The 72,089-nt window shown below is 33.0% G+C and overlaps 4 protein-coding genes and 1 long non-coding RNA gene across 6 annotated transcripts; 3 read left to right on the top strand and 2 right to left on the bottom strand.

Moving 5' to 3' along the window:
• Positions 1–2,319: 2,319 nt before the first annotated feature.
• LOC112296012 (uncharacterized) lies at positions 2,320–5,649 on the top strand. Its single transcript, XM_024548094.3, has 2 exons — positions 2,320–5,357; positions 5,637–5,649. The coding sequence occupies exons 1-2, from the start codon at positions 3,481–3,483 to the stop codon at positions 5,647–5,649; spliced, it is 1,890 nt and encodes a 629-aa protein (XP_024403862.2). The 5' UTR covers positions 2,320–3,480.
• A 1,050-nt stretch (positions 5,650–6,699) lies between these two features.
• On the top strand, positions 6,700–7,514 carry LOC149987381 (uncharacterized). The gene is made up of 2 exons (XR_016498613.1): positions 6,700–7,062; positions 7,236–7,514. It is a non-coding gene; the product is annotated as an uncharacterized LOC149987381 (long non-coding RNA).
• A 1,672-nt stretch (positions 7,515–9,186) lies between these two features.
• LOC112295820 (DNA-directed RNA polymerase II subunit RPB7) lies at positions 9,187–11,129 on the bottom strand. Its single transcript, XM_024547800.3, has 3 exons — positions 10,506–11,129; positions 9,838–10,314; positions 9,187–9,570 (listed from the first exon to the last, which is right to left on the bottom strand). Exons 1-2 carry the CDS (start codon positions 10,810–10,812, stop codon positions 10,049–10,051), a joined length of 573 nt encoding a protein of 190 aa, XP_024403568.1. The 5' UTR covers positions 10,813–11,129; the 3' UTR covers positions 9,187–9,570; positions 9,838–10,048.
• Positions 11,130–41,849: 30,720 nt separating this feature from the next.
• Positions 41,850–46,698, top strand: LOC112296011 (endoglucanase 17-like). Of its 2 annotated transcripts, XM_090244620.1 has the most exons (8): positions 41,850–42,750; positions 42,998–43,198; positions 43,388–43,459; positions 43,592–43,756; positions 44,005–44,122; positions 44,241–44,404; positions 44,833–44,875; positions 46,301–46,698. In XM_090244620.1, exons 1-7 carry the CDS (start codon positions 42,595–42,597, stop codon positions 44,857–44,859), a joined length of 903 nt encoding a protein of 300 aa, XP_090100746.1. In that variant the 5' UTR covers positions 41,850–42,594; the 3' UTR covers positions 44,860–44,875; positions 46,301–46,698. The 2 variants fall into 2 exon arrangements, with proteins under 2 accessions (XP_090100746.1, XP_090100745.1); XM_090244619.1 differs by lacking the exon at positions 46,301–46,698 and having other exon boundaries at positions 44,622–45,273.
• Positions 46,608–50,248, bottom strand: LOC112272654 (putative xyloglucan 6-xylosyltransferase 5). Its single transcript, XM_024500630.3, has 4 exons — positions 50,108–50,248; positions 49,308–49,506; positions 48,219–49,137; positions 46,608–47,627 (listed from the first exon to the last, which is right to left on the bottom strand). Exons 3-4 carry the CDS (start codon positions 49,123–49,125, stop codon positions 47,137–47,139), a joined length of 1,398 nt encoding a protein of 465 aa, XP_024356398.1. The 5' UTR covers positions 49,126–49,137; positions 49,308–49,506; positions 50,108–50,248; the 3' UTR covers positions 46,608–47,136.
• Positions 50,249–72,089: the final 21,841 nt, after the last annotated feature.

Raw genomic sequence — 72,089 nt, 5'->3', positions numbered from 1 at the left:
ACTTGTGAAGCCACTCACTTAGGTAAAGCCACCGACCGACACACAGCCATATGACGGACGACCTCCTCAACTGCACCGTGGAATAGATTTCAAACATCATGGCAATTAGCAATTTGAAGTGCCTGCAGCAGGAATGGAATAAAAAAAAAAACGTACTCTCTTTACTGCATATTGTCGCATCATCCTGTGCTCTGCTGCAGTTGCCGAATTTCTCACCCTTCGATTTTGCAGCCGTGTGAGCGGGCTCTGCCTCTGCCTGGTTCCATTGCTGCAATTGTGTGTGTGTGTGTATGTGTAGCAGCAGCCCAGTAACGACAATCCAACGCACACTGATCATGGATGTCGTCACGGTAATGGAACCACTACCACCAGGGGGCATAGCACCGCCACATAACAACAGGAAATTGGCAAAAAACAAAAAAAACAAAGAAGGGGGCATCTAAAACCTTTACCTTTCGCCCAGCCAGTAAAGGTTCACCACTCTAGCCTAATAACACCCCCATTTTCCAGTAGCTCTCTTTTTGATTGAGTCTTTTGCGGCGACGCCCTTCAAAAAATTTGTCGCTGGGGAAGCATCATGCATTCGGCACGACCGAACTGGCATTTGAGTCTCTTCCTTGATTCCCTTTTCCCTTGTACAAGGGGTCAGTCAGTCTTTGAACTTGGAGCCGCTTGACCTTCACTTTAGTTTTCCCTTTCCTTTCTTTTTCTGGTCTATTTTCCCCTCCTCTTTTGAAACGAGCCAGAGAAGTGATCCTATTTTGAATGAAAACCAAACAAGTTGGGGGGTGGATTGTGAGTCGGACGAATGAGTGGGCACAGCAGAAAAGTAGTTCACACGATGGGTCTGGTTGCATTTTTTCGAATTGTGAACGTGGGAAGTAAGTTCGACAATGATAACTGTATGCACCGCAACGCGACGCTGGTCCGTCCAGAAAGTTTTTTTAAATGCCCAACGCGCGATGGCGCTACAATTTCGTGCGTATCTTTCACGTTTACTCCCACGTCAGTCTTAGAACCTAATCAAATTTGGTTTGTGGGAATCTGAATGTCCATCATTTTTTAACAGAAACTTAACCAACACCGTATTTCAAACCACAAAAAGTGTTGTAACTTCCATCTGTATTTTGAATCAACCAACCACACTTCACATGATCGCAATTCAAGAGATCACTGGTCACTATTCAATTGGTGTCGAAAAATCTTGTACAAGGTCTAGATTTTGCGAAACGCGTGATGTTCTATTTTGCAACTTGGACGCCCAGTTTGGAAACCTGGACTCGTCCCGATGAATTGCAACGCAACCACGGTGCGGCTGGAGAAAGCGGTGGAGCGATGCAGCAACAGTTTGTTTGAGAGAAGGCTCGACATCGCCACAAATGCGACTCTAGATTTGATACCAGGACTCGCAAAGATGTCCCCCATCCGAACAAGTATCTGCGAGGATCCGCGAACGAGTGAAGTTGGGGAGTGAGACGCTGCAAGTGCATGTGTTGCACTGAATCGAAAACCTCGGAGATGCCAATTCAGCGGACGGGTGGTGCACTTACCCCCTTGCGACTCTTCCAGGTTGCACTGGGGAATGGTGGCATGGCTCAGCATCAGATTGTACCGCGGGTGGTGGGCCAGTCGTGTTGTTAATCCAGTTTCGCCGCATGTGGCGGTGGATATCCGACACGCCGAATTAGCGAAGCCAATTTTGGACTACTCCGTCTCCCCCCTTTCAATTGTGTCTCCCCTTTTGTCGATGACGGTTTCCGCACCGTGGATATTCCTCTCCCCCCCTCAAGGGGCACGGCGGACGATCCCTCCCTCCCTCCACCCTGCTCCCAAAAGCTCGGATGCCCTTTTGCTTCTTCTGTTTTTCTGCTTTAGTTTTTCCGAGTGAGAGTGCCCTCCCCTCCCCTCGTTGGATTGAACCCTCTTTGGGTGCGCAAACAATTCCTTGGGCTTTCATTGATTGAAGCCTATTCAATAAAGGTCGATTTTGTATTAAACATCTTTGTTTGTGTGTTTAACATTTAGAAGCAGAACATAAATTAAATCGGTTTAACGTCCACAGTGAACATGAACTTTATTTTTATATTTTTACGTATCATATATATATATATATATATATATATATAGTTTGAAAGTTTGATTACATTATGTGCTTGCGCAAGGAGTGGAATACTGCTTTACAATTGTACCTAACTCTCGATTTTATTGGCTTGATTTGTAATTATTTGTGCACTCCTTACACCTATTTATTATGGTTTGTGCAGTTTATGCAGTTTAGCTTTATGCAAGTTTATTTTTTTATTTTATTATTCCATTCTTTTACTCTTGTGTGGTTTGATTTTATTTCATTATTAAGACTAATACCCGCATTCATGTGCCAATCCTTGACGCAAGGGAGAGAAACGCATGACTGTATTTGTATATATACACAGACACTTCAGTTTGAAAATAGTCATCAAACCGTATCTTTCACCATCAATTTCTATCGTTCATGCGCATCTTCATTTTCGAGCTTCATTTTGTTCTGCAATCGACTAAGACAAAAAACTGATACTGGGTGAGCAAGAATTCTCTGCAGTTTTATGTTGTGTATAAAAGAAGAAGAATAAAAGGATCTTAAACACGGAACATCTTCGTTGTTAACATACAAGAACCGTAAGCAGAGGATCCGAAGCCAACAGAGAAAGGCTGTGCAGGTGAAGCTGAAGGCCGCCATGGAAGGGAGGTGGTAGTTCTACTGGTCCCATGGCGAAAGGGCCCACCACCGCAGCGGGGGCGGTATTGGCAGGGCTTGAGTGGGCCAGACGGGGGGTGCAAAAATGGCACAAAGCGGCGATGGGAAGAAAAAAGGTGCCCGCGAGAGGAGGGAGAGAGGGAGTGAGTGATTGACTTACTGCGGCAGGCAGGCAGTGGAGGTGCGAGTGCGAGTAAGAGTGGAAGTGGGTAGATCTCACCCCCGCGCACGCGGGCAGGTATTGAAGAGAGTGAAAGAGGGGAGTGAAAAGGGAGGGAGCAAAAGGGGAGGAAACAGAGGAAGCAAGCGGGGCAGGCTTCGGCTCGGAGGTCAGCACCATGTCATGATCTCGCTACAAGACTGGGTTTGGACACTTTCCCCTCCCGACCAAACTGACAGCGTCGTTTGTTCTACCTGGGAAAAGGCTGGCGCTGCCGAGCTCTTTTGTGCAAGTCCACTTGCTCCTCAATCCTCCTCCAACATCCTTCAACATTCTCTCGAGTGAGGGAGACACTTCATTACAGTAGTTCGTTTTGGGTTGTGGGTTGAGAGAGAGAGAGAGGTGGAGGGGAGAGAGCAGAGGGCATGCGAGAGAGAGAGGAAGAGAGGTGGTGATAGAACTGGATTGAGGTCGTAGGGAAGAAGCAGTTTGATAGCTTCGTGAATCTGAAAGAAATCGGCACGTGGAAAAGGCACAGCATGCTCTTCTGATCTGTAGAGTGCTTTCAGAATAACGTCTGGGAGCCATGGCATCTCAGTCTTGGATCAGAGGGAATTTGCTCGGTGCAGGCGCTTTTGGAAGCGTGAACCTTGCGATTAATAGAGAGAATGGGGAAGTATTTGCGGTGAAGTCGGTGCAGGTGAAAGTGCGCTACGCAGGATCAGAAGCTGCTGTGAGAGCAATCGAGAATGAGATTGATATGTTGCAGAGACTGGATTCCAAGTATGTTGTGCGTTGCTTGGGCAGTGATTGGACTGAAGAGGGTGGCCAATTGATGCGCAACTTGTTTTTGGAGTACATGCCCGAAGGCTGCTTGACAGATTTCGTGAAGCAGTTCACGAGCTCCGGGGCTTTGGACGAGCAATTGCTGCGGACGTACACGCGCAGTATCGTGGAGGGAATTGATTACCTGCACAGCAATGGAATCGTGCACTGCGATATCAAGGGGAAGAACATATTGATTGGAAATGGAAACGTGAAGTTGACAGATTTTGGATCCTCCAAGAGAGTCGGCGCTAAGGTTGAGAGCGACGTCATGAATTGCGCAGCCAAGGTCAATGGCACGCCGTTGTGGATGGCACCCGAGGTTGTAAGGCAGGTTGAGCAAGGCCCCCCGTCGGATATCTGGTCCTTGGGATGCACTGTGGTGGAAATGGCCACCGGGAGAGCTCCATGGAGCCACTTCGCCAACCACTTCGCAGCCCTTTACCACATTGGTTGCACTGATCAGCTCCCCGAAGTGCCGGCTTCGCTCTCCGCGGAAGCACACGACTTCTTGTCTCACTGTTTCCAGCGGGATTCTTCCAAGAGATGGACCAGCGCACAGCTGCTCCAGCACCCTTTTCTAACCTCCCGATTTGTGCCATCTCCTATTGCTGTGAAAGCTCCCGCGTCTCCAATTAACTTAACACATTTCTCAGCACTTTCTGACAGCGATCCATGTGTGTCCTTTGAGGACTCTGTTCTGACCCTTGCTGCGCCCGCGCCTTCTCTTTCCAAACGAGGATTGGTTAGTGCGCAACCCGAGGCGCAAAAATGGGTTGAGGAAAATTGGTGGAGCACCCCTGCCAGCCCTGATTCCGGGCCATGGATTGTGGTGCGATCGCCGCGAAGCTCCTTTTCTCCTTCCATCGTGTCCCCAGATACGGAAAGCTCAACCTCGTCCATTGAAACCCCAATTGTGGGCCGGGATACCGAGGTCTGTGAGATCAGCTGTGATATCGAGGTCTCGGAGATTTCAACGGAGGGGAGCACCTCGGCTTCGTCACTTCACGTTTCAATATGTTTTGGAGCCCCCTCTTCACTGGGAGCTGTAGTTGGTGTTTCCTACGCTGAAAACTCTTTACTCGTGAGCCATTTCGACATTACCGAAACGGATTTCGGCTTTATGCCAAGAGGAGAAACTAGTGCAGCTTTTCATTGCCGTAGCTTGTCGGCGTCGGAGAAGTCTGTGTCATACTCCGAGGAGGGAGAATCCCCCAGTACTTATTGGAATTCACAACTCAGTACTGTAATCAGCACCATTAGTGACTCATATTTCAAGTATCGAAAAGTTTACCAGTCTAATGCGCAGATTCTCCATCACTGGTATCACGTCCTGATTAGAGGTGGCTTACGCAGAAGCAATAGGGACTTTGAATGTTGGAAATCTGATCATACTGATCACTTCATGTCACAAATTCCATATTTAGCACCATTGAATCTTCAAAAACATTTTCCCTTGCATTTCTATTGCATTCTCTCCCCTGTTTGCGTGTTCAACTTGACCTGTTTGGTTGTATCGGATGTCAACGAACTATGTGGGAAATTTTTTCTAGCTTCTGAGGAGCTTCCTCTTGTGGAATTTGCAAAAGTCACCAGTCTAACACTCCACTGTTGTCACCATCGTCGTCACAGTTCTTGGTATGCTTCAGCCCATCCACATTTCAGTTCCTCAACTCTTGTAGCCTTCATCGCAAACTGAACTTTTGTGCCACCAATCCACGGTACACTGATTGGCAACCTCGAAAATTGACAAAGCGACGGGACGATCCATGGGTCTGACTCTCAATCTTGCCTATTTGTGTTTTTTTAATTTTTTTTAATTTTATTGCCAGTGCATGCAGGCATATCCTGCACATTGCTGAGTTCCTGTGACGTCTTGTAAAACGATGTGTGACAGAGACTGATGTACGTGTGCAGGCAAGCTCTGTAAAGTTTTTTTGCGTTTTAACCTTCAATTTCTTCATTGATTAGTTCATGTACAATCCGCATGCCCTTCCGTGTTGCAGCGTCAAGCATGAATTTGAGCTCCGATTCCATAAATAGTACATACACACATATATATGTATATATATATATATATATATATATGTAAAAATTCGCAGTAGCAGGTCATCAGAAACCAAATGTGCTGGAGTTGACATGCTTTCCAAGATATCTCACTTTCAATCACTTATTCTTGTCCAACTGTATAACTCAGCATATCATTTCTACTTAAAAACAAGGGCTATTGTGGAAGCAAAAGAGAAAAGCACGAAGATGATTGTTTTTTTCTTTCTTTTTTTTCTTTCTTTTTTTTCTCTCTCTCTCTCTTTTTTTTTTTCTTTTTTTTTTTTTCTTTTCCTTTATTCTTTCTGATTGCTGTTGGTTTGAAGGGTCTATGTCTTCTGAAGCACAGAAAAGGATGTCGAGAGTTTGAAGCGACCATCGTTGTGCTAAGATAAGAGGGTCCGTCATCCGACAGCAATCAGTACAGGAACTGTACCAGAGGCAGCCACTCCATCCATTACCTGCATGCTCCGAATAAAATGTGAGGAACAGAGAGGGCCACATAGAGCCATCACGGGAATATTTTTATAATCGTCTCGCATGGCAATAATGTTGCACAGCTAGGGGCAGACTTATTGACTGCTGAGTGAATTCCAGAACTTCGCCCCCGAATGATTGATCGTGAATGAAAAATGATCTCAGATGAAATGGGACTTGTCTTCGTTGCAGTTCATAATTCGTACTGCAATCCCACACCCATTTAGTTTTACATTTTTTTTTGGGTACATGCCCCATGTTGTCGATCTGTGTGCGGTCTGTTCGTTAATCTCCACAACACGCCGCGACCGTTGGTAAGGTCTTGGAAAAGTTCAAGGTGCAACGAATCTCACCGTATGTCCCAAATGGGACGGCTGCCGGACTTTCCGAGGCATTGCATGGAGCCTCGCTGCAGTTTTTGGAGATTCATGGCCTGGAAGTCGGTTTGCAGACCCCACATCAGTGTGGATGGTTGTCTTGAAATGCGCGTGCACTATAGTGCTGGCAAGGATTTTGCACATCCGCCTTCATCTTGGAGCGGTGCAAGCTTAGAGCTGTGTCAGCAAATAGAAGCAGCACAACACCAAGTCTTCACTGAGCCGTCCAACAAATTATCTGGCATTTGGTTGTTTTCCTAGAGGTTTTCCCATAGCTGGGGGTCCCAATTTGACATAACTACTGTAGCCACGGAAGGTCGGAACCTTGCACACCAGTCATTGATGATTCTGTTCATTTCCTGTTTTTTGCGGCGAAGGAGCAGCTCTGGGCTTTGAAAGGAACTGTGCCTATTCATGTGATGTGTAACACCGCCCTGCATTCGGTATCGGAGCATCACCTCTTTTGAATGCTTCATTCATGAGGATCTAATGAGACGCTCATGTGATTTCCTTCTTCTCTCGCCGGATGCGTCTTGTTGTTGTGCTCGTGTTCAGATTGCGCAGATTGCTAATGTTCAGTTGTTGTCCTTGCCTGCGCCGTGGTCGGAACTTGCAGACTTGTTGGTTGCAATTGATTGGGATCGGCACCAGGTCGGAGTCGAATTGGTTCTTCACAACCAGAGAAAGACTCGGAAGTTGTAGAATGCGAGTTTCGGTAATCCAACGATCCTGATCTCGTTGGCTTTGAGTTTTTACATTCTTATCCGTTATTCACTTTCGAAGGTAATTTCAGCTATGGAAGTGTTCAAGAAACTATGCCTTCGTTCCCTTTCTCCGAATCAAAAGGGGGTTTTGAAGGGTTCTGAAAAATAAATGCCACTCACTCTTTCCGTTACATGGTTTTCGTCACTGGACATGCTCTTGGAATCTGCACACGCTAGTGGAAGCCGAAGTTGTGGGTCAGGAGGAAGGTGAAAATAAACGTTGTTATGCAAAACCTTTTCAAATCTGAGTACCACATTGCATGTTGATCGTGGTTAAAAGTGCGCTGTAAGGAACATTATGCCAGTGGTGAAAGATGGCAGTCCACCAGAAGTTGATCAAGTTTATTTTCTTAATGCGAAATTGAGCAACAAGTTGACGAGAATTTTAACTGGTTTCTGTAATCCTTGTTTTTTCTACTTATGTTAAAGCAAATGTTTTCGTTGAAACGAGATCACAGCGCACCTGCCAGCCAAGCTGGTATCGCTTTCTAGTGTAATTCCAGATGCCACCTCGATTCAATCTTTTTGGATATCGCATGTTATGTTGAGTTGCTGGTGCCACGAGTTTGCAGCTATCGCTGCTCATGGTGCACGTAGACTTGCAGTCTAGCCATGAGAGCGGTTCGAAGGCGAGCAGTAAACCTTGTTACTACTCCTGCAGGCTTTGCTATCAGATGCTTCTTCCTCTATTCAGCAAGAATTCTGGATGCAAGCGTCACTGATCTGAACTTTCTCGTAAGACGAAGTAGTGGCATTGATGAAAGTTGAGCATTGTCTTGCGGCAAGAATTCCACAAATACCTGTCACCTTGGAATGTGCGTATTCTGGTGGAGTGTCCGAATTCCAGAGGGTTTGTGCAAATGTCGAACTCGAAAAAAAAGATGTTTGCTTTTATTTCAGACGAATGTGGGGTCCTTCGAATCAGATTGTTCGATACCAGGGAAAAGAAATGGCATAGATTCGGAATGCATAACATCAGGTAAGGTAGCCTTTTCGACGACACATTTTCTGCAGGGTACACATTTTCTTAGGGCTAGGGTGCTTTGTTTCGACAACGGAAGGAATTGAGAAGTGTGAATTGGCCATCGTAGTGAATCCTTTCAACTGAGAGAATTTAGAACGACAGGAGATGTAGCAATTTTTTATGAGCCAAACGAGATAACAAACTTCAGAGTAAATATTAGTTTGGGATTTAGATTTTGTGGTTCAGCATGGTTCACTAGACATCATGCTTCCATTGGTTATCTAATTTTAATGGCAATAAAATTGTGAAGCTACATGCCGAAAGAAAGACGGTCGCCTATCTTTGTTGTAGAAACCAAGATATCCAGGCAAAGCCTTAGGGAGAATTGCGAAGCGTTCCAAAAGCCATGAATTGAATCGCACATGCAATTGATACAGCGTAACACACTTGCAAAATTGACAAGCTATATTTCGCAAGACAATCCTCGCACTGATTTCATATTTTTTGGGGTTTGCAGGCGACGTAGTTGACAATGTAGATGGCAATGTGGACAATCCAATAATCTCGCATTGGACCATCTAGAATGAACAGAGTGTGGTTTCAGAGCGTGTCACATAGCCTCACAGGTGATTTGAAGTTCCAGCGTGTATCTCTGTAAATGGATACAAACCTCATTTTGATGGAGCTGGGATTTATAATTGTGATCGACACTTTACTACTATCATAGTAGATATGGCTTCATCGAGGTTCAGTATTCGTGATTTCGGCTAGTAAGGCGATGCTTCTCTCTAGGAGATTGGCCGCGTCACTCTTCTTGACTGCATTATTCACTCGTTGGAGGACGATAAAAGCGTTTCCGGATCATTTATTTGGTTTGAAAAGCAGCATGATTTTAAAGCAGCTAAATTGTCTGAGTTCCTACGCAAGATTTTCGCAACAGTAAATCCAAAGCCTAGGTTAGTTTTAAAAATAGCATTCAGGTGTGAAAAGTCGAGTGACTCTGCTTCCGAAGGTTCCATTCTATGATTTAAAACTCTCTTTGTCGCCCTAATCGACTCTTTCCTGCACATGAATAAATTTATTCATGTAAAACAAATTCACAAGTCTTCAATGCCCAACTGAAAGGATATGAGTGTCAAAGTACGATAGAAGACCCCAATTAACAGTTCAAACATCCCGGATCTCCTCGTCAAAGCATGTTGCAAAATAGAGACGTGCAGGATCTGCATTAAGGCAAGGCTTCTATTAGCTTTGACATGTAGGTTGAGAGCATTATACCGAACCCAAACCTCAGGAATTGTCAAATGTCAAACCTGCGATACCAAACACCATAAATAAAAACAAAAACTCGTGTTCTAATCTTATTCTCAATGGAGAAACCAAGTGATCATGCAGTAGAAGAGATGAAGCAATCCCCGAAATCTACAGAATGTGCAGAACTGGTATCAAGGCAAACATCCACGCTCGATAAATGTAACTGTCGTAATTACCTTATATACAAGTGCTCTCTACCTTGAAGGAACTTCCTGAGAAATGATGAAAACCCCATGTCATCCGCACGCATACCTTCAGTCTGCTCCAAACCCCACTGTAATACAGAACCTGCTTTGCATGCAAGTTTACGTAATACTTTCAAACATCCCCATGCTCGAGAAAATGGACAACTTCAAGCAGAATCACTGGGTGCTTCCCTCAAAACTTTCAAATAGCGAACCCATTGTCGAAGGTAGGATCGCCCTCTTCGAAGACGCGGCCCAAGAGGTCGCCATTCAAGGTCCCGGCTGCCATGATCGTCCTTTCCTTGGGCTCCCAGCGCGTCCCGACCACTTTCAGTCGTGCCATTGATTTAGGTTTGATCACGCTTCCCGATGAATCATGCCACTCATTGTACTCCAGGGAAGCACCTGGACGGAACTCGAACCCATCCATCTCCTTCCGCGGGACGAAGATCCGTGACGCGCCGCAGGCTGCGAGAGCACGCATTGAACTGTTATCAGCAAAGGAAATTCCCAAAGACGACTGCCAATTGTGCAATCTGTAAATACTACTCATGTACAAACAGCTCTGTAAACTTGTCGCTGCGGATGTGGTGACCAAACCACACAACTATGAGCTCCTGAGTGATCGCACAACAGACGGACGAAGGTTAGGCACTCACCTGCCAAAAATCCCCTCTCCAAAACATCCGTGACCTCCGCTTCAAGGATCTCGTTACGAATCGGGCGGAACACGATGCACTTGAATGTCACCCAAAAGATCACGGAGCCCGTGCCAGACCGGATCTTCCCCGGCGACACGTCCTCCAGCGTCGTCACGGTCACGTGAAACCCATGCTCCTCCGAGCAACGCTCAGCATCAAAATCCTTGAGCAAGCGCCGAATCATGGCTCTTCGTGTGTGCAGCTCATCGCCGAGCTCCTGCGGCTCCACCACCACGAGACGCCGCAATTCCACCTCGAAAAACATATCGCTCTTCTACCAACTGCAAAAAACCCACAAGGCGATCGCCCAAACACGTGCTAAAAACAGCCCCTCTTCGCTCTAACACTACCAAAACATGGACCCCATTGCAGATACAACGAGGACGACCACACTTGGAAGGCGTCGACAACAACAACAACCTTCGCAACCCGAAACCCTAAAACTGGGAGCTTCGATTTGGGACCAGCTTCCAAGGCAGAATGTGTCATCCCATCTCCATCACCATCGAAGTGGTAGCAACACTTCCACCATCACCATGTTCATGGCGACATCAGCTTGTCTTCCTATCCCCTCCACTCCTCCCTTTTTGTTATGTTAGTAAAAGAACAATCAAACTTCTTTAAAGGTGAGATAATTCATCTTTTTGGTGTGCATTTCTTTCTCATGAGGTGTTATCTTGGAATTTTTTTTGAGATAATTTAACAAACAAATTTTCATATGATTGGATTTTGCTATTTAGTGCATTCTCAATCTTTGCTTAATGCAACACCATCAAATAAATTTGTTTTGCTAATCAAATTGAGGCATGTCTACTTACATGATTATAGCAATCAAAGAAAAATTGTCATCATTAAGTTTAAGTTTTACACAAATCTTGTCAATCCAATCCTTATTGGCCAATTAATGGCTTGTTAGAAAATCTTTTACTTATGAATTTTAGCATTCTTTGTTTGTATATGAAATAAAAATTCTTATTGGAAAAAGTCCTATATATATATATATATATATATATATACTATTTCTATTTCAATTTTTTAGGTCTCGTGAACTATTATAATTTGGTTCTTACTTTGTTTATTTTATTTTAATTTTAAGATAAAACTATAATAGATACAATGCTAATTAATCTACATAACTATTTATTTGGCACCATCAAAACTAATCATATTAAAACAATCACAATTCAATACAAAATTTAGAATGTTATCTCTATGCTTGTATATGTTTAGAAAAGATTGCCTATACATCTTTTCAATTGCTTAAGATTCAAAAAAATAATATGTTCTTCTTATTACTTATAATCTTTAATCTATCAACAACATCTATGTGTCTTATTTATGTATTGAATATATTGATACTTGTGTTAATGTTTATTGGCACTTAATTAAAATTTGAATAGAAAAAAATCACTTTCTAATAGTTGTAATTTCTCTAATATTACATGTCATATGGTAGATTTTATTATTAAGATTTTGATATGTAAATAAATCATGTAATAGGAGAATTCAATTAATACCACTTTTATACAAGTTAAAATTTTAATTTTTATTTAATTTTTATTTATTTTATTTTATATAGCATTGTTGCCAATAGAAATATATCACATTCATTTAGAATCTAATCCATATTCATTTAGTTTTTACTATATAAGGTTTTAGATTCTTTCTCATTAAATATTATTTTCTATCGAATTCACTACCAAATTAAAATAAAGAAATAAAGAAATTATATAATATATTATTTATTAACAAAGACTATAGATTAATCAACTAGTTTTTAAATCTAATAGATTGAACTAATCAATTTTATAATATAGATAGTATCAAAGACAAAGAATGACATACTTAACTCACTCATCTCACCTCTTGCTATAAGTTTGGATATTAAAAAACTTTAAATAAAGATTTTTTTAATATACCATTTTTATAACAAAGCTTATAGAATTTTTATTCTACAAATAATTCTTCAATGGCTACTAAAAACTTATATATATTAACATGCTAGTTCTACATCTCTTTTGCAATCTTACAATAGCTTACATAAATATATTGTAAAGATTTGATGTTTTGTATAATCTATGTGTATTTATTTAGATCTTATGCATCCTACTTTAGTTCTTTCACATAATAGATACTTTTTAATAAAAACTCACGACATAATTTTTTTTTCATGTAAATAATCAATATAATAATCAATTAATAGAGAGATAATTATAAATTAGCATTCTAAATATAATAATAAAGATTTAATATTAAAATAGAAGATACATAATGAAGGTAGGATATACTATAATCATGCATTAATATTTTATTATAAATATATATATATATATATATATATATATATCAAAAAATTATTACTTAGACTATTTTAATACTTTATTCAACTGAATGTCATAGATATAGATATTTATTCAAATTAAAGGAGTTAGATAGAAGTAAATAGAAGTAAATAGAAGTAAATATATTTGATAAAATCTTATAGAGAAGCTTCATAGATGTGGTTTGACTTTATATGTGTTTGTAGGGAATTGGTAGGTTGAAAATTTAGCCATCAAGTTGGCTACATATTACTCATATTAGCTACTTGTGGTAGAAGTTTGTCATATAACTGTCATGGATGCACTATACAAAGAAGAGAACAAGAAATTGAACAAAAGAGCTTCAACAAGAAAGCTAGTAAGAACTTTATTAAATCATATGAATATAAGATCAATATCAAGAGAGATGAATTAGAATTACAAGAAATGTATTGTTGAGAGTGAGGATCCCTTCAACCTCAACTCCAATATATACTAGGCATTAGGAAGCTTCTTAAGAAATTTCCATGTTGCTTGAAGACAAAGCAATCTTAAGAAGCTTCTTGGATAATTTCTTTAATCTTCTTAGAACTTTCTAAAATCTACTTAAATATTTTGTAAATCTTTTAAAATTCTTTAAGAATATTTTTAAAATCTTCTAAAATATGATAGAATATTTTAATAATATTTTAAAAATCTTCTCATTTGATGTCCATAACATTATATCTCTTTCTAATTCCAAGTTCTATAAGGAGCACAGATTTCATATCTGCAATAGAATGATCAAAGCTTAAGCATTATCTTTAAGGTTTTCTTATTTGAGTTTAGTATGGGTATTTCCTCCATTGAGAAGGTCCAGCTTCATCTCAAGGATGACTTTTATAAACCATTGAATTGACTCACTTTGATATTTAGTATAAAAAATATACTTATTGTGCTTAAAACATAAATTTTATGAATTAATATTAGAATTTTAGGAAAAAATAGAAAATAAATTTCTAATAGCGGATATGCAATCTATGATAGAATTTAGTAAGAAAAAACTATAAAGAATATATTTTTCTAGTTAGCTAGTAGTAGAGGAATTACAAAGGAAGTAGTCTTGATGTCAAAAAAGAAAAAATAAATAAAATCTAGTGAAATTTAATTATGATGGATTTGAAGATTTTTTCCAAATTCAACAAATTCAAGTGACAAAGTGATTCTTCTAATCTATGGAAGCCTTTCAAATACAATGGAGGCATCAAATACACCATGTAGAGTGAAGAAAATAAGTTCAGCACCCTTTCCTTCAAAGTACAAGTAGAGAAATGAAATTCTCATTTTTTGAAGAATTTTACAAATATTGCCTAAATCCTTGTAGGTAAAAAAAAAAAAAAAAAAAAAAACATTCATAAAAGTTACAAAGGAGCATAGATTGATGCATGTGAATAGTCAATCTTAGCATAAAAAGGTGTTTTAAACACAATGATTAAGTTAGATTTATCAAAAACTGTTTATTTTTCTACTTACAAGAGCCATCAGCCTTAATGACGAAATTAGCTCTTGGATGAAGGAAGGCCAAGATCTACATTAGGAATCTTAGAGATCAAGGGTGGAGATGTGGCCGCCCTTCCATAAGCCACCACTCAATTATATAAGAGTGGTTTGGTTTCCTAAGCCTCTCTCTCTCTTTCCTTTTTGACGAGGACAAAGCCATGCCAAAGTGTGGTCTCAACCTTAACCCTAATCTTAATTTTTTGCTTCTTTCTTGATCTTAGATCTCTTTGTGAACTTTAGGAATATATGAGCATTGATTTTGTGTTGTAGGTGGTGCTTGTTGTGGTTTAAAAGGTGCCCCTTTGCAATTAGTGGTCACTAACCATTTTCATAGTCAAAAGGGTTTGAGGGGCCTCGAATTTTCCTCAATCGGTTCAACTCCAAATTGAGAAATTAGGTGAATTTTTGAGTGCAAGGGGGCGGCTGCCTTAGCAGTTTCAATAATCCAACTTTGAAAAGGCATTCCTCAGTGCCAATTAATGAGAATATTTTGAAATTTTGGAAGTACAAGCATCTTCAATCTGATCTTCTATTGGCATAAAATTCATTAAATTTGAAGCAATTTTGAATTTTTAACGAAGTTTTGAGTGAAGGGGGGTCGGCTACAATGGCAAGCCCAATGACCCAACTTTGAAGAATCATTGCTCGCAGCTGAGGTATTAGATTGCCTCGAAAATTTTGGAGCAAGAGCGCCTTGAAGTTGAATTTCCAATATAACAAAAATTATTATATTTGAAGCTAATTTGGATTTTTGAAAATTTTTGGAGTAAAGGAAGTGCTTCCCTCAATCCTTGGACATTGTCAAGGTACTTCTGCTTATATCTCTCTTAATTTATTTTTTCTTTTATTTTATTTTATGTTATTTTTTTCAGTAGCTTGTAACTTCTACATTCACTTTTGGCTTTAATTTTTAACATTTAATCTTCTCCCTTTTATTTTTATTTTTTTATTTTTTAATCTTTACTTTATTTTTTCTTTTTACTTTACTTTTATTTTTTAAACTTTACTTTAAAATTTTAATCCAACCTTAAAAAAATTAAAATTACTATGGATTAAGAATAATAACTTAATTAATTACTTTTACCATTAGTTAATTATGAAGTGAAAATTTATATATATATTTTTTAAAAATAATAAAATAATAAAAAGTAATAAAAATGATCTAATAAAATAATAATAATAATAAAATAAAATTAAATAAAAAATCAAATCAACTTATCTAATTTGAAGTAGAAGAAGGAACTATTTTGCATGAAGTTAAAGAACAAATTATCATTGTGAATGTGAGTAATGTTAGAAGATTTGATTAATAACTTGGTGTTTTAAGAAGAACAAGTAATAAGTGGATAAGAATTTAAATAATAGCTTATGTTAAATTCATATAGTTAATTCACTTATTGTGAATTAGAATAAACTTCCAATTAGTGGAGGTTTATTTTAGCTCACAACTTTATGTAGATTGCAAGAATTAAAATAGTTAATCTAGTAGCACTAATATAGAAAGCTTCAACTCTTGCTCTACTTTAAGATTCATGATCTAAAGACTTTTTAAATACTCTCCAATTTGACATATTGGATCATAAATTGATTACACTAAATTCTAAGGTTGCTAAAAAAAATATCTACTTTCTTTGTTATATACAATATCATAGTAGTAGTTTCATAGAGAAATCATCTTTTAATAGGTTGAGGTTTTTGAGAATAGCATCAATGAAACTCAGATACCTTTTGTAGTATATTAACTAAATTTTCTATTAATTCCTACAAATTTTCATTGATATTGTAGTAATGTTAATGAATAAAATACTCTAATTTACCTCTTCTTTGCTAAGAATCAAGGACCTTTTCTACCTCATATTCTACATAATTATTTATTTCAATAGAAGGTGGTGATGGTTATATTTTTTTTGAAATAGTTAATTTTGAATAAGCTTCTAAGAGAGAAACATAAAAGACTAAATGTATTTTTATGAATGTGAGTAGTTCTAACTAATAAGCTGTTGGATTAATTTTTTTTTAATATAAAATGGCCCCAGTCTTTGGTAGGCGAACTTATTGTAAGGCTAGTTGGTCTTCATATTTTATCAAAGAAGCCATATTTTTTTTCCAACTTGAAAAGTAGGAAATTTCTTTTTAAGTTTATTTAAAGATACTTTATAAGAATCTTGAGCTCCTTGTAAATAAAGCTTCAAAGTTGTTTAGAGCTGTAATAATTGCTTTGCAAAATCTTTAGTAGCTAGATTTTCATTCTTTGATGTATCTAAAAAATCAAGTTTTGAATAGTAACCATAATTGGCATAAAATAACATTTATTAAATCAAAGCATACAAAATATTATTATAAATAAACTTTGATAAAAATATCAGATTCAATCATCTTATTGATAATTCATGGAACATCAAAAATACTACTTCGAAACTTGATTGATTGATTTTAGTTGACGATTGATTTGAGAGTAGAAGGTAAAAAAAAGTTTGATATTGACCTTTAATATCTTAAAAAGAGATTTTTAAAACTTGGATATAAATTGAGATCTTCAATCTATCATGTAGGCCATAATATCAATATATATATATATATATATATATATATATATCTTATCAAGTAAGAACTTTGCCATTTCTTTTTCAAAAATTATCTTTTTATATGGAATAAAATATACGATCTTTGTAAGTTCATTCACAAAAATAAAAATAACATCAAATATAGTTGATGGTAGCAAACCTATAATGAAATCCATTGATATTAAAGACCATCCTCTTTTTAAAATTGGCAGTGACTATAGAGGTCTATAAAAACAATGTCAAGAATTCTTAGATCTTGAAGAAATGTCATATGAGAGGACAAAATCCTTTATAGACTTCTATATTTGAGGCTACAAGCAATGTCTAGAAATAACTCTTAATGTTTTATTAAATCCAAAATATCTTTTAGTTGAAAAATCATGATGACATTGAAGAACACAAAATTATGTTGGTCCTTCTAGAATATATAAACAATCTTTACGATATAAAAGATCTTCTATAAATTTGAACTTATTTTTATTAAAATACACCTTGATATTACAAAATAATGAATCTTTAGCTGAAGTTGTAAAAATTTGATAAAAAAAACTTGAATCAATAGGTGTAACTATAAAAGTAGCACAATGACAAAAAAAATTAGCTTCAAGCCAATAGTATATTACTAATTAAATGCTACTTTTTTAGCCTTTAGAGTAAGACATGATTTCTTTAATAAAGCATTTAACAATCCTTGTTGCTTACTTGATTAATATATAATCAAAAAATTAAAAAAAAATAATGACAAATTTGAACAAGCTTGGTAGCAATTTACAATTTGAATTGATATAAAATATTCTAATTTTTTTTTATTTGTATATATAATTATAAGACATATAACACCTTCCAACAAGTAATACCATACTTAAAAAGAATCAATAATCACAAGGAATTTGTTATCATAAATCTCATAATTGATCTCTACAATTGATTTTTTTTTAGAATAGAATACAACTAGATTGACCTTCCTATTATTTTTTTATTTGTGGTAGTACAGCTTCTAATATAAAGTTAAAAGCATTAGTCTCTAAATAAAAGGCCTTTATGAAATTTGGATGCATTAAGTTTGGAACTATAGTAAAAATTGTCTTCAAATCTTAATAAGCTTTTTGTGCTTGAAATTCTTATTCTAATTTATCTTTGGATGTCAACTGAGTGAAAAGAATAATAACTTTGAAATAATTCTTAATAAATATCTAATAAAAATTAGCAAATATAAGAAAATATTATATATCTTATATTATCTTAGGAGTTGCATATTCTATTATAGCTTGAACTTTCTTCAAATCCATCAACATGCCTTGAGTAGATATAATATATCCAAAAAATTATATATCTGATTAATAGAATATTTATTTTTTTAATTTGTTATATAATCCTATACTTCATAATTTTTATAATACTAATCTCACATGTTCTTCATATTCTTTAAGAATCTTGGAATAGATCAAGATATCATTAAGATAACATATATTAAACTTATCTAAGAATTCTTAAAAAATATCATTCATGAAATGATGGAATATAGCTGGACCATTTGTCAATCTAAAAGGCATAATATTATATTCAAAAATTTTATATCTTATCCGTACTTTTTTCAAAATGATATATTTTATTCATTTTTTTTTTTTAATTTATAGCAAATTATACGTTGTCGTATAGCATGATTTATTATCTAAGAATATATGAGATATCTAGCTGTAGAGAGTATAATTTTAACTTATTAACTAAGTTTCAATAAGTGATTTATTCCACCTTTAATATATATACAAATTCTTGGCTCCCAAAACCTTTTCACTTTATATAAAATGTCCAAATTGTAGCAAAACTCTTCAAACTATATTTTTCCTACACAGGATTTTTTCTTCTCAAACTTTAGAAATTCATATCTTTTGATCCAAAAATTTAATTTTTTTCGAATTTCTAAATAATATAGCACTTATTTTTAAGGTTTACCACAAAAAAAACTATAAATTCACTTCTAATCTTTGGTATCTTAGAAATCCTAGCAGATACTCTAAATCCTAATCTATAAGTATGTGAGTACTATTTTCTTTATATCTTAAAAATCCAAAATTCAAATGCCACAAAACTTATGCACAAACTTTAACAATATTATTATATATATTTTTGAAAATTTTGAACCAAATCTCGTCAAATTACTCAAGATATAGCTCAAAATACAACCACTAGTGAATTGGATCACTTACTATCCTTAGATTTGAAGTAGTGACTTCAACTTCTAATATTTCCTTTATTCCAACTTCGAATTTATTAAGCAATATATAAAAAGTATAGCTAAAAAGTGCTCTTTTAAATTCTAGTCACCAATCTCTTATTTCTTTTTATATGCATACACTATATTCAAATGAGTGATAGTAGGTACAAAATCATCACCTTAACTTTGAGTACCCATATTTCCTTCATATAAACTTCAAAGCATACAAAATTTGTACCAAAACCAAAGCTAAAAATCTAAACTTGTTGATCTTAGCCTTCAAAGTTCAAATGATCTCAAAAGAGTAATCCTAATTCCTAATAAGTCTTCAAACATCCTCCTTGAAGTCCATTGAACATGATTTTTGGTCAATAGTAATGGAGATTTTTATCATCTATCTCCATTCATCCATATAGATGCTCTTACTTCTTTCTTTACTACCAAGATCCCTCTCCAATCTTTTTTTTAATAAGATTTATATAATATATGCCCAAACATCAAGTACAAGAAACAAAATAAGATTTCAAGGGTCACCAATGTTTAACAAAGGTGACTTTAAATATGTAAAAGTTACTATCAACTAAAATCAATCTTAAAATCCACTATCAAAAAAAAAAGTCATAAATTCTAATAATAATCCTTTTAAACAACTTCTTTTCAAAATAACAATCTAACTATATTCTACAACTAATTAAAATCTATTAGCATGTCTCTTACTATGTTACTTAATAAATTATATATTAAACATATAAACACAATATTTTTATATGGTAGCCAAACCACAACACAACAATGTTGTACAAAGATTTATTTTGGTATAAATATTGATTTAACTAAGTTGCTTCAAAAACCTTGATATTAATAGTAATGGATAATAATTTTTTACCATTATTTTTTTAAAGTTGTAATAATCAATATATATATATATTTTTTTTCATAAAAAATATTAGTACATAAGTTGGAAATTTGGAATGCTAAATAAAGTTCTTTGCAAGATTATAGATAGGATTGTAGGTAGATTGTAGATAGGTTTTAATCTTGATTGTGCATTATTTTTTCATACAATTTTTGAATTTGTAGCCTTTTTCACCACAATAAAAGTACATATCTTATTTAAATCAATGCTTCTTCTACTCTATTATAAGAGGTTTAAATTCTACCATATCAATTTGCATATCTTTAGCTCCAAAGTGCAGAAGTAATGTTTTTATTAAAACAATATAGTATGAATTTCTATTGCATTGCTTTATCAATTTTATAAATGTTGATCTTCAAAATATTGAAATAATTGATTATTTTACTTCATAGCTTGGCTAATAGCTTCTTTGAAAGTTTGAAGATCAAGTAGTGACTATAATATATTTTTTACATCTCTTAATTGCCAATAGAATTGGCTTATAAGAGCTTATTCATTCCAAATGATATTAAAAGCCAATTGCATAAAATCAAATGCATAAATTAATATAGAGCATGATCCTTGACATAATAAATAAATCTTTGTTGTTATCCATTGGACCTTATCATATTTTCTAAATGCCTCTGCAAATGCTTCTAAAAAAGCTTCAAAATTTCTTATGATTAGAGATATCTTCTTAAATAAAGGAAAAAAATAAGATAAGGCTTATCTTATAAATAAGGTTCCAACTAAACCAACTCATAATTTTTTTGTTGGATAATGCTCAAGTTGTAGAAAAATTACTAATTGAGTTTGATTAATAAATCTTTGACACTTTGAGTATGTAACATCAAACTTTTCTAAAAGACAAATTCAAAGTTCTTTTTGGTATTGAATAGGTGAGTTTTCTTGCTGATGTATAGGTGCTATTACTTTCTTAGATGTAGAAGCTTGAGAAAGTAATTATATGACATACTGAATTATTTCAAGTTTTACATCATCATAAAATCTTACAAAAAATCTCTTGTTTTCAGTAGTTTTACAAAATAAAGTATTGAGTATGTTTATAATAACATTTAACTTAGACTCAAGAGACTCAACCATACTAATATCTTTACCTCTAATCATCTTAAAAGAAAAAAAAATAAATTCTTAAATAATACTAATTTAAAAGAGGATAATTTGCAATCTTTAAAGTACTCAAATGCCTTCAAGAAGAGAGATAATCCACTTTCTATTAAGAAGTATTAAGTTCTAGTATTGATAAAAGAATTAATCTTGACAAATTATCAAAGATATATTATAGAAAAGACAAAACAAGAAGTTGAATAGAAGAGCTTTAATAAAAAAAAGTAGCAAGAATTTGATTAAATTTAATGAATATAAGATTAATATCAAGAGAGGTGAGCTAGAGCTCCAAGAGATATGTTGTTGAGACTAAAGATCTCCTTAGCCTCAATTCTAATATATATTAGATATTATAAAGCTTCTCAAGAAATTTTCATATTACTTGAAGATGAAGCAACCTTAAAAAGCTTCTTAGACAACTTCTATAATCCTTGTAAAACTTTCTAGAATCTGTTGAAATATTTTGAAAATCTTTTAGAAATTTTTATGAATATTTTAAAAATCTTTTAAAATTTGATAGAATATTCTAAAAATATTTATAAAATCTTTTTATTAAATTTTTATAATATTAGTATACATATAAAACTTCTTTTATAAATTAGACATGTGTCTTACTAGTTGGAGGTTCTATAAAAAATTGTCACACAGCTCCTAATTAGATAGTATGTATATAAATAAGAATAAAGCGTTCTTCATCTTTGTCAGCTTTGTTCTAGATTTTAGTCTTGTTTCAAGAGTTTTTAATCTTTTTATCTTTAGGAATAGCCATTTTAGTTTCAATATTATATTTTTAATATGAAGACTCAAAAAATTATTTTAATATTGACATATTTTTAGAAAGAATGATATATTACAAATGAATTGTAGTAAATAATGACATGTGGTTTTTATAGAAAATAAAGTACTTCTTTGCAACTACCAAATAAGTCCAAATTGAAAAGAATCTATTAGGTAATTGTAGAGCTATGACCAATCTAATTTGGAATAGTATTAAATTTTTTTTGAATGTAGTGTCTAATTTTTGGATTCTATCAATTATTCAATATTACAGCATTTTATTATCATCAATTTTACTTTAATAATATTTTTACTAATCTAATGACATTAGTAATGCTTACAAATAGCTTTAAAAGCACCATTCTTAATTACAATTTTTGACATGGATATATTCCAAATTACTACATTCTAAGACCTTCTAAAATCTTTTACAAATTTTTAGAATATTCTATATACTTGTATAATCTTCCACAATCTTTTAGAAAGTTCCATATGCTTTTAGAAGCCTTTTTAGACTTCTAAAAACTTCTATAGAAAGTACCATAGACTTCTATAACCTTCAATATAGTATAAATAAGAATCTTTGGAACTAATTTTGCTATCAATATTATTCTTTGTTTTTGATCTTGATATATTTTTTTATTAGATTCTTGTGTGTTTGAAAATTTATTGAACAACTATGAAATCCATTATCTACTCTCTCCAAGACAACATCACCTCTGTTCTTCTTCATTTTCAAAAATCTTATGGCCAAATTGCTTTTAAACTTGGTTGTAGTAAAGCTATTATCTCTAGGCTAATAAAAAAAGATCACTTTTAATAAGAAGAACCTTAAATTAAGCAGACCAAAGAAACTTACTATAGTAGATGAAAAAACAATCATTTACCAAATCGACATTAGAAAGATTGAAAATGCTCTTGAAAATACTAAAAACCTTAATAATATTATCAGTAATCATATGGCAATCCAAACCATTCAAAATGTTCTTAAGAAATAGAATATGAAAGCCGCGGTGAAGAAAAAAAAGCCACTACTATCTACTTGCTATTAAAAACAACACTTGGATTTTGCTCTAAAGTACAAGAAATAGACTATAGAAGATTGAAAGAAGGTTATTTGGTCAAATGAGACAAAAAATAACAATTTTGGATCAGATGGTAGATAGTGGGTTTAGAAACAAAAAGATCAATCTTTGCTTGATAAGAAGATCTAAAAAATAGTTAAACATAGCGGTAGAAATATAATGATATAAGATTTTATGAAATGGAATGGAATTGTGAAGATGGCAGAGGTTGAGAAGAGGATAGACACTAAGCAATTTGTAAAACTTCTTGAAAAAAACTTGCTCCCTAGCATTGAAGAATTTGATATTTTTAAGGAAGAGGTGATTTTTTAGCAAGATAATGACCTCAAGCATAACTCTAAAGTATGTCTAAGAGGTTGGAAGCAGTTATCAGTCCAAAAAAGGTCCTACAAAGTACTAATATATAATTAAATACTAAATTAAAAAATATTTTAATATTTTTCAAAATTAGATTATTTATAATTTTTACAAACATACATATATAAATCAATAATTACCTATACAATTACATAAAAGTAGAAAGACGTAGATTAATTCCATAATATCTTCTATAAAAACTTCTTAGAAGCTTCATAGACGTTACTTTGACTTCATAGGTGTCTATGATTGATTTTTTAGGTTAAAAATGTGATCAATAAGTTAGCCATGTACTACATATATTGGTAGTTTGAACAACAAGCTAACTATGTGGCACACACATAGAAAACTTGCCTTGTAAGCTAAGGCATGTGTCTTTCAAAGTCAATACATATTAGAAGTCCTATAGAACATTTCCATATAGCTCTTAGTTAGATAGTATATATAGAGGCAAGAGTGAAGTCTTCTTCACTCTTATCAATTTCTTTCTCCCTTCTAGTCTAGATTTAGAAGTCTTTAGTTTCTTTGTCTTTTGACAATAGCCATTTTAGTTTTTTTTTAATATACATGCTTCTTTATTTTGATTTTTTTATACTTATTTATTTACTTTCATTAAGTTTTTATTCTTCACAGATTAATAAAAGTACATTTACAATATCAAAGTCTTGTCTTTAATTGATTCAGAGTAGATTATCTCTTTTTATTAATAAGACATAAGCATATTAAAAGTTAAAAATTACCTTCTTTTAAATTGATATTATTTTTAGTATCTTCTTTGTTGTCTAGTCCTTTCTTCTAGAAGACTTAAGCAAAATTAGATATTTTAGATAGTATTATCATAGCAAAGCTTATTGAAATAAAAAATGCAATGGCACAAATGTAAGAGCAATTGAGAGAGTTAATGCTTGCAATACATTAACTTAATTTACCACCACAAAGAACAATAAGAATGGCAAGAAGTAAAGATATAGATATGATTGGAGCTGCTTCAACATTTGTACCAAATCATGTCCCTTCTCTTACTGTGGAACATCCTTTCGATACATGAAGAACCAAGAGTTTTTATGCTTGAGAAGTTTGATGGCACAAGATCCAAGTTTTAAGGATTTATCAATCAATTACAATTTATAATTGAACTTCAATTCCAAAGCTATCCAATTCCAAAATCAGAAGTTAGATTCATTGATACACTTTTTTTTGGTTTAGTATTATCATGACTTTTATCTCTTCTTGAATGACAAGATCGAATACTAGATAATTTGGAGGCTTTTTTAGTAGAATTTTGATCTACATATGAAAAACATGATGTAACTTGTATTGCAATCAATAAGATCCATATTTTATAATATAGTAATTGCTCTATAATATTATATGCTTCACAATTTCAACAACTTGGAATTGATATCAAGTGGGATTATATTTCATTTATTAGCCAATTTTTCTATGGATTATAATATGAGGTAAAGAAATTGGTGCTGAACTTACCTAATCCTCAAACATTGAGTTAAGCAATTGACTTTGTTGTGAAATAAAACAATTGACTTTTCAAATTTTAATCTAAGAGTTAGAGAAGTGGGCCTTAACGTTACTATAATTCAATGGCAATACTAATGCCTCCTCAACACATACATTTAAAAGTAGAGGATATGTAAATTGATGCAAGACATTTCAAATCTCTTACTAATCAAGAAAAGACTCGTCGCCATCAAAAAGTATTGTGCTTATATTATGGAGAACTTAAGCATACTACTCAACATTATCCAAAAAAGCTATACAATTATAAAATGAGAAGTATGAATATTAAAGTAGACAATATATTAAAAAATAAGTTTTTCTAGCTATAATAGAAATTGTGCAGCTGAAACCTTATAATACCTAATAAAGGTCCTATTTTCTACTCAAAATCTTCTCTTTGTTTTATATTAAATATTATTTTAAGATATAAATATTACAAAGCATCTATTTTATTAGATTCAAGAGTCTTAGCATATTTTTTAGATGAAGAATTTGTTAAAAGACTTAGCATATCTTTAATGAGAAAAACTAAACCTATTCATGTAGAAGTCATAAATGGTTGTCCGTTGTCTTTTGGAGATGTTACTCATAAAATATTTCTTATTGAAGTAATAACCAATAGACATAATAGCTTTGTCATATTTAATATCATTAAATCTCCTTCTAATCCAATCATTTTAAGCTTATCATGGTTAGAAAAATACAACCGTTAAGTAGATTGGATTTCTTATTTTCTTGAATTTTCTAAAGATATAACTAAAAATATAATTAATCAAGTAGAAAAATACAAGTCTAGTACAATTAAACCTATGTTTGTAGGTGCAAGAGTTTTCTTAGATGCTGAAAAAGAAAGATCACCTTGTGTCATTTATGCCACACCTTTTTTAATAGTGCAAAGACTTCAAGTGGCATTCCAAGCTAATATCAAGAATTTCAAGATATATTTGAGAAAAAAGAAATGAAAATATCCTTTAAGAATGTCATCTCTAAGATTGCTCCATTGACCTTCAAGAAGGAACACAACTGCCATTTGGAATAATCTATAATTTATTACAAAATAAGTTGACTGAATTCAAAAAATATATTGAAAAAAATCTAGCCAAGAACTTCATATGCTATTCCAAATCTCCAAAAAGAGCCCCAATTCTATTTGTAAAGAAAAAAAATAGATCATTGTGGATGTATGTTGATTATTAATGACTCAATAAGATTACCATCAAGAACAGGTACCGACTACTTTTAATATTTGGAATTCTTGATTAGTTGAAGCAAACTAAGATCTATACAAAAATAAATCTACAAGAAGTATACAATCTAGTATGCATCAAAAAAAGAGATAAATAGAAGAATGCATTTTGAATCAGATATGGACATTTTGAATATAATGCCTTTTAGACTTACAAATGTACCAACTTTTCAATATCTTATAGATGATGTTTTTAAAGTTTTTGGATGATTTTATTGTCTATTATTTAGTCAATATCTTGATCTATTCTAAGAATACAGAAGAACATGAACTTCATGTTTATCATGTGTTACAAAAATTAAGAGATACGAGATTCTATGCAAAGATAGAAAAATATGTATATTATACTATTCAAGTTTATTTCTTAGCTTATACCATTTTAAATGATTAACTTATGATGAATCTTAAGAAAGTTCAAACTATTATGGATTGAAAGATCTCAAAAAAAGTATAAGATGTCAAATGTTTTTTGAGATTTGCTAACTACTATTGGATCTTTATTAAAGACTTCTCTTGAGTTGCAACTCCACTTACATGTTTGACTTATAAAGACAAATTTCAATGGAATCAAGAAGCAAAAGCAACATTTGAAGCTTTAAAGACATCTTTTCTTTCTACACCAATTTTAAATTGCATTGACTTCTTTAAATCATTCTTTCTAGAAAAAATTGCATCAAAATTTACTTTTAGTGTGATATTATCATAAATAGAAATAAATGATTAATTATATCCAGTAGCTTTTCAATCCAAGAAATTTTCAACAACCAAGATTAATTATGTAATCCATGACAAAGAGCTTCTTGTAATTGTGGATTCTTTTTAAGAATGACATCATTATTTAGAAGGTACTTTTAATTTATTCACCATTGTCATATTGTGGTTTGACTACCATGTGAAAATAATATGATTATATTTTTAATGAATAATTTACTTAACAATATGGTGAGAACCAGTTACTGGATTTTAATTGGTTGTAGAATGTGGTTAAATTACTACTTTAAAAAGAAGTTGTCTAAAAGGATTACTATTAGAATTTGTATAACTTTATTTTCTTTTGATAGTGGCTTTTGAGATTGATTTTATTGGTAGTAATTTTAAATATTTAGAATCACCTTTACTAGACATTGGTGACCATTGAAGTCTTATTTTGATTCTTTAATTTCGTGTTTAGGACATACATTGAATAAATCTTGTAAAGAAAAGAGTTGGAGAGAGATTTTGGTAATAAAAAGAGAGTTTAGGGCATCTATATAGATGAATGGAGATGGATGATAAAAATCTTCATTCATGTTAGTCAAAAATCATGACCAATGGACTTTGAGGAGGCTGTTTGAGGCCATATTAGAGATTAGGGTTAGTTTTTCAGAGCCATTTGAGCTTTGAAGGCTAGGATCAATAAGTTTAGATTTTTCGCTTTGATTTCGGTAAAAATCTTATATGATTTGGTATTTATATGAAGGAGATATAGGCGCTCAAAGTTAAGGTATTGATTTGGGAGCTACTGTCACTCTTTTTGACACAACGCATGCATACGGAGGGTAATTGAGGATCCGCAACTGTGACTCGAGAGAGCACTTTTGTGGCCACATTTTTTATATAATGTTTGTTAGATCTCAAGTTGGAATAAAGGAGATATTGGATTTTGAAGTTAGCACATGCAATCTAAAGGTAGTAAGTGATCCGATTTACTAGTGGTTGTATCTTGAGCTATATCTTGAGCAATTTGACAAGATTTTAGCTCAAAATTTTAGAAAATGTCTATATTCATGATAATAATTTGTATATAATTTTGATGGCATTTGAATATTGTATTCTTGAGATATTAAGAAAATAGTTTTTGGTGCTTGTAAATTAGGATTTAGAGCATCTGCTAGGGTGTCTTAGATACTAAAAGATTGGAAGTGAATTTGTATTTGGTTGTTTTTGTGATAAAATTTAAGAGTGAATTCTACCTATTCTATAAATTTGAGACAAACTGAACAGTTAGATCAAGAGTTATAAATATCTAAAGTTCAAGAAAAAAAAATCCTTCTCGGAAAAAATATATTTTGAAAGGATTTTGCTATATTTTGAATTTTATGTAAAACAAAGGAGTTTTGGAAGCTAAGATAAGATACATATAAAATTTTAAACTAAACTCTCTACAACTAGATATCTAATGTATTTCCAAATAGTAAATCACGTGATACGACTTCGTATATGTAGATCACAAGAATCTCGAATACTTCATGTTAACACATGTTTTAAATCATTGCTAAGCCTATTGGAGCATGTATTTATTAAGATTTGATTTTAAGATCACATATTAATCTAAAAAATAATAAGATTTATTAAACACCGTTTTTAAATATTCTTATCTTATATCAAAAGAAAGAGATGCATCTTTTGACCAACAAAGAATAATTTTCTTAAAGTCTAAGCATTTTTATCTTCAAGTAATGAAATTAATATTGACTATTTGAATTAATAGTCAATATTCTTTGTCAAAAAAATTCAATCAAGTATATATATATATATATATATATATATATATATATATATTACAAATGAATTGTAGTGAATAATGATACATGGTTTTGATCTTCTTATTCATGATATTAAGGATCTTTCTTCTAAGTCTCATGATGCTTCTAAATTCAAATTCAAAAATAACCTACTCTATTTAGAAGGACGCGAAAAAGAGAAGCATGTTTATGTATTTTTTAAGCATGCCACAATTTTCTAATAGGTAAACATTTTGGATACAACAAGACTTTAGTGCTAATATCTAGAGATTATTGGTGGCTGCAAATGTGGAAGGCGGTCAGAGATTTTGTTCAATTATGTAATTTTTGCTCAAGATCAAAAACTCCCTGCCATTGATCTTATGGACTTCTTTAGCCATTACCTATTTTAGAACATTCATGGTCTTCTATTTCTATGGATTTTATCATGGATCTTTCCATCTCAGGTTTGTATGATTTTATATTTGTGATGGCAAATCAATTTATAAAGATGTCACATTTTGTATTATGTACAAAATCTATCACAAGTGAAAAAACAACCAAGTTTTTTTTTGAAAATATATATCAATATCATAGATTGCTCAAGCATATTATATTAGATAGGAAGACTCAATTTATATTGGGATTTTAAAAAATCCTTTTTAAGATTCTAAAGGTAGACATAAAGCTGTCTTCGACCTTTCATCTTCAAACTGATGAACAAATAGAGCATATAAATCAAGTTTGGAGCAGTATTAAAGGTGTACAATTAATTACCAATAAAACAATTGGAAAATTCTTTTGTCATTGGAAAATTTTGCTTATAATAATACAATACATTTTGCTATGTAACAAATACCTTTCTTTGCTAATTATGGTTATTATTCATAATTTAATATTTTTGACTTTTTATTAGTTAATAATCCTATGGTTGAAGATTTGATAAATTGTTTGTCAGAGAAACATACAACAATGAAGGTGCAATTAAAGGAAGCTCAAGAGTAATAAAAGATTAATACAGATGTCTATTAAAAAGAATAATTGCAATTCTATGTGGATGACAAGGTATGATTATTTTGTCACAATATCAAGACTACTCATCCTTGTGATAAGTTGGACTATTGTAGGCTTAGACCTTTTTCTATTTTTAAACAAATGAATCTAATTGTATATTGATTGCAGCTACCAGAATCAATGAAGATCTATCCTATATTCTATATATCTCTTTTTGAACTATACAAGATACTAAATATTGTTGTATTGTAACTGCTTATAGTATGTAAAAATTAGTTAGAATATATAATATGTTCATAAGTCTTGGTGTATGTTAGAATGGTTAATAGATTACTTTATATAATATGTTCATAAGTCTTGGTGTGTGTGGTTAATAAATTATTTTAAAGAAAATGGATTAAAGAAACTTTATTTTAAATTTTATCTTTTTTTATTGTAGTATTTAAAAAATTTATAAAACCTAAATATTTAGTATAAAGCCTTGAGAGGAGATTAGAGCCTAAAGATGAAAATCTTAATTAGTAGGAGGTTTATTGGGAGGGATGAAAGCAAGAAATGGGTGGATGAAGGCAAGAAATGAAGATCTTCATTCTTATTAGTTGAAGGCCATGCCCAATGGGCTTCAAGAACTCTGCCCGAGGCCTTATTAGGAATCAAGGTATTACTTTCGAATTTATTCGATCTTTTGAGGTTGGGGCCAGCAAGTTTAGGTTTTTGGGTATGGATTGGATCCAAATTTTGTGTGATTTGGAGTTTTTATGAAGGAGTTATTGGTGCTCAAAGTTAAGGTGTCAATTTTATACCTATTGTCACTCTTTGGGGCATAACAAACGTTTACAGAAAGCAACAAAGGATTGGCGACTAAGATTGAAGAGATCACTTTTTCAACTACACTTTTTATATACTATTTGATGAATTTGGAGTTTGGATGAAGAAGTTATAGAGATTTAAAGTTAGTGCATCCAAATCAAAGGTAGTAAGTAAGTGATTTTGTTCATAGTAATGGTTGGAGCCATATCTTGAGTTTTTGGATGACTTTTTGGCTCAAACCTTTTGGAGAAGATAGATTATTGTATTAAAAAGCTACATATATAAATTTTGTGGCATTTAAATTTTTAGTTTGTGAGATATAAAAAAAATTGCATATGGTGTCGTATTACGTGATTTTTTATTTAGGAATATACTAGGTATTTAGTTGTAGAGAGTTTAGTTTTAATTTATTGGCCAAGTTCCAATAAGTTATTTAATCTTAAAAGTAGAAGTCAAATAAATACTACAATATCAAAAAGATATTGTACTAATAAATCCTTTTATATTTAAGAAGGTTTATACATAAAACTTTCTAAAATATCTAGAAACTTTCTAACATTCTTGGCTATACCAAATCATAGCTAATCATTTGCTGATAGATTAGGTTTTCAATAACTTCAAAAAAAATCCACAATCTCTTCTCAAAAACTCATCTTTATACAAGAATTCAACTATACTTCCATATATCCATCTTCAACATATATATATATATATATATATATATATAAAGTCTTGGCTTCCAAAATACTCCTTTATTTTGTATAAAATGTTCAAGTTATAATAAAATCTCTTCAAAATATAATATTCCTGCAAAACATTTCTTCTTTCCAAGTTTTAGAAATTCATATCTCTTGATCCAACCATTCAGATTTTGCCAAATTCACAAATATTATAGAATTCACTCTTAAGCTTTATTTTACAAAAATTCAACTATAAATTTTCTACCAATTGATTAGCATCTTAAAAACCTAGTAAGTGCTCTAAAATCCTAATTAATAAGCACTTGAGTACTATTTTCTTCATATCTCACAAATCCAAAATCCAAATATTACAAATCTTATGCATAAATTTGATTACATGAAAATATACATTTTTAGAAATTTTTAGCTAAAATCTTGTCAAATTGCACAAGATATAGTTCAAAACACAACTACTAGCAATTCAGGTCACTTACTACCCTTAGATTTGTAAGTGTTGATTTCAATCTCCAATATCTCTTTCATTCAAACTTGAAATCCATCAAACAGTATACCAAAAGTATAGTTAAAAGAATGCTCTCTCTAATCCTAGTCATTGATCCTCTATTGCTTTTTATACACATGCGTTATATCCAAAAGATTGACAATATGTACAAAATCAACATCCTAACTTTGAGTGTCCATATCTCTTTCATATAAACTCCAAAAGATTCAAAATTTGTACCAAAACCATAGCCAAAATCCTACACTTGCTGATCTAAGTCTTTAAAGCTTAAATGCCCTCGAAAAACTAACCCTAATCTCTAATATGACCTAGAGCAACCTCTTCAAAGCCTATTGGTCATGATTTTTGACCAAAAAGAATGGAGATTTTCATCATCCATCTCCATTCATCTATATGGATATCCTAAACTCTCTTTTTGCTACCAAAATCCTTCTCCAACTCTTTTCTTTACAAGATTTATTCAATATATGCCCTAAACACCATATTAAAGAACCAAAATAAGACTTCAAGTATTACCAATGTCTAATAAAGGTGATTCTAAATATTTAAAGTTACTACTAAGAAGATCAACTTCAAAATCACTATTAAAAAAAAACAAAGTTATATAAATTCTAATAAAAGTCCTTTTAAACAATTTTTTTTGTGGTAGTAATTTATTCACATCCTATAACCAATAAAAATCTACTAACATAGCTCTCACTATGTTTTCTAGTATATTGTACATTAAATATATAAATACATTTTTTTTGCATGGTAGCTGAACCACAACACAACAACAAGTGTATAAAAACTAGAGTTTGAATCTACTATTAGGATTTTGGTGATATCTTAAGATCCGCGATAAATTTGTAGTTGAAATTTATTGTGATAATTGTTAGAAGTACATCAGTACTTTATGTAAAATTTGAGTATTTTTGAATGATCTGATTAGATGATATGAGATTTTGAAGTTCAAGAATAATATCCCATGAGGATATTTAAGGATTTAGAGATTTTATCATATTATGGATGTTTTTAGGAACTTAAGAATTATTTATTTGATGTAATAGCATCTAAAAGTGTTATATATTGATATATATATATATATATATATATATATATATATATATATTGATATATATATATATATAAACTTGGTCTTTCTTATCTCAAGACTTGATTGAGAAATTAGTGGTAGTCAAGAGCCCAATGCTTTCTTGAAGCAAACTCTTTCTACCTTGATAACATATTAAAAAGAAGATAAGAAGATAATAATGAAGAATTTGAAGTTGAAGAAGTCTTAGATTCAAGGCGGCGCCAAAATAGGTTGGAATATTTTATTCATAGACGTAGATATGATATTAGTAAATGCATATGAGAGCCAACAAAGAATCTTGCAAATGCAATGAAGAAGGTGGAAGCTTTTCATCAATGATATCCATCAAAACCAAAATAAAGACCTTTTTATAAAAAAAATAAGATCTAGGTAAGATAACATTTTATTTTTCTATACTTGTTGTAGCTTCTTTGTATTTGTGATACTTGGGAGATAAAGAATCAACAACCAGTGGATTTGATTCAAGAGCCTTCATTTCTTGACCTACCAAATGAAATATTGTGATTGCCACAACCTTCGAGATGACACAATCGTGATGAAGATCCTCAAGAATAACATGTTCTTCTTCAAATAGATAGCAAGATACAACGCATTTGATATCACGACTTTGGAAGGAACTCTTAATGTTTGGTGCTTTTACTAGAGGTAGGAACAACTCCTGATGGTGTTTCAAATGTTTTATCTGAAGGAAGTTATGAAGGCCTTAACAACGATTAAATAAATTAGTGGTCTTCTTGCCTTGATATAAGACACTTTTGATGGTTGAGAGGCCCTATCAACCATCTTTAAAGAAAACAAAGATCAGAGTATGTAGCAAATATAATTTGTTGTATCTTGGATTTCTTCAACATATAATGACCGCTTTTCATGGAACTTGTCCCTAAAAGGGAAGATAATGACACAGACATACACATGTAAATCAATAATTACCTATACAATTAAATAAAAGTAGATAGAAGTATGTTAATTCCATAATATCGTTTATAGAAGCTTCTTAGTAGCATTATAGACGATGCTTTGACTTCATAGGTGTCAATAATTAATTTTTTAGATTATAAACATAGTCAATAAGTTAGCCATGTGCCACATATATTGGTAACTTCAAGAACAAGCTAAGTATATAGCGTACACATAGAAAAAAAATTCTTGTAAGCTAAAGCATGTATCCCACAAAGTCAATACATATTAGAGGTTCTATAGAACATTGTCATATAGCTCTTGGTTAGATAGTATATATAGAGGCAAGAGTGAAGCTTTCTTCACTCTTATCAATTTTTTTCTTGCTTCTAGTCTAGATTCAAGAGTCTCTAGTTTCCTTGTCTTTTGGCTATAGCCATTCTAGTTTCTTTTTAATATATATATTTTTTATTTTAATTTTGTTATACTTATTTAATTACTTTCATAAACTTCTTGTCCCTGACAATAACTCTACAATTATCTGATGGATTTTTTTCAACCTAAGCTCATTTGGTAGCTGTAAGAGAGTATTTTATTTGCTATACAAATCATGTATCATTATTCACTATAATTCATTTGTAATACACCATTCTTTTCAAAATATGTTAATATTAAAATAAATTTTTGAATCACTATAAATACCTACTCTTTTAGAGTGACATAAGATTATATTGAGATTTTATTTATTAGTGATTCATATCCTTAACACTCAATACCATCTAATAAATCTACTTCTCTTATATATTTAAGTAAATTGATTTAATCACTTATAATAATTAAAACAAATTTGGTGATAGGAGTCTTATTCTTCACATTTTTTGGTAATCCAATATTTATAAGCCAATTTCAACTTGTTGCATGACATTTTACTTACCAAAGTTTATAAATAATTATTTAATTTATAATTAATATTATAATTTATAATATAACAAATAAAATTACAAATATGTATCAAAAAATAATTATTTAAAAAATTAAATGATTATTAAATTATAGAAGAATTTTATTAGAACTTCTTAATTATAGAGAGATTATAATATCTCAATATTATTATATATATTATAAAAATTTTATATATAAATAATTAAAAATTTTGAAATATTTTTATTACAATTTTTTCTAAATGACTCAAAAAATTATAAAAAATATTTTATTTAATAAATATACTAAAAATTATGAATAAGAATTTTTTAAAACTTTAGCCATCCAAATACTAATTAAAATTTAATCAATTAGTTTAATCAATTAATTAGAGAAATTAAATAATAATAATTTTTTAATATAATATATTAAAACTTTAAAATAATTATATTTCTTAAGTTTAATAAATCATATTATAATGAATGTATTTAAAGAATAAAAAATTGAAATTATTATAAAATTTTATTCTATATTATCATTAATTTTTTTCTATTTGTTTCAATAAATTAAAAAAATAAACTTCCTATATTCTTATAAAATTAATTTAAAATTTCTATATATATATATATATATATATACACATACACATACATACATATGTGATTTTTTTGATTCCAACTATTTAAAAAAGTTTAGAAAAATTATTAAATAAAAAAGTTTTAAATTTTTTAAAACTTTAAAATTTCAAAAATTTAATAAAATTTTATATATTTTGTGCTGAAAATTAAATATAAGCAAAACTTAAATCATTCATATTATTAATTTCCATGTTAATTCTTTCATACTTTAGAAATTATAAATATCTAACATTCAAAGGCTTTTATTCTAATAAGCATTAAGATTCTATTATAAGTAATTTTTTCTATTATATTTAAAATATTATTATAAAAGTTATTTTTATCATAATATTTTATTAAATTAATTTTAAATTAATTTAATAAATTCTATTTTTAGAAAGTAAATAAGTTTTTGGTGGTATTTAGAGAAAACTTAACATGTGTTTAAATAATTAGAGTAAGGTTGTAAGTGTCAAAATTATACCTCTATAAATCCACACTATTGCTTCTTCCTTGTCGTAAGCCTTTGGTGGAATAACAAAGAAACTCTAATCGACAATGAAAACCTCTCAAAAGTATTTTAAGCTAATCTATGATGAAATTCTTCTAAAATTTTGAATGCAAAGCACAATGATAATTTATAATTCATAAATTTTAATTCATAATTTGTTAATCATGTGTTAAAGTAGTTTGTGTCTTCATTGTAATGTATTGTATTGATTTGATAATTATTTAGCCCAGTTTTTGAGAAAGTTGCTATTATTTGGATAATATTGTCGTCAAAGAAAAGTTTCTCTACCATCTCTACTTTCTCCACTTTTGCTTTTGAAATGCTTATTTATGGATGAAGATGCAAGAATAAGGGGATTTCAAGAAAATATCTATAAAAACAATGTTGCATATGTATTTGCATCTTCAAGTGTAAATATTGATTGATCTGTGTTTTTTAAAAAATACTCTATATATTTTTTAAATAAATAGAGAGTTGTACCTTTTAGCAAGAGTATTGTTACCAAAATAAGGTATTGATCCAACTTACGCACAATTCTATATCCACAATGTATCATTTACATAAGATTCAAGAATGAATTATAATTGTGGATTATTGAGCCAAACTATGTAAAAAATTGGTGAAGTTTTGAAAGAAAATAATTTTTTTATTAAATTATATAGATAGATACATGAAATATTATTTTAGGCATAGAATGAAAAAATAGTAGAAGTAAATCTTGCTATTTCTTTGTATTTCATGAATGAAAGCAATAAATGCCAATATAATCTTCTGACCACTTTTGAAGAAATTGCTATTACATTGCTTGGAGATAGATCGGAGTATAATGTACTTTGTAATATTATTATTTGCCTACATAGTAATGGACTATTAGAAAGGATTTATGAGGCTTATCTTGCTTATTTGCTCCTTTATTATATATTTTTTTTCACATAGAATCCTTATATGGCATCTTGACATATGGGTGCAAAATATAGTGATGGATATTCTTGAAGAAAGAAAAGATATTGGACAAGAAGATTGGAGAAGCAACAGCCTTACAAAAATGGATAATTTTTATAATTGATTTTTTTTAAGGCCTATCAAATATTCTATAATTTTTTATAGAAGAAAGCTATTATTAGGATTTATAATTGATAAATAGGTAGCAATTGAGCAATCATATTTGTAATATCTACATTACAATTAAAGAAATCTACATGCTGATTTATACTAAGGATTGATAGATGCTATTATAATTCATGAAAGTATTGGATATAAAAAAAAACAATATGAATTAAATAATTTGAGATGTATGATCTTACTTCTATCATTATTCATTAGAAGTGCAAGACATATGATAGAAATACTTCAAGATTCTAAAGAAATTACAAGATTTTATTAGCATCCTAATTTTTTTATGATAGTGACAAGAAATCTAAGATGGTTCAAAATTCAAAATGAATTGCTTCAAGGATAGTGAGTAAGTAACTGACCAGATTTGGTTGCCCACATATTTGAGCTCAAGAGACATGAAATTATGGAAGATATAAACAAAAGAGTTGTCTTTAGTCATATTGTTGTATATATTTGTACCATTGAGTTTCAAAAGAGAGGTCTACCTCATATACACATCTTGATTTTTTTAGATAGAAAAAGCAAGATTAGATGCATTGGAGATTTGGATTATATGGTTTTTACAGAGTTTTTACATAAAGATAAGAATTGAAAGTTATTTGAAGTTATTCTACAATGTATGGTATATTATCTATGTAGAATGTAAAATCCTCAAGTGTCTCACATGGAAGATGGTTATTATATAAAGATGTATCTAAAGATAATTGTAGAAGAAACAACAATAGATGTTGATGGATATCTACAATATTCATGATGAAATGATAGAAGAATGTTTGAAGATCAAAGAATGGTTGATGTTAATAGGCATATTGTTCTATTTTTTTTAAAATTATCTTAAAATTATAATTGTCATATCAATGTTGAGATATGTGCATCTATATGTGCCATCAAGTATATCTACAAATACATCTATAAAGGCCATGATTGTATTATAATGTAAATTAAAAACCATTAAGATAAGATCAAACAATATTTGGATGCAAAATACATTAGAGCTCTAAAGGCTATTTGAAAACTTTTTGACATACAGATCAATAAAGAAATACCAAATATTATTTTTTTGGCCATTCATCTTCCAAAAATACATCAAGTAGTATATGATCCAAATAACAAGGCAATTGCAATTTTAAAACATGTTGAAAGATAAAAGATAATATTAACTTAATTTTTTGAGACATGTCCAGCAATTGCAGTGGCAAGACAATATACATACTAAAAATTTCTACAACATTTTATTTGGCATAAGTCAAGAAAGTCGTAGACATTAAAAAAATGTGGATTTGTCATTAGGAGATTATATTTTACAAATCTTGCAATAGAAGAAAGATATTATTTGATGCTTTTATTAATCCATATTAAAAGTTCATACTTATTTGAGCATTTAAAGACTATTCATAGAATTTTTAATCCAAAATTTAAAAGTACATATGCAACTTTAAAATTGCTTGAAGATCATGGAGAGTAGCAACAATGTTTAGAAGATGCATTAAGAATACAAATTGGATCTCAATTGAGGGTGTTATTTGCTATTTTTTATTACACAAAAATCCACTAAATCCATTAAATCTATAGAATTGTTTTTGAAAAAGCATCTTGAATAATCTCAATGTCCATTTGCAAAGAGAATATGGAATTAGTAATCCAACAAAAGAATAGAAAAAAGAATTTGGACTTTTTTTGTTGAATAATATTTTGCAAGATTTTGATAGAATGCTTATGTAGTTTTTTTTAATGCCATTACTAAGAAATAATTGAAATATAATAGTTAATAGAAATTAATTTATTGCTAAAAAAAGAGTATGAGATATTCAATAATTAGAAGAAAATATGGAGCAATATATTCCACAATTAAAACTTGAATAAAGAAAGACATATGATGATATTGTGGCTTTTATAATAGAAGAACATGGACTAATATTTTTCTAAACGGACTTGCAGGAACTAATAAGACATTTGGTTATAATAGTATGACAATTAAAGTTTGATTAATACAAAGGATTGTGATATATGTTGCATCATCAAGAATTATTGCATTACTATTTGAGGAACAAAGAGCTGTCCATTCTACATTCAAGATTCTATTAAATTGTAACAGACTCTTTTTGTTCAATTACTAAGAATTTCAACCATGTTAAGTTTATTTGCCAAAATTTGCTTATTATTTGGAATAAACTTCCAATACAACATTGTTATTATCCTAAGACAATTAATCATTTGTTTAGAGATATTTGGAATATTGATTGTCCATTTAGAAAAACTACAATAGTTATTTGTAGAGATTTTTGTCAAATATTGCCAGTAATTGTAAAAGGAACTTGAGAAGAAATTGTAGCAGCACTTCAAAATATATATTAAAAAAAAATATGACAATGTCAAATTTAGAAGCACTTCAAGCAGATATTGAGTTTGCTAATTGGCTTCTTTAGGTATAGAATGTACACATTCATTGTATATATAGATGGTGGTACATTTGAATTCTTTATGATTATATTTTTATTGACTAATATTTCTATTTGCCACTTGCTAGATTGAAAATAGTACAAACTTATTGCTCAATAATATAGTTAAGTTTCTTGATTACATGATTGTTGATCAACAATTAATATCTTTAATTAATATTATTTATTCAAAATTGGCAGAGGACAATATTACAAATAATGCCTTTTTTAGAAATAGAATCATTTTATTTATATGCAATGATGATATAGAAGATATTAATGAGTAGATTATGGCCATATTTTCTAAAGAAGAATAAGAATATTTAAGCATTAATAAAATTGTTATTAAAGATAGTATTGACAATAATAATATTTATCTAGTTGAATTTATTAAGTCGCTTAATCCATGTGGAATACCCAAATCAAGGCTTTGTCTTAAGATTGAGACTTTAGTGATGCTACTAAGAAATATTGCTCCTTGCCAAGGATTTTGCAATAGAACTTGATTGGTAATTACATGATTAATGAATGAAGTTTTTGAAACAAGAATTTTTAAAGGAAAATTTGTTGGAAATTTGATGTTTATTCTGCAAATTATATTAATTTTTATAATAAAAAAACTTCCATTTATTCTAAAGAAAAATCTATTTCCAATTTGTCTTGTATTTGTAATAACAATAAACAAATCCTAAGAACAATTGATGAAGCATGTTGGTTTGGATCTATAACAACCTATTTTTTTTCATAGACAATTTTATGTAGCTCTCTCTCAATGCACTTCTTCTCATTCTATCAAGATTCTTCATTCTAGAAATGACAATTTAAATTCCACGTCAAATATTGTTTTTCTAAAAGTTTTAATTAGTTAAATATTATTAGTTTATTTTTGATATTTTTTACTATAATTTATTTATTTATAGACTTTAATACATCTTTGAATGTCTAAACATATTTTTTTAATGTAATTTAATATTTTTTTATATTTTCATAAGTAATTCCTTGAACTAAATTAATTACTTTTTTGTATATTATTTGTAACAATAGTATGGATTTAGTTATTTTACTTCATACCTGAAAGCTTCGTTGTGTATTTTATTTCTTTCTATTTGTATTATATTATATTTGAATTTAAAAATATTCTTTGGCTCACAAAAATAGCTTCATTTGAATCATACTTTAATCACAATAATAGGAGTTCATCTAGTATATATGTAAATACTTACTTAAAATAAATCAAATTTTTTGAGAGTTTCTTAATTGATTCTAATAAATAAAAATATACTTTGTACATAAAAATATAAACCATTAATATAAAATTTTAGTGCATGAAAGTTAAAGAAATGATTTTTTTTAAATAAAATTAAAATTCTAAGGTTTAGAAAAGAAATTATATCTTTATATTTTATGTATATATATATATATATATATTTCAACCAAATTTAACTAAATTATGTAACTTTGGGCACAATTTTTAACTAATTTTTTTTTAATGAATAAATAAGATGTATGCTTCTATATGTTTTTTTTTTTTTTTATTTTTATTTTTTGTTAAATTGTTTTATATAACTATGAATAAAAAAAACTTTTAAAAAATCTAATAGAATACATTATCAAAAAGATATTTAGCTAATGAATAATATTTGTGATTTATATTAGATTGGTTGTTTTATATTAATTGCCGATGATATTGTCGATGAAATTGTCTTGGTTAGTTGTCGGTAGTGACCGAAACAACAATAAGGACCAATTACCGTGCATGGCACTGTAGGGCCCACTGTCCAGTGACAAGCCATTAGTATACAATTACCATTTTACAACAATATCTGAACACTTCGAAACCAGCTACGAGCTGCAAGAGATCTTACCGACCTGATCAGACAGAACGCATCGAAAATGAGCCCACAAGTAGAATCAGACCTAGAAGCTGCATCTCAGAAGTTGTGCTATCAGGTGATGCATGAAAAATTGAGATCTAGCCAAGTGAGAGCATCAGCCAACATCAGCTTGTCCTCTACCAAGTTTAGGAAGTCATAGAGGCGTCTTGGCTATTATTGCTCCGTCGGTCTCTGTAGTTGCAAATGAACTGATGGAACTTATTGTAAGGATTTCTTGACTGCAGAAGAGCGTTTTCGTCCGATGCAATCCAAAGGTGAATTCAAGGACAAGAATTTGCATCATTTCCACGACACAACGAAAAGCAAACGAACTTGATTGTGATGGTTTACGCTTCTGAGTTACTGGACACTGCTCACGTGCTGGTGATCGTGGGCTGGTCAAACAAAATGACTGCGGTACTGGCAAGCATCTCGTAATGACTCTGTGAACAACTGAAGCTGGAACGCCGAGCGTTGCAGCGGAAGCCATGAGCGTTGCATAAAGAACCGACCATGCACTGGGATTTACTGCTGGCTGGCTTTCATTCATGCTCAGTTCTTTCATCGTTTATGTTCAGATCAGTGTAGGCGAACGCCGCTACGCTGCAGCCCCATTCCATTTTGCTAACTGCGCCAAGTTGGGCATCTATTGTGGTGAGAGTCGAGAATTCTCATCACCTACTCACACGAGCAAGACCTGGATGCTAGTAGAAATTGCTTGCTGAGTTGGTAGCGCATCATGTGCCGGATTCAAAGACAGGACTTTGACTTCACAATGACGCTCGTCCCTAGATTCGCTGAATAATAGAAGTTGCGGCACAACAATCAGATTTTATAATTGGAAGTAAAATCGAAATGTAAGTCACGTGCACATCTAAAGTCGAAGTGCATGAGAGGGTTGACAAATCGTACAAAATTTCCTGAAAAAACAACCACATTCTGTCCTCAACTTCTCACACCACAACAACCCTCTCCATTGCCCGTAGGTAAGGTCTCTAGTTGTTTTACTAACGTTGCAACGCACTTCCCCATCAGACTTTTATCCTTAGATGAGCACACCACTAAATAGAAGAAGATAATTTAATCCACTTTTTCGTGAATGTACCATATTCATGCTAAACCTGGAACGGTTTTTAAGTCCTTCATTGACAATAACGCACGCCTCATTGATTTGCGTTAGCTGTCCTCAAATGAAAGTTTCGCCAAACTGTGGATATAATGTGGATCTAAGATTTCTCGACTTGAACATTCGATGAATGTGAGAAATTTCCATCACTGACTAAAGAAGTATGATTGACATATCTGAGAGACGCTCTCCTACTCAACGAAGTCCTCATTGTTCACAGCTTCTTTTTTCTAAGTTCGCTGCCAGAGCAGGGTTGATGAAAGGATTGTATTACTGGAGGGTATTATGACGCTGGTGACAACGTCAAGTTTGGGCTACCGATGGCCTGCACCATCACTATGCTTGCCTGGAGTGTGGTGGAGTTTGGCGACAATTTTCGCGCCACAGGGCAGTTGCATAACGTACTGAACAACATACGCTGGGGAACAGACTATTTCTTGAGTTGCTACACTGAGCCCGAAGAACTTTGGGTTCAGGTCGGTTCTCTACTAACACATCTCCCGCAGATCCAACTCTATTCGTGATGATAAATTAGAATAACACATTATGCCGTTGGACAGATGCAAACTTTTCAAATGGTGCTAAAAAAACTTTGAACCAAATCGGTACAGTTATTGTGAACACAGATATGGGTGCAAGATGAAAGCTAATTCTTTAGTTAATTTGCATGAAATCTGATTCGTAATCACTATTCACCAGTGTCGATGGTGTGCCTAAATTCAGGTCGGTGATGCACACGCCAATCACCGATGCTGGCAGAGACCTGAGGACATGGACACACCGCGCACAGCCTACAAGATCGACGCCAACAATCCGGGATCTGATATCGCAGCGGAGACTGCTGCAGCATTTGCCGCAGCGTCCATGGCTTTTCGTCGTATCGACAGCGAACATTCCAACACTCTCATTCGGAGCGCTAGGCGGGTGAGTCATTTTGATGCCCTCACAATGGATCTTCTCAAAGCTTCAGAAGAATAAGCATCGCAGACATACAGGCAAACCATCCACAGACATGTTATGGAAACTAGTTCAATTATTGTTGAGAGATGTCACATGCTGAAATCTGAAATAACATGGTTAGACTGTTGGCATATTTTCAACTTTGCAAATCAGTATCGAGGCAAGTACAGTGACAGTCTCCCTAAAGCCGTATGTCCTTTCCACTGTTCCTACTCTGGATACCACGTGAGCCACAAACCGAATCTTCCTTCAGATGCATGCATTATCAGTCTCACGTCGTTCTATTTAAAACTTTATTTTGTTGATCCAATGCACTACGTCCAGTTTTGAACAATACGAGAAATTATAAACTTTCAGGATGAACTTGTATGGGGTGCCGCATGGTTGTTTAAAGCCACTCGACAAGACCGCTACCTTCAATATCTAGTGACGAATGGGAAAGCCTTTGGAGGCACGACTGTGCCAGTGAATGCATTTAATTGGGATAACAGATATGCAGGAGCGCAAATACTTGCAGCTAAGGTGAGTAGAATTGCTTGCTTTGCTTTGTACACATGCTCCATTGTCGCGGATCATTCCTTACAACATAATCTAGGGAGGTGAGTCTCAGCCTACAATGAAGCAGAACCAATCGTTTCTGTGGGAAAAATCTGCACATAACTAGGACGAGACGACATCTATAGAATTTCTCGGTTTCAAATGTTTATAATTACATCACAAACCTGGAATCCCTGGACAATTCAACCAAAAATCGTTCACGTCATGCGCAGGCTATTCTAGGGGGAACTCAAGGGCTCCAGCAAGCTTACAAAGACAGTGCCGATGATTATATCTGTCAAGTGTTGCCTTCGTCCATCAGTCCGAGGTCGACGACTGCATACACTCCAGGCACGAAACCCGGCTTCTCGCAGCTTCACAAAATTTAACAATTCCTTGGTCCATACATCCTGAAATGAGTCTTACATACAACCAAAAGCTGTATACTAAATTTTTGTGGTATGTTCAGGTGGTCTCTTGTATCAGACTGGGGGCTCAAATTTGCAGGGTGTGACATCGGCCGCCTTTCTACTAACGAGCTACGCTAGATCGCTAGCGATGGCAAAAGCAACTGTGAATTGCGGAGGCCGCCAGATCACGCCCTCCCAACTTACCACGATAGCACAAAACCAGGTTAGAATTCTGCAAAACTGTCTATACTCAACATATCAACCTTTTTCCATCTTCTCCCCCCCCCCCCCTTTTTTTTTTTTTTTTTTTTTTTTCGTTCTGTTCTTTTGATTTTCTGTTGTTGCTGGTTTAGCACAAGAAGTCGGTCTCAGTTTTGCATCAGTTGTTGCCAAACGTCAACAAGCAATGACGGTCCTTTCTTCTATGTGACTTGTGTCAGGTGGATTATGTTCTAGGAGACAATCCTAACAGATTGTCTTACATGGTTGGATTTGGCATTTAATATCCATTACAACCCCACCATCGCTCATCATAGTTGCCCTCTATGTCGGCTCTACCACAAAAAATTGGATATGGTCAAGGTTACGCTTATTTTAACAGCAACAATCCTAACCCCAACTTGGCTATGGGTGCAATTGTTGGTGGCCCAGATAAGGATGATAACTTCACCGATGTGAGAAGTAACTTCGCCAGGTTGGAACCTATAACTAACATGAATGCGCCCATAGCTGGAGTCTTTTAAGATAATAATAAAAATAAATTAGCGTCTTGACGTAAAGAAATATTTTGACAGCATAACTTTTGTGGGTTTACTTTAAAGATTAATTAAATATACAAGTAAAAATGTTAAAAACTAATAATTGCAATTAAGATCATTTTTCTTAAAAATAATATTTAATACTTCCATTCAAATTGAAGGCCATGAGATAAACCCAAGTTAAGTTCTAGAGTTTTTATTATGACTTAAATAACCTTGACAATGGTATAGATAAGAACATAAATCAAAGTTACAAAGATGTAATTATAATAGGACTTTTCTTAAATTTAAAATTTACAGATGTTAAACATTTATCATATATATATTAAATACATCTTATAAAAAATTTGATACCAATTCCTTTTTCACTTACTCTCTATATTTTTTCTTATCTTTTTCATGCAACAATGTTCGTTTAAATTTCAAAACTATATTCAAACTAGATTAAATAAAATTCATCTACTTTTCATTCTTTTTTAAATTATTAAAATTTTAATTTAAATATATATATATATATATATATATATATATATTTGCATAGATTACGATATTTGTCAAAGAATAAATTAAAAACTTCAATCATCAATGGATGGTTTTATAGAATGAAGACTTAAAGTTGTGAGATAGGAAAAAACAAAATAATAATATTTTAACCAAATAATTATCATCAATGTATTAAAATAATTGTAAGCCAAAATAGAAACAAGGCTCATTATTCTAATACTACAAGCATGTCTTCTTTTAAACTTATTTTTGTGATTTCTGTATCCAATATACATATAAATAATTTTGGATTTTATTTAAGATATTCATTTTTTTAGAATTTAAAAAACAAAAAAAATTCTAAAAGAAAATAATACAAGTACATCATTATTTTAAAAAGTACGGAAGATCTAACTAATCTTGCAAAAAAAATAACATTAGTAGAGGTGCTCACTCTTCTTCATAAATACTATAAATTACCATAAATATTCTTGAGAATTCATAAAATAATATTAGTAATGTTGAGGGCACAATGCTGCTAACTTTAAAACATGATTTTAAGGTGCCCAAGCTCACACAAGTATATTTTAAGGCAATAAACACCAATGCTATGGGGGGGAAACTACACCTCTATTGCTGGCTTATTAAAAAATGTTGTAGCACTATGTTTTATTTCACTATAGATAAGCTAAGAAATAAAATGCAGATAAGCAAAACTATATTCACATTGAAAGCAATTCAGTATCTTAACTTTGTTGTGAATATCAATTGAAGATGTAAAAATAACTACAGAAGAAGAATCCTAGAAACACTAATTATAATCAGGGATCCATCAGCTCACCTCCCTCCTTGTTCATAAACGACGTGACGTGATGCAGACCCACAAGATCTCTGCGCACCCTGTCATCCGGATTTCTCCATAATTTCATTCAATGATGACAAGTATTTATGTTCGGTAACACAAGATGCAGGAATATAATGTAAGTTCGATACATCCTCTGGCCTCATGTGCACTGGTTACATTCAGGGAATTGAAGGATAAGACCACCATCATAAATTCCATCAGAAATGGCTCTTGGTAGAGACAAAGCAGTTGCAAAATCACGTGACAGATATGGCCACAAGCACAAAACAACTCAGGATCAAATGTGTATCTACAACACCCAGATTGGAAGGAGAGAGAAGTTATCAATAGCAATGAAAGACTAATCCTTTTGGATAAGTATATTAAAAGACAAATTTTGTTTACGGTACAAGGGGTCAAACAGCACATGGAATTCAGACGACTGTCCCATCTGTGGGCATGACGTTGGTTAAGCAACATAAGCCATACTATTACCCTATTACATAATCCACGAGGATTGCTAGAAACAATTTCGCAACATCATCCTTGTTACGAGAACTTGTCTTCCGAAAGCGTAGTAGCTTACAAACGACAACCCCACTAATGACTGCACAGAGATCTGAAGTACGAGCTTGAAACGCGTACAAAAAGAATACGTCAATGAGATTTTGGGACAAAAGCAAAATCTCCGCGTCTACAGGTTTCAGGATCTCGGCCCGGAGTGTATGCATCGCAAAGAGGGAAGTGTAGGCAAAGTGGCCAAACTACCCCGAGGAATTTTAAATCAGATACGAAGTAGTGAATCCTTCCCTAGTCGGAGAAGTCCTCGTAGGAGAAAGCCTCGAGATTCACTTCAAGAATAACCTCCAACTAAATCCTGGCTTCGTTCATGTCCTGATCGACCTCTTGTTCGGATATAATCTGTTCAGAGTGTTCGACGTTCTCCAAGCCCAGTGGGTCAGAAGAATCTCTGCGAATTTTTTGCGTCTTGAACGATCCAAGAGCCCGATGAGAGTACCCGTATTTCTCAAGCACCTGATTATCTGCAAAATTGAATGCCCGCTCCATCTGTCTGAAGCATTCGTCGTTCTCAGCGTTCGCTCCTAACTTGCAAGGTTTGCACCCAACAAAGTGAGTCACAAAAGGCCATCTCTCATCACCATACCCCGGGTGGTTCTTGGCCATCATTTCCTCGTAGTTGTAAACCACATACTTCCAGTACCCGTGCAAGAAGAACTCCCACTCAAGATATGTGTGAGCCTTCCACTTAGGATCACCATGCAGAATGAGATACACAAGAGCGGATTGGTCATCCGCCTCAAAAGCAGGTCGATCTACGAGCTTCTCAGTAAACAATTCGCCTGCAGAATATCGCACAGTGAATATAAGAAGAGAGTATTGCCCATGCATCCTTTCAAGATATGATGGTGATTCATTTCAAAATCAGACGAGAACAATTTACCAGGTCAATCAAGTCAAATCGATGCATGTCAAAGAAGTCAACATCTTCTGGTCTACATTCCGAACAACCAGAACTGGACAATGTAACGAAACTACTGCTACACATCAAACTCTGTAGATGTATTCCACCTAACAAGGTGCGTACGCTTTTAATTAGTGTTACAATCTCCGTCAATACCACTTCCAATTAGCACAGCATTTCAGATACCACGAGGCTCTACAGAATTTCCCCAGGCCAAAAAGAACGTGGAACATGCCCTCTACTGGCAGAAGAAGTCAAACAGACGACACAAAGCTCCATCTATCAGCGAAATAGAGTTGAAGTGTGCAGAACAGAAATTTCACAAAGTCGGGACTAATTCGCTGAAAACGAAAGGGGGCACAAATACCAGCAACACAATGCGCTTAAACTCTAACCATGTCCCAAAGACTTCACATTGTGACGCATTTCCATCTAAGTAAATGCAAGAGGTGCTGAAAGAAGGTGGTACCTGCTTTAACCCTAGTTGGTCCTTGTGGTCCAAAGGGGGCTAATGCGTCGAGCAAATCCAACGACCACTGACAGTTCCTAATGAGGAAACTGCCAGTGTTCAGACCTATCCAGCGATGCTGCTCATACAATAAGTTATGAAACCCGTGCACGATCAAGTTGTTATTCCCGTACTTCTCCATGGGCATCTCAAAGGTAAAGTCAGTGAAAATAGCATCACTATCCATCCACCATACCCACTCAACGTCAGGGTGATTGAGCATCATCTTTCTCAGTAGAGGCAGCTTCGCCCAGAAAGAGCTCATCTCCTTCTCAAAGGTGGCCATATTGTAAAAGAACTCAAGTCCATGAAGGCGAGCGTAATCAATCCTGTTTTTCAGAAACTTCAAGTGATAGAAGTCACCCATTGGGTTGGCACAGGGTCCCGGCTGAGATCCCGAAACGAGCAACGTCTTCGGTTTACCGCTCAAAGTTTGGTTCATACCTGCATTCAGAGTATTCCACGTCTCTCGTTGCGCATCCCAATCCGTGATTTTAGGACCCAGGGTGTAAGGCGTATTCGGGTCCCAATTCTCCTCTTCCACGAACTTACTAGCAGTGACCTCATCGGGAATCGCTTCTTCAACCTGAGCTAGTACGCGTGCTCTCTGCGACCTGATAATCTGGTCCCTCAAGTCAACTGACTGCGGGTTGCCCCCGAAGAATCCTCCAGGACCCAGAGTACCACGGAGCACCAGGATAGTGATGCACCCGCACAGAATGGTGATCTTAAAAGTGTTCAACGACTTCATCACTTTGCGGCCTTTGGGTGTGGCGAGAAACCGCTGAGGGTTGTACGAATGCAGCTTGGCCTTCATATGGTCGTGAGAAAGTTGACGGAACATCGTGTTTTCTGTTACTTGACGCATCTTCTTGCCGTTCTATAATGAAAGTGTTTGTTGGGAGTGTCGTTATGATAAGAAGTCAGCTCACGCAAGAACCATCGTGACAAGATCACAAGCCATCGTAGAGAAGCTAAACAACCTCCGTGTCCGCTTCCGCGTTTCAAAAGAAACGCAAATTACAAAGTCTAACAATGCAGGTGGCTTACCCAGCTCTTACGCAGTTCACACGACTCCAAGATCGCATTTTATGTCCCCCAACGCACCACGAAAACGTAGCAGATCCACGAGGACTAGCTTGGTGATGCACATGAGGGCCAACGGCAGGGACAGTGATTCTTACAAGAGCGGAAATGAGAGTACGGCAGCTGCTCACATCCGAAGCCTAGAAACAAGCACAAGTACCATCTACTTGCAAAGAAACAAAGTATCCAGCTTCAGTACACCCGAGTAAGTGCGCATTCAAATCACAGCAACTAAAATGCAAACTACGTACAAACAAACTCCACTCGAGGCCGTCCGCGAGAGTGCTCAAATGCATCACCCCCGGCCTCATCCCCGGACCAGAGCTCAGGAATCCCAACCTCAAAACCAACCAGAGCGTTAATAAATGCAGTGCTCTGTGCAGGAATACACACAAACACACATTATGCACGGAATCTCACGGGAGTCCCGGAGAAAAGCACATAAGCCGCTGATGATGATAATGATTCATTCGGCCTCTAGCACTCACCACCAGGTTGACACTTCCCCCTGTCCTGGACCCCCTTTCCAAGGCAAACATCTCCCCCCTAACCCCCCATTTCCTTCACCCCAGACAAACTAAATAAACAAATTTATTTATTTATTTATTCATAATCCTAGAACTCAGTTCACCATAAATATGGTCAATGCGTTCGGCGATGGAATCAACTGTCATAAATGCAAGCAAACAATCAAAACCATCCATGGCTGTAGTAACCCTGATAGTGCCTCACCCAATGGTGGTTAAGTTCAGTAAAATTCTTACCGCAAGTAAAAGTTCGAGAAGCAGGTGGTTGTGCGCGGCAAGGGAGGTGGTGGGGTGGAGTTGCGAGGCGCGCCAGAGCGAGCGAACAGCAATGGTGGCGCGGTCAGATCTCGGATCTAGTGCAATTTCGGAGGATAAAGGCCCCCCTATCAAGCTAGCTAACCCTACTGTAGCTGGGGAGGGGCCAGGCTGCGCTGCGCTGCTCTGCTCTGGCTTCTTCTGGCTATCCTTGGAAAGGGGGATTGCACGACGACGACGACCCTCGTCCATAGTTTTTGAATTTCTCGTTGGCTCTGACGATCGGCGGACAATCGTCACTGGACAATGTGGCATCGTGGGGGAACACCGCGTGGGAACACCGCGTGGGAACGCCAAGTGGGAACGCAGTGAGAGCAGAAGGTTCTGGTTGGAGAAGAGTGTTGTTTTGCATGGGCTCCAATTGTGCCACACCCCATGAAAGAGAGAACTCGGCCCTTTGGACTTTGTCCAGTGTCATGTGTTCGAAACAAAGGGCTTACGTCAGTTTTTTTGCTTATTATTGTATTATTGTAAAGTGTAGACTCTTCTTTTTTCTTTTGTCGTTTTATGCTATTGGCTCTTTTATGATAATAATAAGGGGAATGTTAAATAGACCCAAGTTTTTACTAAATTGACTCACCTATCTTAACCATCATAGAGAGAGAGAGAGAGAAAAAAAAAAAAAAAAAATCTCTAGATCTATAATCAATAAAAACCAATCTCATTCATCTTAATTATCATATTCTTTATCTTCATCAAAGGTGGGTTTATTTAGTCAAAACACAAATCTATTTAACATTCTTTAATAATAATAATAAAATAATAGCAACATCAAAGATGATATTTTGTATAGTTTCAAAGTAATTTTTAATAATGTTGTTTTTCTTAGAGTTTGCTTATGCCAAAAGTTGATAATTTAATTTTAATATGTATAATATTTGAATATGATTATAAAATATCTAAATTATAATGGACATATATATGGCATAGTGTCACAGCCATATATTTACTATAATTGTTATCTAGGTGATATGAATAGGTAGAAGTAAATAAAAATAGATTAATTTTATAATATCTTCTAGAGTAGCTTCCTAGAAGCTTCATAGATGCTACTTTGACTTTACATGTGTTTATACTTGATTGGTAGGTTAAAACTTGGTCAACAAGTTAACCACGTGCCACACATGTTAGTAGCTTGCAGAACAAGCTAACTATGTGGCGCCTACATAGAAAACTTGGCTTGCAAGTTAAGATACATATTGTATAAAGTCAACATGTTTTTGGAGGTCATATAAAATGTCGCCATATAGCTCCTAAGTAGATAGTATATATAGAGGCAAGAGTGAAGCCTTCTTCATTCTTGTCAATTCCTTTCTTGCTTCTAGTCTAGTTTGAAGGATATCTAATTTTCTTGTCTTTGGGAATAGCCATTCCTATTTCTTTCTTAATATACATATTTAATTATTTCTATTTTTTCATCTTTCTTTGAGAAAAATCTCACTTGTTTATTTTTTTTTATCAAGTTCTTGTCCTTGACGAATTGACAAGAGTGCACTTACAATATCAGAGCTTTGTCTAATTGATTAAGAGTGGATTACCCCTTTCTCTTGATAAGACATAAGCGTATTAGAAGTTACGGATTATCCTCTTCTAAACTGATATTGTTCTTAGTATTTTCTTTGTTCTCAAGTCCTCTCTCCTATTTGTCTTGAGCGATATTAGACATCTTTTCTTCTCTAAGTGTTACCATGACAGAACTTGCTGATTGAAGAGTGCAATGGCACAAATCCAAGAGCAATTGAGGAAATTAATGTGTACGATGCATCAAATCAACATCTACACCAAATCATGTCCCTTCTCCTATGGTGGAACATCCTTTTAATGTTGGAGAACAAGGAATTGTCCTACCCGAGAAGTTTAATGGCACTAGAACAAAGTTTAGAGGATTTATCAATCAGATACAACTTGTGATTGAACTTCAACTCCAAAGCTATCCAATTCCAGGATCGCAAGTTAGATTCATTGGTATGCTTCTTTCAAGTTCGACATTATCATGGTTTTCATCATTTTTTGAACGATGAGATTCAATATTAGATAATTTGGAGACTTTTTTGGTGGAGTTTCAATCCATATATGGAGAACATGATACAATTCATATTACAACCAATAAGATTTGTATTTTACGACAAAGCAATCGATTAATAACGTTGTATGCTTCATAGTTTTGACAAATTACAACTGATATCAAGTGGAATGATGCTGCACTTGTTAGCCAATTTCTCTATGGATTATAATATGAGGTAAAAAAAATTAATGCTCAACTTACCTGATCCTCAAACATTAAGAGAAGCGATTGAATTTGCTATGAAGTGTAACAATCGTCTTTTTGAATTTCAATCTAAAAACCGTACAAGTCAACCTTAACGTTACTATAATTCAATCGCAATACCAACATCTGTTTAACACATACATTCAAAAGTAGAGGATATGCAAATTGATGTGGTACATTTCAAACCTCTTGTTGAGCAAGAAAAGACTCGTTGTCATCAAGAAGGATTGTGCTTATATTGTGGAGAACCTAAGCACACTGCTCAATATTACCCAAAGAAGTGACGCAACTATAAAATGAAGAGTATGGCTATCAAAGAATATAGTATGTTAGAAAATGAGTTTGTTTAGCTACAATAGGGAATGTGCAATTAGAACCTTGTACAACACCTAGTAAAGGTCTCATTTTCTCCTTAGAATCCTCTCCTTGTTTTAAGATAAATGTTATTTTAGGATCTAAATATTACAAAGCCTTTGCTTTGTTAGATTCAAGATCCTTAGTATGTTTCTTAGATGAAGAATTTGCTAAAAGACATAGCATACTTTTAGTGAAGAAAACTAAATCTATTCATGTAGAAGTCATACATGATTGTTCATTGTCTTCAAGAGATGTTATTCATGAAACTCTTCCTATAGAAGTAGCAACTAATGGTCATAGTAGCTTTGTAATATTTAATATCATTAGATCTCCCTCTAATCGAATTATTTTAGATTTATCATTACTAAAAAAATATAACTCTAAAATAGATTGGACTTCTTGTAGTCTTAACTTTTTTGAAAGTATAATTAAGAGCATAATTAATCAAGTAGAAAGTCATAAGTCTAGTATAATTAAACTTATATATGTAAGTATAAGAGCTTTCTTGTATGTTGCAAAAGAAGGATCACCTTTTGTCATTTATGCCGCATCTATTTCTATTGGTGGAAAGACTTCAAGTGGTATTCCAAGCCAATATCAATATTCTTAAGATGTATTTGAGAAGAAGAATGCGGATACTCTTCCAGTGTTGTATTATGTGATATGCTATTTAAGAATACACAAGATATCTAGTTGTAGAGAGTTTAAGTTAAAATTTTATATAAATCTTATCTTAGCTTCTAAAACTCATTTAATTTGCATAAAACTCAAAATATAACAAAATCCCTTCAAAACATATTTTTCCAGCGAATGATTATTTCTTCTTAAATTTTAGAAATTCATAATTCTTCATCTAGCTATTTAGTTTGTCTCTAATTTATAGAATAGGTAGAATTCATCTTTAAATTTTACTATTAAAAAAACCAACTACAAATTCACTCCCAATCTTGTAGCATCTAAGAAATCCTAACAGATACTCTAAACCCTAATTTACAAGCATTCGAGCACTATTTTCTAAATATCTCAAGAATTCAATACTCAAATGTCATCAAACTTATGTACAAAGTTTACTAACATGAATATACACATTTCTTAAAATTTTGAGCCAAAACCTTGTCAAATTGCTCAAGATATGGCTCAAGACTCAACCACTAGTAAATCGGGTTACTTACTACCTTTAGATTGCATGTGCTGACTTCAAAATCTAATATCTCCTTTATCCCAACTTTGAATCCAGCAAGAAGTATACAAAAAATATAGCCGCAAAAGTGGTCTCTCCAATCACAGTTGTCGATTCTCAATTACCCTCTGTACGCTTACATTATATCAAAAAGAGTGACAGTAGCTCCCAAATCAATACCTTAATTTTGAGCGCATATATCTCCTTCATATAAACACCAAATCATACAAGATTTGTACCAAAAACCATAGCCAAAAATCTTAACTTATTGATCCTAGTTTTCAAAGCTTGAATGGCTTCGAAAAACTTACCCTAATCTCTAATATGGCCTTAGGCAGCCTCCTCAAAGTCCATTGGTCATAATTTTTGATCAATAGGAGATGAGATTTTCATCATCCATCTCCATTCATCTATATAGATGTCCTAAACTCTCTTTGCTACTGTCACGGACCAAAAATACAAACAAGAAATCTAAACAAGAAGTTCAAGAAGAAATGACAAGAACTAGATTATCAGATGAGTATAAGAGCAACGCCAAGAGAATTGAGCTAGAGCTTCAAGAGATGTATTGTCGAGACTGAAGAATTCTTCAGCCTCGACTCCTATATATACTACTGGCCTATGGTTCTAAGGAAGCGCATCAAGAAGCTTCTCAAGAACTATGAAGCTTCTCGAGCAACTATCCAAGAGCTAGGAAGCTTCTCAAGTAACTTCCTAGAATCTACTAGAATATTCTAAGAATCTTCTAAAGCCTTCTAAGGGAATCTTTAGGGAATCTTCAAAGAATTTTAAGGGAATATTTAAAGAATATTCTAAGAAAATATTCAAGGAATCTTCTGGAAGTTTCTAGAGACTTCTTTCTAGAAGGTTCTAGAAACTTGTTTCTAGAAAGGTCTAAGGACTATGTCCCTAACATCACCTCCTCCTTTAGCTTCGAGGTCTCTGAGAAGCAATATTATCGTCGGTCAATACCAACGCAAGAAAATGAAGATCTGTCGCATAACCTCTGCTATGAACTCCAATTGTTGTTCATGAGGCAAGTGATTCAATGGTCCTTGAAGCCAACGGTAGTGGCCCACGCCTTCAACTTCTGACCAAGCATGAACCTCCGTGTCTTCATTGTGAAATTGTCCTGCAAACACTCCTTCTGACTGACCATTGTAGGCAGGCTCGACTTCAAATACAATCACCAGCGATCTGTTGCTCGGAATCCTTCGATGTCGTCGTGGTGCAAGCGGTTCTTCATCTCGCGATCGTCTTCGTGAGCTAGTTGCTTGAGATGACATGACAAGTGTAGTATCTTGGCTATCCATATTCAAAGGCTAAAATAATAAGAACAAACTTGGGCTACTAACAAAGTTCTACGCTATCTTGGAGAGAATGACTACATCAATTATGGATTTTGGTGGTGCTCTCTCCTCTTTTCTGTTTTCTAGATGAGCAAGCTTCAGTAAGAAGCTATCATCGAACCGGCTTGGGTTTCTCAGGATATCATCGATGAAACTCCTGTACCTTTTGCGGCGCATTCGCGAGATTTTCGGCCGGCTCCCATGTTCGTTCATTAATATCGTAACCGCTCCAATGCACAAAGTATTCTAATTTACCCCGTCTTTGCCGTGAATCCAGGACCTTTTCCACCTCGTATTCTTCGTGGTTCTCTATTTCTATGCTAGGTGGTGGACATTGTACTCTTCCAGAAAAAGACGATTCTCGATAAGGCTCCAACAAAGAAACATGAAAGACAGGATGTACCTTCATAGTAGCTGGTAACTCCAGACGATACGCTACAGGATTGATCTGCTTCTGGATAACAAATGGTCCCAATCTCCGATAGTCCAATTTGTCACATGGCCGCTTGGTCTTAATATTTCGTCGAAGCAGCCAAACTTTGTCTCCAATCGTGAATTTAGGTGCCTGATTCCGAAATTTATCCGCGGACGCCTTGTAAGATTCTTGGGCAGTTTGCAATTGAAGCTTCAATGTAGTTTGAAGCTGCGAAAGCTCCTTCACCAATCCTTCAGTTGTCGGATTGTTAATCGTTGACAAACTCCATAAGTCAAGCTTCGGATGGTATCCATAATTGGAAAAGAATGGCGTTTGTTGAATTGACGCATGAAGGGTGTTGTTATATGCGAACTCGGCTAGCAGTAGATATGCGACCCAATCATCTTGTTGATAGTTGATGGTGCAACGTAAATATTGCTCTAAAACTTGATTCACCCGTTCTGTTTGGCCGTCCGTTTGAGGATGAAATGCCGAAGAAAGCTTGATATCCACCTTCAATATTTCAAAAAGAGATTTCCAAAACTTTGACACAAACTGGGTTCCTCGATCCGATACGATATCATCTGGTAGACCATGATATCGATACACATTATCAAGAAAGAGTCTTGCTCTGTCTTCGCTTGACGATGTCTTCTTGCAAGGGACAAAATGTGCCATCTTTGTAAGCCGGTCTACGACAACAAAAATGCTGTCAAATGAATTCGATGGTGGTAGATCCGTAATAAAGTCCATAGAAACCGAAGACCATGGTCGGCGCGGAATAGGCAATGGCTGTAGAAGTCCATAAGGCCGATGTCGAGGGTTTTTGGATCTTGAACAAATGTCACAAGATACAACAAAATCTTTCACATCCTTCCACATTTGAGGCCACCAGAAATCGCGGGAAATAAGTTCCAAGGTCTTATTGAATCCAAAATGTCCCGCAGCTGGAAAGTCATGACGAGATTGAAGAACTCGGAGTCGTGTTGGTCCTTTTGGGATATACAACCGCTCTTCGAAATATACTAGATCTCCTTCCATCTTGAATTTATCATCACTAGCATGTTGCTTGATATCAAGGGCTAGAGAATCTTCAATGGTTGTGGCCCGTACCTGGTCGAGGAAGTCAGCATCAATTGGTACAATAGCTGCGTTGAGCCAAAATTTCTCTGGCTTCAACAATGTCGTGCACTGTTGATCAAATGCTGCATCTCCAGCCTTTGGCACGAGATATGATCTCCTTGATAATACATCGGACAACCCTTGTTGCTTCCCAGGCCGATAAGTAATAACAAAGTCGAACCCGGATAGCAACATACTCCACCAAGCTTGACGCCGATTCAAAATCCGAGCCGACATAAAATACTCCAAATTCTTGTGATCCATATATATGGTCACTGGATGTGCAGTTCCTTCGAGAAAGTGGCGCCACTCTTGGAAAGAATCTACTATAGCAAGGAGTTCCTTATCGTGGATCTCATAGTTGATCTCAGCAACAGAGAATTTTCGAGAATAGAACGTAACTGGATGGAGCTTCTCATCTATGCCCATCTGTGAAAGTACAGCTCCCAAAGCAAAATCTGAAGCATCTGTCTCCAAATAAAAGGCCTTTGTAAAGTCCGGATGTACCAAGATTGGAGCTGTAGTAAATACCATCTTCAAATCTTGAAATGCTTTTTCTGCGATAGGTCCCCATTCGAGCTTGTCCTTACACGTTAATCGAGTGAGGGGGGCAGCAACTTGAGAATAATTCTTGATGAAGATCTGATAGTAGTTAGCAAATCCAAGAAAACATTGGACGTCCCTAACCGTCTTCGGAACTTCCCAAGACATGATTGCTTCCACCTTCTTTGGATCCATCTTCAAGCCTTCCGTAGTCGCGATGAATCCCAAAAACTCCATCTCAGTTTGGTGAAATAAGTACTTCTCCAATTTGGCATAGAGTCCTCGCTCCCGTAGTTTTTTGAGTACCAGATGAACGTGCTTCTCATGTTCTTCCTCGTTCTTAGAAAATATCAAAATATCATCTAGATAGATGACAACAAAATCGTCTAGATGCTCTCGAAAGATGTCATTCATCATATGTTGAAAGACCGCTGGAGCATTAGTAAGACCAAATGGCATGACATTGTATTCAAAATGGCCATACCTTGTTCGGAACGCTGTCTTCCATTCATCTCCTTCCTTAATTCGCACAAGGTTGTTTAACCTCCCCTTAGGTCAATCTTTGTAAAGATCCTTGCATGCCCAAGTTGTTCTAGAAGATCAGAGATCAAAGGCAGTGGGTAGCGATTCTTTTTTGTCACCTTGTTGAGACCTCGATAGTCCACGCACATCCGTAGTGAGCCATCCTTCTTCTTCACAAATAAGATTGGTGCCCCAGCTGGCGACTTCGAATGACGGATGAAGTTCTTGGCTAGATTCTCGTCAATGTACTTCCGTAACTCAGTCAACTCCGTCTATGACAAATTGTAGATTGGTCCAAAAGGTAGTTATGCTCCTTCTTGCAATTCAATGGCACAGTCATAGGGTCGATGCTCTGGCAGCATATCAGCATTCTTCTTTTCAAAGACATCTTTGAATTCTTCATACTGCTTTGGAATAACCAAAGTCGGAGTTGCATCTTCTCGAGTCGGAGTTGCGAAGATGACAAGAGGTGTATTTTGCTTGGCTTCCTTCATGAAAGTCCTTGCACCTATAAACAAGGATTTGTTTCTAGACATTGTCTTGGCAGATTCCACCTTCAAGGAGTTTGTTGGAAATATCACTTTCCGCAACTTCTAATCTATCAATGGATTATATCTATCAAGCCAAGATAGTCCCAAAATGATAGGACATGAAGGGGTCTTGATAACATTAAACATAATATTGCTCTCATGGTTTTTAAGACGTACCTTCAATGGTTTAGTTTCATGGATAACATTGCCCGAAGACAATGGTCGTTCGTCTATGACTTCTACATGGACAGGCTTAAGTTTCTTTACAAGAGAAATATTGTGAAGCTTGACAAACTCTTCATCTATAAAGCAAGCGGATGCACCCGAGTCTAATAAAGCATCGACTTGTAGTTCTTGAATACCCAGATGTAAAGGTACCATAAAACAATCTGAAGGTTGAGCTGAGAGAAAGGGACCTTGATTAATTTTGGATGTTGAGATGTCCAGCCGCACGGTCCCTATTGTGGCTGGGCGTCCTTGTTTTCCTGCATGCTTGTACTCCTAAGTCTTGTTGTTTGAGGCTTCTGTTTCTTCCGACAATCTACAGCTTTATGGCCCGCTTCTCCGCAATATAAACACAAGTTTTGTTCAAACCGTCGCTTCCTTTCCTCAGCTGTGAGGGGTTTGAAACGTACCGCATCAATTTGCATGGGTTTAGGATCTGTGGAGTGATTCTCTGGACCTTTTGAAAATGTAGCAAATGCTCCATTATTTCTCCAACCTGATCGTCTTTCTTGTCGTAATTCAAAGAGGCGGTTGTCACAAATAATTGCCTGAGATATAAGTTCTTCTAAAGTATCCGCCTTAGGCATGGTGATCAATAAGTTCTTGACATCATCTCTCAGTCCATATCGAAATCGTGTCATGAACGCCTTATCATTCCAATCAAGATCACATGTAAGCTGTTGAAATTTTGCAGCATAGATTGCAGCAAAACGTGATCCTTGTCGCAGATTTTGTATCTTTCTTTCAGCCACTCTTTCTCGATCGCTATCTCCAAACGCAGTAGTAAGTCTCTCTATGAAAGCCTATAGGTCGTACAATATTGGAGAATCCTTCTCCAATAGTGGAGCAAACCAAGAGCGAGCATTTTCTGATAGAAGAGTACCTATGAAAGCAACCTGGATAAATCCATTCGGATAACGAGAAGGATATAGGCGTAGGTAAAGCCGTACTTGTTGCACAAAACCTCGGAAGTTGGCTCTTGTTCCGTCAAACTTGTCTGGCATACTCGCTTTTGGTTCTTTCGTACTAATCTTTGAAGTATCCATAGGGGTCGTATGTGACACATGTCTTGCTTCTCTCAGTCGAATAATCTCTTGTTGTAGGCTATGAATTTCGCGTCTAGCTTCTTCGGTCACTAGATCAATTTGAGGTTCTTTACTTGGATTGCGAAGAAATGCAATCTCTTTTCGTACACTATTCATAAGAGCTTGAAGATCTGCAAGAGTTGCCACTCTATTGTCTACTTGTGGAGATGCACTGTCTATGACCTGGTCTACTTCCATATTTAGAGAATAGATGGATTAAAATTTTGAGAGAAGAAGAAATTGCTAAGTTTCTTGGAGGAAATTGTAGCACTACCTCTCACTAAAACCTACTCGGAGAAAAGAAAAAAAAACACTAAACGATTTCAGTTTTAGAGGAGGGTAATTCGCAACCTCTAAAAATACCTCAATGCTTTCGAGAAGAGGGGTAATCCGCACTCTATCAAGAAGGCAAAGCTCTGAAATCGATGTTAACAGTCTTTTTTACTAGCTATGCTAAACAAAAAGAAAGAATTAATATCAGTCCAAGAGAGGGTAATCCGCAACCCTTAGAACGCTCAAGTATCTCCAAGGAAAGGGGTAGTCCACTCTCTGCCTCAAAGAACTAAGCTCTGATATTGTGATTGAGAAAATATCAGTTTAGAGGAAGGTAATCCGCAACCCCTAAAGCGCTAGAATACCTTCAAGAAGAGGGGTAATCCGCTCTCAAACAAGAAGGATTCAGCTCTGATATTAAGATAAAGGAGTCTCGACAAACTGTCACGGACCAAAAATACAAACAAGAAATCTAAAGAAGAAGTTCAAGAAGAAATGACAAGAACTAGATTATCAGATGAGTACAAGAGCAACGCCAAGAGAATTGAGCTAGAGCTTCAAGAGATGTGTTGTCGAGACTGAAGAACCCTTCAGCCTCGACTCCTATATATACTACTGGCCTATGGTTCTAAGGAAGCGCATCAAGAAGCTTCCCAAGAACTATGAAGCTTCTCGAGCAACTACTCAAGAGCTAGGAAGCTTCTCAAGTAACTTCCTAGAATCTACTAGAATATTCTAAGAATCTTCTAAAGCCTTCTAAAAGAATCTTTAGGGAATCTTCAAAGAATTTTAAGGGAATCTTTAAAGAATATTCTAAGAGAATATTCAAGGAATCTTCTGGAAGTTTCTAGAGACTTCTTTCTAGAAGGTTCTAGAAACTTGTCTCTAGAAAGGTCTAAGGACTATGTCCCTAACAACTACTAAAGCCCTTTTTCAACCTTTTTTCTTATAAGATTTACATAATTTATGCTCTAAACATCAAATAAGAGAACCAAAATAATTTTTGAAACATCACCAATGTCTAATAAAAGAGACTCTAAACATTTAGAAGTTACTATGAATCAAAACCGATCTTAAAATCCACTATCAAAAGAAATTAAAGTTATACAAATTCTATAGTAATTTTTTTTAAACAACCTCTTTTCAAGGTGATAATCAAATTATATTCTACAACCAATTAAAATCTACTAACATGGCTCTCACCATGTTACTTAGAAAATTATATATTAAGTACATAGTTAAATTATTTTCATATAGTAGCCGAATTACAATACAACATCTACACCTTCTAAATCCGTGCATTCCTCGGTATACACCAAGAAGAACCAAAGTTGTGATCGGCATCATATTACTTCTTCAATAAGTTGCACACGTTTAGAGGGGGTGGATGTCATATTGTGGTTTGGCTACTATATGAAATTAATGTAATTATATACTCTGTATATAATTTATTAAGTAAAATAGTAAGAGCCATATTAATAGATTTTAGTTGGTTGTAGAATATAATTTGATATCACCTTGAAAAGAGGTTGTTTAAAAAAAAATTACTATAGAATTTGTATAATTTTAATTTCTTTTGATAGTAGATTTTAAGATCGGTTTTGATTCATAGTAACTTCTAAATGTTTAGAGTCTCTTGTATTAGACATTGGTGATGTTTCAAAAATTATTTTGGTTCTCTTATTTGGTGTTTAGAGCATAAATTATGTAAATCTTATAAGAAAAAAGGTTGAAAAAGGGCTTTAGTAGCAAAGAGAGTTTAGGACATCTATATAGATGAATGGAGATGGATGATAAAAATCTCCATTCCTATTGATGAAAAATTATGACCAATGGACTTTGAGGAGGCTGCTTGAGGCCATATTAGAGATTAGGGTAAGTTTTTCGAAGCCATTCAAGCTTTGAAAACTAGGATCAATAAGTTAAGATTTTTGGCTATGGTTTTTGGTACAAATCTTGTATGATTTGGTGTTTATATGAAAGAGATATATGCACTCAAAATTAAGGTATTGATTTGGAAGCTACTGTCACTCTTTTTGATATAACATAAGTGTACAGAGGGTAATTGAGAATCGGTGATAGCGATTATAGAGAGCTCTTTTGTAGCTACATTTTTTGTATACTACTTCCTAGTTTTTAAGTCGAAATGAAGGAGTTATTGGATTTTAAAGTCAGCCCATGCAATCTAAGGATAGTAAGTAATCCGATTTACTAGTGGTTGTGTCTTGACTTATATCTTGAGCAATTTGACAAGGTTTTGGCTCAAAATTTCAAGGAATGTGTATATTCATGTTAATAAGCTTTATACATAAGTTTGATGATATTTAAGTATTGGATTCTTGAGATATTTAGAAAATAGTACTCAGGTATTTGTAAATTAGGGTTTAGAATATTTATTAAGATTCTTTAGATACTAGAAGATCCAGAGTGAATTTATAGTTGGTTTTTTTGTGGTAAAAGTTAAAGGTAAATTTTACCTATTCTATAAATTTGAAACAAATTGAACGGCAAGATAAAGAATTATGAATTTCTAAATTTTAAGAAGAGATAATCTTTTGTAAAAAAAATATGTTTTGAAGGAATTTTATTATATTTTGAGTTTTATACAAATTAAAGGAGTTTTGCAAGCTAAAACAAGATTTGTATAAAAGTTTAAGCTAAACTCTCTACATCTAGATACTCAATATATTTCTAAAAAGTAAATCATTCTATATGAAAACGACAACAAAATAGTGTTCTTATAATTGCTCAATTAACCATCAAGAAGGAGCACAACTGCCATTTGGACCAATCTACAATTTATCACAAAATGAGGTGGCTGAACTCAAGGTTTATATATTGAAGAGAATTTGGCTAAGAACTTCATACGCCATTCCAAATCTCCAGCAAGAGCTCTAATTTTATTTGTGAAGAAAAAAGACTGATCATTACGGATGTGTGTCGATTATTGAGGACTCAACAAAATTACTATAAAAAATAGGTACCTACTACCTTTGATATCTGGACTCTTTGATCAGTTGAATCAAGTTAAGATCTATAAAAAAATAGATCTATGATGAGCATACAATCTGGTATGCCTCAAAAAAGGAGATGAATGGAAGATTGCATTTCGAACAAAGTATGGACATTTCAAATACAACGTCATGCCTTTAGGACTTACAAATGCATCAGTAGTATTCCAACATTTAATGAATGATGTCTTTTGGGAGTTTTTAGATGATTTTGTTGTATGTTACCTAGATGACATCTTAATCTATTTTAAGAATATAGAAGAATATGAACTTCATATTCATCATGTATTACAAAAACTAAGAGATGCGGGACTCTATGCTAAGATAGAAAAGTGTATATTTCACACTACTCAAGTCAACTTCTTAGGATACATCATTTCAAAAAATAGACTTATGATGGATCTTAAGAAAGTTTAAACTATTATGGATTGAAAGATCCCAAAAATGGTAAGAGATGTCCAATGCTTTTTGGAATTTGTCAACTATTATCGAATCTTCATCAAAGACTTCTGTCAAGTTGCAGCTCTACTTACACATTTGACTTGTAAAGACAAACTTCAATGGAATCAAGAAGCAGAAGTAGCATTTGAAGCTTTGAAGAAAGTCTTTGTTTTTGTATCAATCTTATATTGCGTTGATTTTTGAAAGCTAATTTTTATAGAAACAGATGCATCAGACTTTGCTTTAGGTGCCATATTGTCACAAATAGAAATAGATGATAAACTTCATCTAATAGCTTTTCATTCCAAAAAATTTTTAGCAGCCAAGATCAACTACGAGATCCATGACAAAGAACTTCTTGCAATTATGGATTTGTTTTAAGAATGGTGCCATTATCTAGAAGGTGCTTCTAACTCAATCACAGTGCATACGAATCAGAAGAACCTTAAATATTTTATGTCAGCACATCTTTTGAATTATCTCCAAGTCCATTGGAGTATATCTTTGTCAAGATTTAAATTCAAGATCACTTATCGACCAAAAAAACAACAAGGTTTATCAGATGTACTCTCTAGACAATCTTATTTTGCAACAAAAGAAGAAGATGCTGCTTTCGATCAACAACAAATAATTCTCTTGAAGCCAAAGCATCTTCATCTTCGAGCAATGAAATCAACACTAACTATTGATTCAACTTTCATTAAATAAGTTCAGTCAAGTATGTCTTCTGATCCTCTTATTTGTGATATTAAGAAAAATCCTTCAAAGTCTCATGATACTTCCAAGTTTGAATTCAAGAAGAATCTACTATATTTTGAGGGACACCTATATGTTCCAAAAGGTGAAGCTCGATTACGTGTTCTTCAAGCTCATCATGACTTTCCAGCAACAGGACATTTTAGGTACAATAAAATTTTGGAACTAATATCCAAGGACTTTTGGTGGCCTCAAATGTGGAAAGAAGTCAAAGATTTTGTATAATCTTGTGATATTTGCTTAAGATCAAAAATTCCTTGTCATCAACCTTACGAGCTTCTTCAACCATTACTCATTCCAGAACAACCATGGTCTTCAATTTCTATGGATTTCATCATAGATCTTCTAATCTCGGATTCTTATGACTCTATATTCATGATAGTAGATTGTTTTACCGAGATGGCATATTTTGTATTATGTACAAAATTTATCACAGGTGAAGAAATAGCTAAGCTCTTTCTTGACAATATCTATCGCTATCATGGATTATTCAAGGATATTATATGAGATAGGGAAACTCAATTTGTATCAAGATTTTGGTAAGACTCTTTTCAAGATTCTAAAAGTAGATATAAGACTATCTTTGATATTCCATCCTCAAACTGATGGACAAACGGAGCGTGTTAATCAAGTTTTGGAGCATTATTTAAGATGTACCATCAACTATCAACAAGATGATTAGACAACTCTTTTCCTTTTGACAAAGTTTACTTATAATAACACGGTACATTCTTCTTTAAAATAAATACCTTTCTTTGCCAATTATGGTTATCATCCACAACTTGATACTTTTGACTTTTCAAAAGTTGATAATCCTGTAGCGAAAGATTTGGCAAATCATTTGTTAGAGCTACATGCAACAATGAAGGCGTAGCTAAAAGATGCTCAAGAACAACAAAAGATCAATGCAAATATCTATTGAAAGGAATAACCACCATTCTACATGGGTGACAAGGTATGATTACTTTGTTGCAATATCAAGATCTCTTGTCATTGTGACAAGTTGGACTATCAAATGCTTAGGCTATTTTCTATTTCTATATAAATCAATCTAGTTGCATATCGTTTATACCTACCAGAGTCAATGAAAATCCATCTAATATTCCATGTATTTTTTTTTGAACCATACATGACAGTAGACATATCAAGAAGAAGACAAGCTCCACCTTGTCCTATAGAAGTAGACAATAATGAAGAGTTTAAAGTAGAAGAAGTCTTAGATTCAAGGCGGCACCAAAATAAATTGGAATATCTTATCTATTGGCATGGATATGATATTAGTGAACACACATGGGAGTCAATAAAAAATCTTATAAATGGAGCAAAGGTGGTCAAGGCTTTTCATAGATGACATCCATCAAAATCAAGATAAAAACCTTTCTTATAAAAGAAACAAGATCTAAACAAGATAACATTCTACTTTCAATCCTTGTTTGTAGCTTCTTTGTAGTTGTGAAGCTGAAAAGATGGAGAACCAATACCTAACGGATTCAACTCAAGAGCCTTCATTTGATGACATATCGGATGAGACATTACGATTGTCACAACCTTCAAGACCATGCAATTGAGATGAAGATCCTCAAGAAGAACCTGTTCCTCTTCGAATAGATGGCGAGATACAACCTATTTGGTATCATGACCTTGGAAGGAAGTCCCGATGTTTAGTGATTTTATTAGAGGTAGGAACAATTCCTAATGATGTTCTAAATGTTTTTTTTGAAAGAAGTTATAAAGGTCTCAACAATGATCAAATAATTGGGTGGTCTTCCCGCCGTGGTATGGGACACTATTGATGGTAGAGAGGCCTTATTAATTATCCTCAAAGAGAACAAAGATCAGAGTATGTGGCAAAAATAATTTGTTGCATCTTAGACTCTCTCGACATGTGATCACCACTCTTTATGGAACTTGTCCCTAAAAAGTGGAGATAATGTTACAAACATATATTTACTGTAATTGTTATCTAGGTAATATGAATAAGTAGAAATATATAAAAATAGATTAATTTCATAATATCTTCTAGAGTAGCTTCTTAGAAGCTTCATAGATGTTGCTTTGACTTTACATGTATTTATACTTGATTGATAGGTATCACGGATATACACATGGAAGTCAGTTATTATATATATAAATAGGTAGAAGTAAGTAAAAGTAGGTAAAAATAAGTTAATTATATAACATTTGCTATAGAAGCTTCCTAGAAGCTTAATAGACACTACTTTGATTTTATAGATGTCTTTAATTGGCTTTTTGGATTATAAACGTGGTCAACAAGTTGGCCATGTGCCACACATATTGTTAGCTTGAAGACCAAGCTAACTATGTGGCCCACACGTAGAAAAAATTGCCTTGTAAGTCAAGGCATGTGTCCTACAAAGTCAACACATATTGGAAGTCTTATAGAACATTGCCACATAACTCCTAATTAGATAATACATATAGAGACAAGAGTGAAGCCTTCTTCACTCTTGTCAACTTCTTTTTTGCTCTAGTCTAGTTTCAAGGGTCTCTGGTTTTCTTGTCTTTTGGCAAGTCATTCTAGTTTCTTTCTTAATATACATATTAAGTTATTTCTATTTTGTCATCTTTCTTTGAGAAAAATCTCACTTGTTTCTTTATTTTTATTAAGTTCTTATCTTTGACACACAAAAATAGAAGCAAATGGTATAAAAATTAACAAATAATTAAATGAGGTAGTAGAAGTGTGAGAGATACAATTATTCATAGTAGAATAAGTAAAGTCAAATGTGAAGAATAAATGATGATGAAATTGTGGATGGAGGTGATAGCCCAAATACAAATAGAAAAAATATATTATTTAAGAAAATAAATAATATGATATTAAATTATAAGCTTTTTTAATAAATTTATTATTACTATTATAATTATTATATATTCAATAAAATTTAAATTATATTCTTTAAAAATAAAAAAATAAAAACAAATCAAATTAATAAACATGTGTGTGTCTCTCTCTCTCTCTCTCTATATATATATATAAGATTACTTATCAATCCGAAAAATAATAAGCTTTGTTAGATGCCTCTTTTAAATGTTCTTATCTTATACAAAAGAAGGAGCTGTAATTTTTAATTAATAAAGAATAATTTTCTTGAAGCTGTAGCATTTTCATCTTTGAGCAATGAAACTAATATTAATTGTTGATTCAATCTTTCTCAAGCAAGTTCAATTAAAAAAAATCCTTTAATCTTTTTATTAGTAATATTAAAAATAATTCTTTTAAGTATTATGAGACTTCTAAATTTGAATTTAAGAATAATTTACTCTATTTCAAGGAATGATTATATATTCTAAAATACAAAGTAGGATTATATGTTCTTTAAGCTTGTCACAATTTTTTAGCAACTTGATATTTTGGATACAATAAGATTTTAGAGCTAATATTGAAAGATTTTTGTTGGCTTCAAATGTGGAAGGTAGTGAAAGACTTTATACAATCATGTAACATTTCTTCAAGATAAAAAATTCCTCGCCATCAACATGTCATGGATATACATATTTACTATGATATTTACCTATATGATTAAATAAAAATAAGTAAAAATATATTTATTTCATAATATTTTCTAGAATAGCTTCCTAGAAGCTTCATTGCCACTATTTTGACTTAACATGTATTTTTAATTGATTGATAGGATAGAAAATTGGTCAATAAGTTAATCACATATTGGTTACTTACAAAAAAAATTAACTATATGGGATACATATAGAAAACTTGCCTTACAAGTTAAGATAAATGTCTTCTAAAGTCAACATGTTTTGGAAGTCCTATTGGATATTTCTATATAATTCATAGTAAAGAGTATATATGAAAGCAAGAACAAAACCTTCTTCACTCTTTTTAATGCCTTTCTAGTCTTTAATCTTATTTCAAGATTTTCCAATTTTTTTTGTTTTTGACAATAGCCATTCTAATTTAATACTATACCATCTTTGAATGAATTTTAAGTTCTTTTGAATGACATAAGAGTGTATTGAGGATTTCTTTCTTCAAGCTTTGTGTCCCTGATAGTTTGATAAGAGTGCTAAATTTTTATTCTTGTCTTGTTTTAAAAGTAAATATATTATTCCACTTCTATCATTATATTTTGAAGGTTACAAATTTTTCATCCTTAAAAAAATTATTTAGTTTCCTAATATTAATTTTTTTCTTTAAAAAAAGCTGATTATCCTTCTTTATAGAAATTTTTATTCAATATTAGAGGTTGTAGACTACTTTCATCTAATTTGATTTTTGGATATATTAAGTTATTTAAAATAAAAGAAAAAATTATGGATACTATATTTGATAGAATTAAGAATAGATTTGTAACTATTGCAGATCTTTATAAACTTATCAATATTCTTGGAGTGGAAATTTTATGCATCATCAATGCCAACTATAGAAATACTAATCCTATGCCTATAGAAGAAGTTCAAAACTTATAACAAAAAGTTGTGTAGTTGAAGGAAACAAGTAAATTGACTTCACAACCAAAGCTAAGAAGTTTTATTTCTACAAGTATAATAGAGACACAAATTAGTATGCCAAATAAGTTCAATGGAATGAAATCAAAATTTTGAGGATTTTTGCAATAAGTTAAGCTCTGTTTAAAATTGCATCTCTTCCAATACCTTGATGGATTTACTCAAGTTAGATTCGTAGATGCATTTCTATTTAGAAGTATTTTTTTTTTGATATGTACCTTTAATGGAAAAGGATTTGTAATTATTTTATAATTTGAATTCATTTCTAGAAGTGTTTACAGCTACATTCAGAGAAAGTAATTAAAAAAGAATAGTAGAGATCAAGGTCTTATTTTTATGGCAAGAACCACAGTTAGCGACCATATATGATACCGAATTCTAAAATATTGCTTGTGACATGGATTGGAATGACAAAGTCTTTATTAATTAATTTTGATATGGATTGAAGAATAATATCAAAGATTTTTTATTGACAATATTCAAGGCTAAATCTTTGAAATAATTTATTGATCAAGCTATTGTATGCAACAATCAATTATTTGAAAGGTATCAAAAATAAAGATCTGGCTGAAGAAAAATAACTCAAGTTATGATGATAATTCTCAAGTTTTCAGAAACTTATTCATCAAGGCCAAAACCAATGCAAATTAATATAGTACGTTTTAAATCCCTCATGGAGCAAAAAATGATTTAATATTGTCAAAAAGATTTATGCTTATATTGTAGAAAAATTAAATATACTATTCAAGATTATCTAAAGAAGCAACTCAATTAGAATAAGAAGAGCACAAATACTAAAGAAGATGATGTATTGGAATAAAAGTTTTTCCAGCTACAATAGGAATCATGTGGTTGGAATCATATACAATACTTAATAAAGTTTCTATTCTCTTTTTAGATCTTTTACCTTATTTTATAATAGATGTTGTTCTTATTGTGTTCAAGCTTCAGTATATCAAAGCAATTGAACTAATAGAGATGGGTTTGAATACAAGAAAAGACTAATTATATGAATTGGGTCTGTTAGTGTCACAATTGACTGTATTCTGGCTATTTGAAATCAAGTATCAAACTACAAAACACTGAGGCTTACTAATTTTATCTTAATTCAATCCATAATCTATTCTACAATTATCAATTCAACAATACTTCTCTCAATCACAATTCTTCATAAGCAAATAATAAAGAAAACAAAGAAGTAGCACCAAGCTTATCCCAGCTTATGACTCTCATAGTCTGGCTCCGATCTCTCTTTCCTCAACCTATTTATCCTACCATAAAGGTGATCCGTCAGCCGATGGATTCCAAAGATTATGATCCTTTGAATTCTTAACTATTTATTCCACTAACAACCTACTGTTACCAACTAAACTACCTAACTACCAGTCTAATTCTCAAGGTTATCAATAACCAACTAGTAACTTACTACAAAGTTTATTTACCTATTCTACAATAGATATATATGTTTAGGACTTAATAATCACAAAGTCTTTATATTATTAGATTCAAGAGCTTTAGCCTATTTTATATACAAAGACTTTATCAAAAAACAAGAAATATCTTTAGTCAAGAAAATTAAATCTATATATGTAGAAATCATAGATAATCGTTTGATATCTTTTATAGACATTATTTATAAGACTGTTTCTTTAGATGTAGAAATTAAAAATCATAATACTTTAGTAATATTTAATATGATAAGATCTCCCTTTAATCCAATTATTTTAGGATTATCATGGTTAAAAAAATATAATCCTCAAATAAATTGGATTTTTTATAACCTTATTTTTTCTTATAGTTTAATACAAAATTTTGATAGTGAAGTAGAAATAGATAAGCCTAATATATCCAAATCTTTACTAATAGAGAGTTTAATTTTAACTTATTAGCTAATCACCAATAAGTATTTTATTCTATCTTTAACTTATACATAAAGTCTTAGCTCCTGAAATCTCTTCATTTTGTATAAAATACTCAAATTATAGCAAAATCCTTCAAAACATATTTTTTCCACAAAAGATTTCTTCTTTCCAAACTTTAAAAATTCATATCTCTTGATCCAATTGGTTAGTTTTTTTCAAATGTTTATATAATATTGTTGTATTACGTGAAGTTTGGCTTGAAAATGTACCAAACACCTAGCTATGGAAGATAAAAGGAAAATTGCAATAACAAGTCTTAACAACTTTAATAGATTTTTAAACAAATCACAATTAATGATTAGCAAATATAATCAAATATCAATCAAATTCAATCAAAATTTTAAAGGACTTATGTAAGAAACACAAATTATTCTTAAAGAATCTTTAAAGAAATCATAAAGAAATAATATAGAATTCAAAAATAGATTAAAATAAAAATTTTAATAAAATTTTAAAATAAAAATCTTAATTAAAATCTAATCAAATTCTTGTCAAATCCTAAAAAATCCTAGCCAAATCTTAATCAAATCCTAGTCAAATCCAAAATAAATCCTAAACAAATCCTAATCAAATCCTAAATAATCCCAAATAATTCCTATAGCAAATTTAAACCTCAATAATTAATGAATGAACCATTGATTTTAACACAAAATTTACACACTTCTTAAAAATTAAGTTAAAAATAAGTATAAATATTTTGAAGAAGATCAAACTCACCAAAAATAAGATCAATCCTAATATTTGCTCAGACATTGGCTGGTCTTCTTCTTCAATCTAAATGTTAAATTTTTAACATCAATATTTTCTTATTGAACCATTCAATTGTTTTCAAATTTTTCAAAATATAGGAAAATAGGTCTACAACTCACATACATAATTTTTCTTCCAATCCAATTGATAGATTACAAAAAATCTTAGAAATCCTCACTGAACTTAAAACTCTACTTTTTGAGACCTCGACCCACTTAAACCTCAGTAAGCCTTGATCCAACCCTTCAATCAAGCTCAAACTCACAAAATATATTAAACACATATAAACCGACAAACCTTCAAAATTTCATTTGTAGATCTATCGCTAATCTTACAAAATTCTTCAAAATATATCTCTCATTTTATTTCACAAATTTAGAGTCACCCAAAACAAACCTTGACTTTACAAAGCTCTTACGAAGTCAATATAAATCCAAATCACTTAAAAAAAATGTTCATTAAAATTTTATCAAGTGTGCTCTCTAATCCTACTCTTTTATCTCTTTAAAAACCTTAGAATCATTGTTGGAGCTTGATTTTGTGCCTCAGGTCTGATTTCGACCTTGGTTCATAATTGGCCTTCTTTCAATATCAACATCTAGTTTTTCTAAATAAGTTTTGCTGAAAAATACTCTTAATTTTTTTTCAAAAGTATCTATATTGTTT

This window comes from Physcomitrium patens, chromosome 19 (genome assembly GCF_059467195.1).
Source record: "Physcomitrium patens ecotype Gransden chromosome 19, ASM5946719v1, whole genome shotgun sequence".
NCBI lineage: Eukaryota > Viridiplantae > Streptophyta > Bryopsida > Funariales > Funariaceae > Physcomitrium > Physcomitrium patens.
The sequence above is the reverse complement of the archived record's forward strand: the minus strand, read 5'-3'. Positions and strand labels throughout refer to the sequence as shown.

Bases quoted from the DNA above. Each gene is read 5' to 3' on its own strand.
- LOC112296011 (XM_090244619.1), top strand. From the start codon at position 42,595: ATGGCCTGCACCATCACTATGCTTGCCTGGAGTGTGGTGGAGTTTGGC. The intron at 43,460-43,591 runs GTGAGCCACAAA...ATAAACTTTCAG, and splicing joins GTTCCTACTCTGGATACCAC to GATGAACTTGTATGGGGTGC. The intron at 43,757-44,004 runs GTGAGTAGAATT...CGTCATGCGCAG, and splicing joins CGCAAATACTTGCAGCTAAG to GCTATTCTAGGGGGAACTCA.
- LOC112295820 (XM_024547800.3), bottom strand. From the start codon at position 10,812: ATGTTTTTCGAGGTGGAATTGCGGCGTCTCGTGGTGGTGGAGCCGCAG. The intron at 10,315-10,505 runs GTGAGTGCCTAA...GTGCTCTCGCAG, and splicing joins GGAGAGGGGATTTTTGGCAG to CCTGCGGCGCGTCACGGATC.
- LOC112272654 (XM_024500630.3), bottom strand. From the start codon at position 49,125: ATGCGTCAAGTAACAGAAAACACGATGTTCCGTCAACTTTCTCACGAC. The intron at 47,628-48,218 runs GTACCACCTTCT...GATATTCTGCAG, and splicing joins ACCAACTAGGGTTAAAGCAG to GCGAATTGTTTACTGAGAAG.
- LOC112296012 (XM_024548094.3), top strand. From the start codon at position 3,481: ATGGCATCTCAGTCTTGGATCAGAGGGAATTTGCTCGGTGCAGGCGCT.